The sequence below is a fragment of the Epinephelus moara genome, chromosome 16, assembly GCF_006386435.1.
Source record: "Epinephelus moara isolate mb chromosome 16, YSFRI_EMoa_1.0, whole genome shotgun sequence".
Classification (NCBI taxonomy): domain Eukaryota; kingdom Metazoa; phylum Chordata; class Actinopteri; order Perciformes; family Serranidae; genus Epinephelus; species Epinephelus moara.
In genome coordinates this window covers 29217803-29289891 of record NC_065521.1, presented here as the reverse complement: position 1 = coordinate 29289891, position 72089 = coordinate 29217803, and the positions used below count along the sequence as shown (strand labels likewise).

Here is a 72089-nt window from a genome sequence, read left to right as displayed (position 1 = left end):
AAAACACAAATGGCCCTATCTAGAGCCAGTGTTTGGTTTGACTGTTCTGGGCTACTGTAGACTCATGGTGGTGCAACATGTTGGACTCCTTAGACAAGGACGTGCTCACTTTGTAGATATAAACGGCTCATTCTAAGGTAATAAAAACATGTTGATTCTTATTTTTTCAGGTGATTATACCCTAAAGAAAACAAAATTTATTAAAATATATATTCAATTTATGCCAATATATCACCCTAAATCCTGCACACTGAACCCTTAATGTTGAGAGTATGTTGCCTTTTAGTCTTCCTCAGGGGTTGGCAGTGAGCCTATCAGCGAGACAGGGAGATCAATATGTCAGCAAGAACGGTGAAGAAAAGAAGGCTGAGACTGCTTGTGCATTCGTTTCTGTGTGTTTGCATGTAAGCATGTTTTTTTTTTCTGTCTTATAAGCAAAAATTATGTTTTATTTTTCCTGTTTAGTTCTGCTCATCTTGTTTTTAAAGGTCATCATTTTCTTAAGGGGCACTGTTTTTTGCTTTTACTGGATCTATACCAGAAATTTAGTCACTTGTAACCAGACGGGTTTTATGCTCCTATGCTTCCTATTACAAGAGGACACTGATTACTACAGTTTACAATAAACAAGGGGATCTTCTGGTAATAGAAAGTGAAGGCAAACATGGGGAAAATGCAAAGTAGCTCCTGATTATATGCCCCCAAGTGATGGTTAAGCTAAAAGTTTGTGCAATGCAAATGGTACTTAAAGTCTTTTTTTTTGTTTGTCTGCTTTGAGTTGTTTTTTACAGTTTCACTTGGTTTGTACATGATAATTATTTTTGCTTTGGTGCACCCAAGTGTGAACGCATGAGTGCATCTCGGACTATAGGTTACATCCTTTTTCAAACACACTCAAGTCAGCATAACACATAGGAGGCAAAATAAGAATGTTAAAATGTTAAAAACCCTCTATATGTAATCAGGTAACTCTCTCTCAAGAGCCGAGGACACATTCTGATTTTTTGTAGGGGGTGGGTACGCATGTTGGTAGATAAACTATCCAAACAGGCATGCAGTAAGTAACTTTGGTAACTCTTTCTAATACTAAAACTTATTTATAGTATAATTACCAAAATTTAGGGGAGACTGGGGGCAGTTGCAACACTTTTTGCATTATTTTGTCTTGTCTTACTCAGAGACTATTTGGACTAGACCGACTAAATTTTTATATCTTAAACTAACATCTGTTTCCTAATATCCCATACTATTTAAAGCTGATTACATATTACAAATCATTCACAATATTTATTTGAATGGAAGAAGTCAGGTGTTGCAACTGACCCCAACCCCTGGGGACAGTCGCAATATAACATATAGTTGGGTCAACTATCCTTTCATGTACCCTGAAATGTAGTCAGCTAGAAGTCACTGACCAAGCACCAGATTTTGACGACTTCGGAGTGAGACTGGGTTGCCATGAGCAGTGATTGACATGATCATGTTATGCCTGGTTCACACTACACGACATTTCTGTCTGACAGACTACACGATGGTCCACACCAATTATCCCTGGTCGTCTTTCACGATGTTTGTGGTGTCATCGGGTTATTCTTGTTCTATTTTATCATTACTATTATTTCAGTCACTGTGTCTGTTCATGTGCCAGCCGAAATGTTGTTGTAGTAACGTAAAAAGTACCACCAGATGGGAGGAGCTACATTTGAAGTACTGCATGCAAATTTGCAAGTCATTGAATCCTCCACAACAAGTTCCTGCAAATGTCTCACAATAAAAGCCTATTTACAAAATGAAGGGATTCTCTCAACCAAAGTTATAAGGGGCTTTTAATTTGAAACAGATACAGGAAGTGTTAAGTTTGAAATGATGGCGTGATGCATTAACTTTATCAAGGCAAACAGGAGCAGATAAAAAGTAAAAATATAAAGATACAGAGGGAATAATAAATAATGGCCCTTTTATAATGTAGTCTGTTTCAAATGAAGCTGGTAGCTTCTGCTGTTGTAGTAAGTTAAAGCCCCGTCTCTATTTTTAGATTTTCTTACTTTATGTCCGTCTCCATTACGAAGAAACAACTTTCTTTGCTAGCTTGTTGCTAATGGCAGTACTCACTGGGCTGCTAAAGTGCCTCTGCTGTTTCACGCCATCATTTTTCACTTCTTACTCTGTGTGGTAACATCCCTCAAGGAAATATCTAAAAGGCTGGGGTGTTGTCGCACAGCTGTCCACGGCAGCAGATCGCTCTGTGTTTCTACAGGTCAAAGTGACAGCTGTGACGGGAGAAGTCATGAATGACAAAGAGAAAATCAAACATGCGAGACATTCTGTTGGAACGATGTGAGGCGTCCCATACATGGCATCGGGTGTCGTCTACTATGACACACGCGATGAAACGATGGGTTATTGCGTATAACACTTATTGTGGCTCAAGATCCGAGCCGACACCACACGGTGAAAAATAAGTTATACTCTAAGTATTTTAGTAAGCACTGGGTACCTACAGGGCATTTTAAAAGAAAGGAGAAATGATTTATACCCTGAGTATTTTTTTAAGCACTGGGTACCTGTAGGGTGCAGTATCATAAAGTGTTACAATAATCTGTTCTCTATAAATTATAATAAAGATTTTCCTCTGGCAGGTTCACTTCATCCATTTTTATTCCAGCCTAGGGAGTCGTGGGAGACACAGGGAGGGCAGCTAAATTAGAAATTAGGCCAACCAGGCTTGAAGACCCAGGAGGATTATTTTCTCATTTGCCCAAGTTCATGGGTTAGTGTGCATTTGAAATTTAGTCAGTGTAAATCTGACAGTGTATTAAACTATGTCCAAATAGCAACGTGACACTGACATGCTGTAATTTCATCTGTTCGTCCTTTAAACCAACACACAAGTTGTTCAGAGCCTTTCATCGGACCTGACGGGAACCAAGTGGGAGGAGAGGCAGAGTAGGTGTTTTATCAGTAACAATGATGCAGTGAAGTTTAATTCTGGTGTCAAGGAATAGGAGACTGTGAGATGCAGTTTATTCTTTGGCCTCCTGTTACCAAGTGATGCACATGTGCAACAGTTATTCTTTTTGAAAAACAACTCTTTTTTACCACTGTAAAACAAAAAGAGACATGAAACAAACACATTCACACACTGGTCCCCGCTGTAGTTCAATACTTCTCCTGATGGATAACTTTGTTGACGGCAGCCAGGCAGTTAATTTATCAGAGATACAAACTGTTTATGTTCAGAGAAGGTCACAATGTGCCCTTGACAAGGTACATGTGTCAGGTGGAGAGGGCAGAGCAGATCAAAGACATGCTTTGTTTTGTACGACAACATTTGTCTGACTCCTCTTGGTCAATGCTTATTATGTGGGCTTCATTGAGAAAGACTTTTGATCAGTACATCAACAAACCTTATAAGCAAAACAACAAATAATTAAAGAATCAACTTATTTGCAACATGATGTCATCAGAAAAATTAAAAAGACATGGTATAATCATGGAAATCTGTATTTTAATTCTATTTGTGAAAGTTATTAATTTTTCTTTTTAAACTGCATTTTCAAATAGATCTTTAAATTCTATTTATTAATCCAATGATGTACTTTTAAATGATGCAGTTTTTATTGATGATTAAATATTTCATTTGTAAATTCTTTTTTAATTCCTCTTCTTATTCATTCATTCATTCATTCATTCATTCATTCATTCATTCATTTTCCGCCTATCCTGTTAGGGGTTGCGGGGGGCTGGAGCCTATCCTAGCTGACATTGGGTGAGCAGCGGGGTACACCCTGGACAGGTTGCCAGACTATTGTAAGGTTGACACATAGAGACAGACAACCATTCACACTCACATTAACACCTACGTGACAATTTAGAGTCACCAGTTAACCTGCTGTCTTTGGACTGTGGGAGGAAGCCGGAGTACCCTCAGAAAACCCACGCTGACACAGGGAGAACATGCAACATGCAAAACCTGTTGTTCCGAAATCATCATGATGCCCTGTGGTTAAGGTCTGGTTAACCACTTGGTTAGGGTTAGGAAAAGATCATGGTGTGGGTTAAAATGAAAAAGAAAGTGGCAAACGCATAAATTGTGAGCCTGCTTCGCCTCAAGCCTTTCCCAGCTGACCCAGAGCCGGTCGCGGCGCACCATCAAGGCAGAAATATGCCCGCCGGGAGCCGTTCAGCACCGCGGAAAGCTCCCCACACAACCCGGATCCCAGAGTTAATAACAGGAGGTTATGGTGTTTCTCCTCTCTATGGCACTTGTATCTCGACCAGTAGCCTACTTTTGTTGCGTTTGCTGATCCTCTATGGTACACAAATACAGTAATAATCACATATCGGAACAACGGGACGTCGGACTAATGGGATGTTGGACCAGTGACATGGACTGGTTGCTGCTTGCTGTTGTCCAGTAAAAAAGCTCATAGTTGGCCTACAGAAAGTTATGTTTGGTCAATGAAAACAGAAAACGGATGTCATCCCATTCAAACCAAGCAAGGAGGACTTGCATGCTACGTTGCATCATTAGCCTGCAATTCTCTCCTCTATTACTAACATTACACACTTTAAAACTCACCAGATCCACCAACTACGTCTGCGATGCAGTCCCATGCCTCATTCTTTTTATTTTGGTCTCTGTAATCGAACAGCGACACATTATAAAGGACTGAGTGGGCGCGAACGCAAGTAATAAACTTCTCGATATCCATTGTTGGAACAAGTGTGCTGTAGGAACCAAAGTTACATGGCTTGTTCTCTAGGACCCACTTCATCGAAGCACGACAGCATTCCGATTAGTTGTTACCGAACTGCGTCAGAGCTCATTACCATAAAGTTAAATGAGTTTTAACTCCCCTCCGGACCGCTTCGGTTGCCCAGGACGCGCGGCTGATGACCAGGTCGCCCTAGTCGCCCAAGTCGCCGGGCTCTCATTGAAAATGAATGACTTCTGCCGTTTTGGAAGCTCTGGTCGCTGCTGGTTTGAATGTACAGTAATGCTATATTAGACCCAAAATATACTATACCTAAACAGTGTGCTTCTACATTAGGGTTTTAAAAGTTATTTTTGTTTATGGCCCAAAAAATGTTTTTAGTTCCAAAATTTGTGGGGAAAAATAGTTAAATTCAATATGCAAATTTGCAACAAAAAAAGTAATCAAATTAATCACTACAATGTAATGTTCAGTTTAAATTGAGTGAAACCATTCCCATAACATGCAAGGAGAAGGTCATTTAGCTATCAGGGAGCAAAGACAGAGAGAGAGGGTAAAATCAATGTTGTTTGAAGGGATGACTCAGTTGCCCTTGGTAAACCGGAGACAGGTGCAAAAATATGCAGCCATTTACACAGCAGAGTTTTGAATCTAGTCCAAGTTGTCACAGGCAGCCAATCAGCAAGTCCCACAGGAGCAGAGGATAATGGTGACATGGGGAAAAATAGAGTAGATGGAGCAAATAGTGTACTGTGACATGACATCATAAAGCATGCAGTCACAGCAACTGAAGGACGGATGTGGAGTCTCGGCCGATACAGACCAGCAATGTCTAAAACTGTTAACAGGAAGAGTTCCTGATGAAGAAAGTTTATCTGAGAAATTTTCGCGACATTCCCGACAACATTTGTGTGTGGAAGTGCACAAAAAATCTGGAACGCAGTAGTTAATTTTATATTGATTTAGAAAAACTATTCACTTAAAGAATCACGTTTCTGTGATCTTAAACAATGTCTAGAAAACACATCTTTAGAAATAGTTTCTCAGGAGCCACAAAGACTCATAGACACATCCCAACATCTGAAAGAAACAGTTTTTTCTTTCCATTCCCCTTCCCCTTTCTTCTCCTACCACTGCATATGTGCCAGTTACATCACATAGATGTGTGGCTGTCAGCTGTCATGGCCACTGACAAACACTGAAACACTGGTGTTCCTCTTTCTCCGCTTTTATTTTTCTCATTTTCTGTCTAACAAACAATGAACAATGGGTTTATATGGAAAGATAAACAAAGGCTGAATGTTTGGCCGATAGGTTAGTACGAGGTGGATAGATTCATGGCCGATGGCAGAGCCTCGGGGATGTTTTGCGCTCGTCAGTTAGCAGCTTCAGAACTAGACGTGTTGAAAGCAAACACGCCAAAGGCAGAAGCTACAGTGTAATCCTTTAGGGGCATTGCCTTCTGTGGTGTCCCTGGAGTTTTCTATAAATCCTCCCCAACTCAGTTAACAAATACACACGGATGTGCCTGCCTCAGTGCAAATACACTTCAGAGAAATCTGGATCTGTAAACTCTGCTCTACTGATGTCTGTAAACTATTGATTCTGTATATTCATGACTGAGTGAAAAGGTACAAAGGTAACGCCAGGTCTTCCATCCTAAACAGGTTCATTACAAAATGGCTTTGTAGAAATATCATTGACTGACTAGACCACTCCCCGAAGATTATTAAACTCCACCCCTCAGGCCTGTGACTCTTCTTCCTCTAAACATGCCAGGTGGAACAAAGAGAGGACTGCTTTTCCTAAGGATGCATTAATGACGAAAACCATCCGACAACCACCACTGAACTGTTCAACTACCCTATCTACAATAAAATATTGAAATGTCTCTCTGGATGCTGCGTGTTTGAATGTGCACCCCATCATCAGACGTCCTGCGAGCCAGCAGCAGCATAACTACACAGTTTTTTCAATTGCTACATCTTTTTTTAAATGTATATATCTAACATTAGTTGGGACATATATTAGAGTGCTGTCTTGTTTTAGAGTGCTGCTGGAAGGAGTCCTAAAACCTGGAAATGACTTTGCATTATTGCATTCCCAGTTCCTTCATCCTGAAGTCAATAGATTTTTTGAAAGGGTTTTTGGTTAGATGCCTGAAATAAGGTCTTGAGAGAACAAGAAAACAGAACTTCCTCTGCACAGCCAGTTGCAAGGATCAGGTGCTGTTCGGCCGCAGGAACACCTCAGATGAACTGAATTATTGTGATTTTATTGAGAGCGAACAACACATTTTGCATGTAGTTTCTTCAGGTTCGCTCAACAAAATCACATGAGCACTCACAGGTGTGCTAAATATACATGAGTTATGTGACTAATTATCACAATTATAGGAGGGACAGAAATAGGACCTGCAGTCTATCTTTCTTTATAAATCTTCATCTCAGTCATCTATCTAATGGAAGGATGTTAAATCACATATTATTCTTGTAGCTCTTGAACTCTTTATGAATCTTGTTTGTTTTTTGATCTATGTAACTTGTGTTTATTTAGTATGCTTTTTGGATAAATTGTAAATCATGTTTTGAAAAATGTTTTAGAAGAATGTGACAGAAAAAAATATTTAAAGTGAAAAGTGAAATAACTGCGACAATAAAGCTGTATTTATACTTGTGCGGTAAACCCTACAACGTTGTTGTGAGCATCTATATTTGCGCAGTGGTGTGTCTGTGTCACTCTGCAGTTACACCTCCAAAACACTAGTCAGCGGCAGGGTTTCTGTGAAGTGCTGTAAAGTTTAGTGATTTAAAACACACCCAAAACACACATTAAACACACATTAAACATGGCTTAATAGAGACAACTTCAAACACAAGTACACAAATCAGCTTCACTCTAACTCGCAGCATTCACAGACAAACACTTGTCTTTATCTGGACACATTTTCCCCACAAATACAACATGCTAACGTTATTAGCACAAGCCTATGGCATTTTACATTGTAGAAATTAGCCTTTCTTCTTCTTCTTCTCATATAAATCCAGGGACAACATCAACATTAACAAAGGTAACAGTACATAATTTGGCTCCATTACAACTCACAAGGTTCACTGACAAAACAACTGTCACACTGAACATGTTTTCCAAACAATTATAACATGCTCACATTATTAATACAATCCTATGGCATTTTACATCGTATAGATTAGCCTAGCAGCCAGCAAACTTTTCCTCTTCTCACATAAAACCAGGGACAACAGCAACATTTAACAAAGGAAACATTACAAAATTCACCTCTATTACAACTCACAAGATTCACAGACAAAACAGCTACCTTATACTAAAAACGTTTTCCAAACAAATATAACATGCTAACGTAATTAACACAAGCCTATGGCATTCTACATTGTATAAATTTGCCTAGCAACGAGCGGAGATTTCCTCTGCTCATATGAAGCCAGGATAAATCCTGAAGTATAAATCCCTAAAGGATAAATCACACACACAAGACTTAAAATGCTATTTTAGTGGAGGCTTTATTGTCTTAACAATTTATTGTTTCTTATCTGTGAAATAAAAGTAAATAAAAGCTTTGTGTTCACTGAGGGAACAGGAGCTCTAGACAGGAGCTCTGCGTCGCCATGATATGTAGCCACATTTCTGTGGAGGTGCATGTCAGGCTACGGCGTGTAGAGCCTACGCCGTAGCTACAGCGTTGATTCAGTCACGTAATCCATGTATATTTAGCACACCTGTGAGATATCTGATTCTGAACACCATCACGCCAAACACCGCTTTACTGCCTCGTTGTGATGGCGACGCTAAGTCACGCGACTGTGTTGTAGTTCGTTTTTAGCCTAACATTAGCTTTTTAAGTCTGGTGATTGCATTTAGGCTTCAGAAATCATAAAGGTGGAGGTCATTTGTGAAGATTATCTAGCTAAACAAAACATGAACATTTGTTTGTCAGAGCTTATTTTCTGCAATAATCCAAAATCCAATGGAAAAATACCATTGGCTTTAGGACAAAGGGAACCAGGACAACACTGGCTTTGGCACCAGCCTACAAAAAAAGCAAGCAAAAATGGAAATCACCTTTAATTTAACTGGAGAAATGTAATGTTTTACCATTTCTCTTCCTCCACTGTGAACCAGATATGTATATATATATATATATCTATATGTGTATATATATATATATATATATATATATATGTGTATATATATATATATATATATATATATGTCCTCTTACAGCTGCAGTTCTTTCATTAAGCTTGTGGTGACGTCCAATTGCACTCCCCCAGTTAATACATTATCATAATGTATTATGTAACAGTGTGAATAAGTGGTTTCAGTAAAAACATGTTGTGTATTTAAGTGTTTTGGTTTGTGCTGCCGGCCGCTGAGATGGCTTATCAGAATAAAAGGCAGCTATCACATCTCTCACACAAACACACCCTGGAGCAGAATAATTATTTCTCTCCTTTCATACATACACTTAACAGAAAGAGCAGTGATTTATGTGTCATTGTCATAGTGGGACATTGCTTGAATATTAAGCTGTTTTTTGTTTTTTTTTAATATTCAATATGGTGTCCATGCGTTGGAGTGAGTAAAGGTCGTGTGTATGGTGAAATGTATCAGTAAAATTGTTATTATGCTCGTAGCTCTGTGCACTCATTGCGTTTGTCTTAACGTAACTCATGGCCATTGAGCACGTCACTGACTGCGTTTCTGTTGAGATATTGTTCTTGCTCTATAGAGGGAGTGACGTGCTAGACCTTTTTTTGCAGTAACAATGGCCCAAGGTTGTTTTATAATTTTAAAGAAAGGAGAAGTTGGAGTGCAAGATGCAGATAAGAGGGACATCAAGGCTGAGTGGCTAACACAGTCAGACCAATTTTATTAGGACTTCAGAGAAGAGCAGTGTACTTGGGAGAATAAGCAGAGAGGGGGCAGAAATTAAAGGAGAAAATTCTGATGCAAGCTAATTACTGAGTAGGGTTTTTTAACAAAATACAAGTTTTGGATTACAGTGTTTGCATGGTTCAAAGTAACTTGATTTCCTTAGCAACCAGTTTAATTCAATAAAGGGACTGAATCACCTTCCTCAAAACTTGTCTTCACTTCTTTGTATCTGATGACCTTTATTACATGCAGTTTAAAAACAACTGTTGACGTCATGGCTTTCAATGCAACTTTTAGGAGGGCAAAGTTCTCTTAAGATAAAACACTTTCAGGAAAGCATAAAAAAAAGCTCTGTGGCGAGGCGTTATTCTGAACAGCAGGTAAACCAACGGATCCCATCTCCACTCACCATATTTTGAGCCTTGGGCAGAAGCCCCTGGCGTTATTATAATGACATGGGGGGCAGCGTATCGTGTTGTATCTTGACAGAGAAGTAGTCTGCGGTTAGGTTAAAGCCAGTGGTTTTCAGACTTTTTGTGGCACACCAAAGGGTAATCCAAAATCTCAAGGCACACATGTATTTATATCTGTGCACAATAGCTTCTATAACGTGTGTTATCACTCTTTTCACGATATAAGACAATAAAACATGAAAAAATAAGACAGGTAGCTTTTGTAATAGTGTCTACTGAGAGTTTTTTCTCTTTCCTTTCGGTGGCAGAGCCTCTTCGCTGGGGCTTTGTTGTAATTTGCTCCGCACAATAAAGCGATCTATTGTCCCGCTCACGACTTTCTCCTATTAAATGTTATCACCCCTCACACTGGCTGCCAATCAGGGCTTTTGATGTGTCACACACTTAAGATTCCTGCGCGCCAACAGCAACAGATAGGTTGCTCATGAAGGTTTTTTAAATTAAATTACATTTTTTTGCTATAGCGTTTGCCTCTTTATTAGGAAATGGGTGCGCACAACATACTGATACAGTCAATTATTAATTCATTCATAACTTTTTGTATAGTCCCAGTTGAATATTGCAATAATAACGTGTGGTTATCACAAAATCCCACGGCACATCTAGATTGGCATCACAACACACCATTTGAGAAACACTGGTTTAGGTAACAAAACTACTTCGCTGGTTAGAAAAAGATCTTGGTTGACGTAAATCAAGAGTCAACAAGTCAGTTTTACACAGGACACAAACATCAGTTTCCTGGGTCAAAGTCCTGTGCTTGTTGGACACTCCTACCCTGGCAAGACTTTTGCGCTGTTTATATGATGACATGGATGGGTTTATGTTGGAGTTTGCTGAAAGCCTGGTGAGTCTCATATGGATGCTAAAGGGAGTTCACAAAGTCAGTGTAGTGACTCCGGGGACACTGCTCAAGCAGCGTATTTTGTCACCCTGGCAGTGAGACCAAGCTGCTGTTTTTTGCCCTTTTCTTGGGCAATTTTATGTTAATATTTTACACATTTATAATAAATGTATGTTCTTCACCATATGGTTGCTTTGTGGATCGTATCTTTTTGGACATGTCATATCCGTCCTACATTCAGACATCTTACACATGAAGTGAGATTCAGCCCTTTCCAATAAGAACACATCACTAAAATATGCATAAAACTTTAACCAGATCAAGTAAAAGGCCCTGAGATACTGTATTTACCGTAGTCTTTAAAGACAGTGTTGCTGCTAATAGGTCCCACTTCTGTCTACATGCTCATTTGTATATTATATGTGCTTAAACACTGCAACACGTTGCAACGAGGAAGGCCCCATGCCCCCAGAAGTCAAGGGCTGGTCCTGTAAGTCTGGTGTCACTCCAAAGTCGTCGAAATCCGGCGCTTGGGCAGTGATTTGCAGCGTCACAAACCAGCTTATAAAGGCGTCCAATAACGGCGCCAGGGGGAAACGCACTGGGACTAGGACGAACGTTAAGGCGGCGAAAAGTCCAACTGGGACGGGTGGTAGGGGTGGTGGATGGGTCCAACAAACACCGACTTGCACCCAGATGAGTGGTGTTCTCGTCCTGTAAGATTCTGAAGCCAAACCCTGTTCTTTTTTCCTAAACCTGACCATGTGTTTTTGTTGTTGAAGGAAAATAAATTTCAATTTGTGGTGTAACGGTAAATTTCCTGTGAAAACAGAAGTGTATCTTGAAAGAAGACAATGCATGTAACAGGCAGAACTTGACACGGTGTCCCAGAACATCGACAATCAATGTACCCAGGGTACCTTGCACGTCGTATGTGGACATGGAAAGTCCANTGTGTTTTTGTTGTTGAAGGAAAATAAATTTCAATTTGTGGTGTAAACGGTAAATTTCCTGTGAAAACAGAAGTGTATCTTGAAAGAAGACAATGCATGTAACAGGCAGAACTTGACACGGTGTCCCAGAACATCGACAACCAATGTACCCAGGGTACCTTGCACGTCGTATGTGGACATGGAAAGTCCATGTCCAAACTTCAATATGTGACAAGGTCGAGGTCAGAGTGAGAATGTGTTGGTCCTGCAAGTGCATCAAATCTAAGGTAACAGCTTGAGCATCTGCTGTGTAATAAAAGACTAAAGAATACACAGCAGAGGGAGGTCAGTAGCTGTTGTGGTAGAAAACATGTCTTTTGTATTGAAAACAGACGTCTCAGAGAGAACCATGTCTGTTTCTGAAGCAACTTCACTTTGCTGCCAGTCTGGTGGTTTCATCAACAAGAGCAAACTAAATACTTGTAGCAAATGCGCAGCAGTGATGGACTGATGCTTACATTGTCAAGAAACCTTTGTAATTGGTAAATTAATATGAGTTATTCTTACAACATCTGTTGTCCACAGCAATTTTACACCATAAAGCTTCTCCTTCAGTTCATTAAATCACTGCAGCCATCTGAAGGCAGCAGAACACACACTGTAGGCTGACACTGTTCTTGATTTAGGTAGTCCTGCGCCAGAGCACATTGCCATTACGCACGGCCGCACTTTGTTTACCTTCATTAAATCACGTGAAAATGACACCAGGCTGCTACAAAAGACAAAATAACCACAAACACCTTCACACACATCAGACCGGTCTGTTATAACTGAGTGTTCTGTTGTGTATGCAAAAGACATCAGATTACGGCGGCTCATCAGGCACATGTGCCAATGGCTCCTTTCTAACTTTCTTTTGAGCAAAAGTGGCGTTTCGTGTTTTATTCTTAAAACACATAATTATAGTGTCATATTTTACGATATGATGTGACTGTCACGTGAGGTATGTAACTGGTGGACTCTAGTGATGTCTGCGTTGTTTAGATATAAAGAGGCCCAGACCGTAGATATCTTCGGAGGCGATCTCCAAAGATATCTGGCAAAACAAAATCCTCCGTCATACACAACCACACAAACTCCAGTCCCTACACAAAATAAGCGACACAAGATTATGTTAGCATAACATGAATTTATAAACATAGCTGAACAGCACTTGAACATGGAAATTACCACAAGAGCAAGGCGGGGGACACCCCTTTATAGGTGGGGTACCCCAAAAAATGAACGTAGGGGTACAGAATCAAGTATCAAACGTTCTTCATATTGAGTACGAAGGCCTAGGTGTGTCAGGTAATAACAACCGAAACAAATTTTGTGGAATTATAATACTTAATATTACAAATCTACATTTGACTTTGTTACACATATTACTGCTGCACATTTGACCCTGTTACATTTAGTTAAAACTGAAACAGCTTCGGACTGATGCAGTCACATAAATGACCTCATCAACATCATGTTCTATTATCTATATCCGTCATCATTTTATGAATTCAGTTCAATCAAAAAAGCTCCTTAGCTGCTGTGTGTTCCTCATTATTAAGCTATTGTTGTCACAGCTCTCTGTGATTGGCACAGCTGCCTCAGAGCGATGACATCAGTGATGTTATTGTCTGACAGTATATTTATTAATCACCACATCATTGATCTTCACTCACTCCTTTCGTACTTTTGAAAGTCACTGTGCCCAACACCTACCTCTTCGCACTCATCGTCCTGTCTGACCTATTTCCTCAATACTGTTTGCGATATTTGAACATGCCATTTAATTTCAAAGCACAGCTCAGACTCCTCTGTCAAGTTGAACACTGGCACTTAAGCTTCCAGTTACCCCTTAACCTCAAAACTACAGATGAAATGAGGAATCCAAGTGTCATTCTTGATGCTGACCTCAATTTTGCTCCTATGTTTTTATCAAAACCAGACCTGAGGACCTGTGCGCATGCTTCCATAACCTGCAGAGCCGTGACGGCCGACTGTTGGCTGAGCTCCAATCCATTTAGTTTTTACACTGACTAAGAAAAGAAAGCCCATTCCACACATCCTTAAATCACTGCTTCCAGTATGAACTAGATTTGACTTCTCTTCGCTTGTCTCTGTAAAGCACCGAATGGCCTTGCTCCACAGTTTATGACAGACATGCTTAAAAGCTACGTGCCACCCAGACCTCAGGTCATCCAGCGCTGGTCTCCTAATGAGTGTCAGTTCAAAGTCTGACAAACCTGCCTTTACTTTTTACGCTCCTCGTGGCTGAATCGACCTGAGACGTGCTCGGACTCGGTGCTTCTAATAGCAACCTGAGCTTTTCTTCTCTCTGTTACCATTCAATAATGCAGCTTAGCAACTGAATACACTGAGTATGTGTTGTGAACAAACAACTCTGACTCTGTCTCTGTGACAGACATGTTTTATCTCTTTTTTTCTTTTATAACTTTAATGTAAAGTCCACTGAGTTTTACCTTGTTTATTAAACTTTTCACACGTTAAATGTGTGTCCAGTTATTCAAGTGTTAGAATTGTTGTGTTCAGACAATGAGATACTGTAAACACAAACATAAAGCCATGACGTGCTTCCAGCGTGACTGTCAAGGTTGTGTGTGGGTGGCATGAAGACATGACGCACAGAGCATCCCACTGTCACAAATATACTCCAGCAGGACTTTAAGTGTAAACAGAGCGTAAAGTAATTACACTTCACTGACAGCATAGCAACATATATTACAATCACCCCTATCACAACCCTCAGTACACTGCTTACTATGTACTTACTCGTAAGGGTGTGCCATATCATCTTGTTCACGATAATACCGATATAATTCTTAATATGAAAAATTCATATGGTGATACTCGCAGTATCTTAATGTGTTGACATATTGACGTCATACTGTTACCCAAGGCAAAAAACATTCATGTTTAATCTGCTTCCGGTCTTATCTTGTAGATTCTCTCCTCATGTGTCGTGTCTGGTTTTACTTCCCATCTCTGAATGTTTTCCCGCCTGTTTTCTGTCACACCTGTCTCATTAGTCCTTCCCTGTTCCCAGAGTCTTCCCTTCACACCTGTTCTGTATTAGTCTTGTTTACTCCACCCTCCACACCCTTGTTGTTAGCCAGTCTCCATTTCCCTCCTTTTGCCCATTTCTTTCTAATCCAGTTGGGTCTCGTTCTTGTGATTAGTTTTCTGTGTATGTATACCTGTGTGTTTCCCTTTGTTCTTTGTCAGATTGTCCTGCATTCATCCCTGTGTTCTTAGGTGTCGTTCCATGCTCCTTTTCCAGCCTGGTATCTCGTGTTTGGATTTTTCACCGTATTTCATCGTATTTCCTGGTTGGTTTTCAGTTTAGTTCTTTGTTCTGCTTTCATTTGGACTTTCAGTTACCTGCTTTATCTGGATGTTTTTTATCGGTTGTATTAAAGCTCGCTTTTTGTTAAAACTTCAATCTGCCTGTTAGTCTGCATTTGGGTCCTCCTTGAACTGATACATGACACTTTAAGTGAGTTGCCGCTCAGAGGGAACTCATTCAGCGGCTCCTCTGGCAGCAGCACAGCGTCTCTCCCTCTCCTCTCTTGCCATGGGCACACGGGAGTCTGTGTCGTCAAGTGATTTTGTCATAAACCTTTGGTAATGTACGTGAGGTTACATATATGGGACTGTGCAATAGTTCTGGTATCATAACAGCCTGCCACAGGTTACAGCGTGATGATTAGAGGAGAAATGGCAGAGCATAAAGGTCCAGGTGGAAAAAAAACAACTCTTTGTTTGATTTTGCTAAAAGAAGGAAATCACTTGTTGATTTATATATATGGATCCCAGGGGACATTTTTTGTATTTAGGAGCTGTTTAAATGTGTAATTTGTGGTAGATTTTATTTTGTTGAACTATTGATATTGTATAGAGAATCTGAATCTCTAATAAACTTTGTGTCACAAAATATTTAAAGACAGTAAACATAAAAATGTTCACTCTGGTGATGAATTGAAGCGCTGTAATGGCAAGGACATCAGCAGGATGACGTTTCAAACTTGAAGGGAAGGTTGAGGTGATGACACCTTTAATTATAAATCACAAAACACACATTAGCCCGCAGGCAATTACGTGGTGTGGTAATAGAATATTTATGAGACTGGGCAAGGACTCCTATTATAATATTTGTCTTGAGAACACAAGAGCCAGAGTAAGCACAGATAATAGGTGGCTAAGTGCCTGCCTCTGCATTTATACAGTATGTGTGTTTACAGTCAAATATTTGTTGACTCTCGGATATTGAACAAGCTCCAACTCTGGCAGAGGACACCAGATAAAATGCTTTTTTCTCTCCATCAAAGAGTGCCATTTAACATAATTAATTACTGAGAGTGAAATGTTGAGCATGCATATATTGAATGTATGTGTTAATCAACTGCCGAGATAACAAATCATGTGCGGAGCAGGGGGAGGGGAGAGACAGAGAGAAAAGCCCTTCAAGTGACACGTAAGGAGAGACAGCGTCACGACTCTCCTCTGACATGTAATTAACCAGTAACAAAAGCCTTACACAAGACCAAATCTCATCTCTGACACACACAGGTCTCTGACTCCCCTCTATAACAACTGGTCCTTCAAGTGCCGCCCACCTTGTTCACACAAGTCTTGTCACAGATGCATGTGTGTGTCTATGTGCAGGTGTGACTTATACTGTGTGTAGGTGCAGTGTTAGGTAATGTGCCATGGTATGTGGGTGGAAGTAGGCTACATAACATAAAGTGCAGTGTGTTTCTGTTACTGCCCTCATTAGCAGTGACACGCTTAAACATAGTCCATTAAAACCGGTGCTCACCTCCCTCGGATAATGACCAGCTGCTGTGGGGTTTCTGTACCTGCAACCATAAGGTGCACATTTCTCGGCATTGGTCCATTTTCTCCAGCAGTTATGGCTGAACGTCACCGTGGAAATGGCTGAATAAATGAGGAAAAAATTGGAATAAATTGGAGGCAGATTTGGGAAAACTCAAACACATGCATTAGAGAATACAACACATGTAAATACATTACTTAATGCATTTTGTGCTACTTAATGCTACTGCTGGTAGTGGATTTATTCAAAGGCTAAGCAGTGTGCCATTAGTCATTATCCTTCTCTCCTGCTGAACAGCAATGTGTGTTACTTAGTATGTCCCGGGCTCCCTCAAGGCTGGTAAAGGCTGTTAGTCAGCACAGTCCTGACATGCCCCAGAGGACAGGATGGTGCAGGGTGCAGGGACACTCACTCAGCATTTTAGTCTCTGCAGAATTCCCCGCTGATGTCCATCTCTGCTACTCCCCTCTTGTGGATAATCTCAGCTGCAGCTATTCCATACCTAACATTAGTTATTTGGAGGCGAGCACAAAGTCCAGACACTGATCCAATCATTATACCCAATATGGAAGCTTGTTTAGAGCAGTGACGGGCGCCAGGCTCCAGATCTCATTTGCTTAAGAACAGTGAGCCAAAACAAGCATCTGAAAGTTTATCCTAAGCAGGTGTCCATTCCTAAAATGATCCTCTTGTAGCTGATGAATCACACCAACCATGTGGATGTGTAGATAAAAGCTAAATGAGGTTTTGTCATGTGGGACTCTAAATATAAAAAGCAGTTCCACCTGAGCTTCTATTAGTGGCAGTGAGGAATTCAAGTCACAACCTACGATCCTACATAATCAAAAATCTGTATCATCTCAGGAAGTTACCAGGATCTAGTGCTTGTAGGATGGTAATTTTAAATCCTGCTCATGTGGACACTCTGTATTAAGCCCTTCAGTTATTATCTCAGATATTATTCCACGGCACTCGAGGTCAGAGCGTTCGATTACCCTTTCCTCATTTGGTTTACTGTGTATGTGCATTTGTTGTGTTCATAACAGAGATAACCATTTGAAAATGCACCACACGACTTTGCACCCTGTTTTATTGCTGTAAAATGTGATCAGTGACTGTCTTGGCCAATTCTAACTTGTAACCTACAGTACCACATTTACATTCTATCTTCTCCTTGCCTTGTTAAGCATCCAAAGTGTTGCCTTGACCCAAGACATTTCAATATGTCATTAAAAGAGACAGTGTCAAAAACAGAGGGGTGTGACATGCATAGGAAAGGAGCTGCTTCTAGTTTGCCATCCCTTACATCCACAGTGCTGCTACCCTCGTCCATTCTTTGGTTAGTCTGTCCTCTTTGGTCTCTCTCTCAAGTGTATTCATAAACTCCAGCTGGTCCAGAATTCAGCCGCCCGTATCATTACCAGAACCCCCTCCATAGATCATATCACTCCTGTTCTCCAGCAGCTTCACTGACTTCCTGTTAAATATCGCATCAATTTCAAGATTCTGTTCCTCACCTTTAAGGCCCTTCATACCTGTCCGAACTATAATACTATAATACTAATGTAGACCCATAAGGACTTGAATCCAGTAAAATCCTACTCTTAAACACATATATTTTAAGTTAGAAGTATTTCTTGGTGCACTTCATGCAGTCTCAGTCTCTCCATGTATGGGTATTTATCACCACCTGCTGGTCAAATAGGGAAAACCAACCCATGCAGAACTGGGCAGTCTGGAAGCTCAACATATGCCGGTGCAAAGTGAGAGTTATACAGGAGAGTTGAAAACGGACAGATAGAACATATCAAACTAACAGCATGGAAGATAGGGGAAACAGGCTTGTGATAAATAAGTATGTTAGTTACTGTCAGAGACACAAAAGCTCTTTGAATTCAGACTCAGACTCTGAATACTTTATCGATCCCCAGGGGGAAATTGGAAACGCTTAATGGAGATATTAGATGGAGAACAGTACTAAATGAATCACTAGTTTAATATTGATTTTTCCCACACATAAATATTGAGACACTGGTCTTTCTTGCTCTCATTCATTCATTCATTTTCTGTAGACGCTTATCCTGTTGGTGGTCGCAGGGGGGCTGGAGCCTGACCCAGCTGATGTTGGGTGAGAGGCAGGGTACACCCTGGACAGGTCGCAAGACTATCACAGGGCTGACACATAGAGACAGCCAACCAGTCACACCTACGGCCAATTTAGAGTCACCAATTAACCTAACCTGCATGTCTTAGGACTGTGGGAGGAAACCGGAGTACCTGGAGAAAACCCACGCTGACACAAGGAGAACATGTAAACTGGGTTTGAACCAGGAACTCTCTTGCTGTGAGGCAACAATGCTAACCACTGTACCACCGTGCCGCCCTCTTATTGTTTATATTTACTCCAGTGTTTCTGTTCTCTGCTGCTAATTATGAAAAGGAATTTGTGTTAAAGCTTTATGTTTATCCTTTAATAAAATAGTATTCCCTTAATGTCACTTTTTCCCCCATGTATTAAAAGTAGCATCGAATATCTCCAGTATATCAACATGAATTATTATAGTGCTGGAAAACATACGTGTTTAAACCTGTAGACATAAAAAAACCACCTTACCTACAGTAGTTCAAAAACAGACTGTGTCCACACTGCAGTCAACAGCTCAACAACGCAACATACCAAGCTGCAATCACTCAAAAACTCAAGGCAGAAAACTTTTTTTTTTCAGAATTTTATTCTTTAAATTATTTTATAAAATCTCATTTACGTTTCAATATATATATATGTATATATATATATTTTCACCGATTAACAATTTTGGCTATTTTCCCTTTCCACCCCCATGTATGCCCACATATTGATCGTAAGGTCCATACCCCTTCATATAGACATTGTGCAATGATCCTCAGTGCCAAGGTGGAGGGGGGGAGGGGGACAGAGGGGAGACAGTGGGTGAGGGAGAAGAGGGAGAAGAGGGAGAAGAGGTATGGGTTTGGGCCTTGTACAGAGCATGCCAAGAAAGGGTTAGGGAAATAGGGAATGGTAAAGGGGCTGCCTAACTACACCACCACTGTTAACATCAGTAAGATAACCACACAAAGAGGTAAAGGGAGTATTGACTTCCACAATGACTTGAGTGTGTCTGGTGTGGGTTAAACCAATCATGTTCAAATGGCTCAATGTATTCCATGACACTAAATAAAAATAGCTCTTTTGTTTTCTTTTCTTCCCAACATCAGTTATTCACATCCACTGATGAATGTAAAGTGAGCTCCACGTTAGATATTCACCTACGACAAGTCAGTTGTTCTCTAAAAGATTAAAACAGTGCCCACAAACTTAGCAGCAGCCCTGAAGACTGTTTAGCCCTTTGTAGTGACCTACACAAATGATCAGTCAGCTGATCCGAGTCAAATCCACGTCCCATGGTGTGCGAGTAGGTATCTATGTTGATGATTCTCTTTCTAGGCTTCTTTAAAAGGCCAACATCTACAGACACTTAACTTTAGCAGAACCACAGATTTATGTTACATTAACTGTACATCTGGGCGAGCGACAGGATTTTGTTTTCTACTCCAATATTTGTTCTTCATTTGGCAATATGATCACTCTTGCAACATGGCTCAATACTTCGGAAAGTCATCTTAGTTGCTGGTATGATTTGCGATGAACAGACTCAATGGAAATATATCTATGATAAATATTCAAAGTATTTCGAAAGGCTTCATTTGATGAAAAACAGAACGATTGCACACCTCCCCTAAGGTCAATCAAGACTTCTGTGATTAGCTAACGTTGACCCAAGAACATCTCTTACAGAATCCTTAAGCTACATGCAAACGGTATCAAAAGATCCCTTCTTTATGTTATTTAATATGACAAAGACAAAAAAAAAAAAATTTAAAGGGAAGGAATGAACAGAAGCATGAGATCAGACATCATTCCCTGTAACCAAGTGTGTGTTCAGGTAATATCTGTAAGCAAAACAAAACTCCTTCCAGGCAAAACATGGTTACTATTACAGACATCAACCCCTGTAAGAACATAGTGTATATATTGGTCTACAATGTGCGAGTTGCTGCATAACTCTGTTAATATGCATGGTTCAATACGCTCCGTCTTACACACCCTGTGTTGTAGTTAATCCATAGTCGTCTGTATTTCTGAATCACTCTGAACTCCGTCCTTAGTTGTCACAGATCAAGCTATGTATTTAGTACATGCAGCTGGCAAAACCGTGTTAATGTTTAACCTACAGGCTGGTAAGACATGAAACAATGTCAATGACAACAAAACTCAAAGTACTCGATAAGACATATGAATGAGCTTAAGGCATTTAGAGGTTATTCCTGACAGAACGTGAAGGCTTGTGTTGCCTCGACGCTCGGTCAAAATAACCCAGACTTTTACATAATATGAAATGTGATTTAAAATTAGCCCTTGGTGACTATCAACAATATACAGCATCTTACATGGAGAATCGGAGCCTAATCACTAAAGGTACCATCTAAATTTATGACGGTTTACATGTTAGCAGAGTTTACTTACCCACGACAACCCCGGCCCTTTAAAGTATATCTATAAATGAGTTTAATGAAATGTCCACAGCAAATGGCAGTGGCTTGCTTGAGGAAACGCCAGCTAACCTCATGCACCAAATCACTCCAAATCAAGGGCCTTAAAGAGGGCTGTCAGGGTCTTAAAAAAGTAACTTTACACATTGGCGAAAACTGCGCTGTACAAGCAGGTAGACACAACATGAATCCCTGTGACAATGTAGTGCAATCGCCATGTAATAAATAGCAACTATAACTATATTGCAACTATCAATGGTGGACATAGATTTTGTATTTTACTTTTTATTTGATCTAACTTGCATATCGCTTTCTTTTTTTCTTGCTTCTGACTGTTGTAATGTGTCAAGTCTTTTCTTATCTTAAATGTGATTAACTTTGTATCAGAAAGGCATCTGTTCATCTCTGTGAGCCCACAGTCTTAGGGGGTGTTGTACTGAACTGCAACATATTATAAGTGGTTTCTGTCTTTTGTCGATGGTGAAAAACAGAGACAACTAATGACTCGTTCACACTACATGACTTTATCCCTGATTTTCGGCTCACTGACAGGTTTTTGGAGCTCTCCAACAAAAGCCCCAGATCATAAGCAAATCAGCGTTGGCTCGGCGCTCACTGTATGCGTGAACCGTTGATGCGCCGCAGATGCTTACCAGATATCTAGCACCCTAAATATCTCAACCTGTCAGGGATTTTGCCACTTTTTGACTTCGATAGTTTGAGTAAGCATCCCACCAACCCCAGGTTGTGGGTCGACCCATGACACTCATTGGGGATTTCTCCTAGTGAAATATCTTGTAGTGTGTGACCCCCATATAATGTGAAAAGCATAACGACTTCAAGACTGCTGATTACAGGACAGCAAGTTATGTAGTGTGAACAGTACGGTGCTCTGAGAATTTTGAAAGTCATGTAGTGTGAATTTAGCTTTACTTTGCAGTGCAATCCAGTACTCTACCACAACTTCCAGGGTCAGTAATTGCCATGAAACTATCAGCACCTTTCTGACTGTTTCAAACATCCTTTACAATTTGAGCTTCACAACAGTACCATTGTATTGAATTGCTTTATAATCCACAGGTGTTCATGTTTTTGTGTCCACATCCTGCGCATACAGACACTGTAAACAGCTACCAGACAGAAAACCTTGTTCTGTCGTTCAGATGACAAAGCCCGGGATTATCTCGTTAAATAATTAACCTCTGCTAACCTTTAAAAGTGACTAAATCAGATCATTGTAAGAGGAGATGTTTTCTATTCAGCTAAAACACCAGTCGGGCTAGTTTGAAACCACAATGTCAAACTAGGTGTACAAGCTGAAGCCATTTGAGGTAGACAGAAACCGTGTCAGAGTATACACTTTCATACTGTCTAAGATCGATCGATAGGCTCACACACTGTCAGAGAACCGTTATCACTTGATTTGTGGCCCAGCGTGAGACTTCCTGTGACGCCACCTGAGACTGACAGGGAATGACTGATCTGGTAAGGGTGCACTACAACATCATGGACCATGGCGGCTTAAGGAGTGTAATGAAAGGGAACGAGGAGGAGGGGGGGCGGGGGGGGGGGGGGGGGGGGGGGGGGACTTGGAACTGACACAACTCAACAGGCTATTTACCAGAAAGAAGTTAACGCCACACATCTTCAATGTCTCAAGTCAACAGCAGCATTGAAACCTCAGTCACATAACCAGAAACAATTGAGGGTTAATTTACAAGGCATAATCTTTTAAATAGAATATATGGCATCTGACCATTGTCTCAATATGTCTCTTTGAGATATATCCCACCCCGCACCCACAAACATAACTTTATACCCCAAAAATCCCAATGCCAGACCTCATGCCCATTTAACAGTCTCACATTGTTCTAGAGAATAGAGATTAAAAATATATACTATTGACTTATTGACTTCCAGTGTATGTTTTCTCTGTTTTTCCCTACTATTTTTCAAGTTTAAAAAGATCTCCTGTGTCACAATGCAAGCTCAGAGGTCTTCTCTAGACACACACGCGCGCACACACCCACACTCTCTCTCTCTCACACACACACATATATACTGTATATATATATATATATATATTTATATATATTAGAGGAATTTTTAGCTGAGAAGTTAGGTAAAGTATATATGTTCATTTGGACGGAATTCATTCAAAATGAGAAGGAATTAAACTCCCTTTTCTCCAGTTTCCCTTTTGAGGAGGACAAAATTTGAGGAATTGGGGAAGCGCTACAACATCACATGACTACTCAAGAGCAGGTAGCAAGGTAAAAGGAAGAAGAAATAGATAAAGGCCTGAACTTGTACAAGGCAGAGAGATGGGCAGACGATATGGCTCTCTGTGGCATGTGCATTCCAGGGCCCTACTGACAGTAAGAGAAAATGTACAAAGTTCAAGAGAGGGTTAGAGAGCAAAAGACCATCAGATAAAGGGGAAGATAGTGAATGAGCTGTTTAAACGGGAACAGAGCTAAAGCAATAGTGCAAGACTATGCAGCGGGTTGAGGGAAAGGACTAGAAGGGAGAAACAAATATTCTGTCTGCCTGATTCATCGGTACACCAGGTGAGATATGGTGCCGGATTTGAAGTTAAGCTGATGGTTGGGCACAAAGCTGTGCTGGGGATTCTTTCGCGTGCAAATATCCTTTGCATACAAGCCCATGCACGAGTCACATGACACCTTAGAGCAGTTCACACAGGTGTGTGATGCCCCTGGCTTGTTGCAAAACCCGCATCGCGATCCACCCATGCTTAGTCGCTCACTGCTGCCTCCCTTTGGCGTTGTCAAGGCAACAGATTTGCTTGCAAACAGCTTAGTGGACATGAGGGGTTTCTCCACCATCTGGGGATGAGGGTGGGGGTGAGAGTGTGAGTGGGTCAGTGTCAGGGGGTGCGGATGGAGATGGGAGTGGGAGTGAGTATTTGAGTAGACAGAGAGCTTTTCCTTGACAGGAATGTATCCATCGAGGGGTCGTGGTGATTTGGGGTGGTAGTCTTGGAGGCCACAGCAAGGGGAGGGGTCCACATCGTGACAGGCAGCACAGAGGATCATGTCACACCTCTGGCAGGAGGCCATAGAGGAGCAGCCCAGCCCACAGCCCTGACACTTCACACTACCATGAGCTTTTAGCAGCCATGCATCCCTTGCATCCCGAGGCTCTCTGGATGGAGGTCGAGAGGGGGTCTGCCTTCCTCCCGTCCCAACACCCCTCTCTGTGTACAAGTCAATCTCATCCAAAGAGGACAGGTGGTAGGATGTGTAAGCATCAGCAGGGGGAGGTGACTGAATTGGGAAGAAATCTGCAACAGGGCTGTAGGAAGGTGGAGCTGCCACAGAGAAGAGAGATGCTGAGGTGCTGGGCCTGATGATCTCGTCCTTCATATCCTCTTCCGCATCCACAAACAAAGGCTCCTTCCGCAGACTCAATGAGGCCTTCAAGACAGGCTTAGTAACCGCTGCGTGCCAGTGACCAGCCCCATCTGTAACATCCACAGACTTAGACGGTCGGCTTCCTCGCCTCAGGTGGTGGGCATGAGGCCTCTCTATATCCACCGGCCGCACAGACAGCCGAGCCATATCCGCCCCAAGGCTGTCGCGTCTGCGGAGTGCCTCGGCACAGCCAGCTGCATCATCTCTGCAACCTCTGCGGAGCTCCAGGGCCTCCAGCTCTGAGGCCGAACCACGGGCCAGAGCCACTACCTCTCCCAGAAGACGACACTCAGCCTGGGCCAGGAAGAGTTCAAACGCCAACTGCCGGAGATGATTTGTGCCTCCTGGGTGCTCCTGCAAATGGAACTGCGAGTCATGGTCACAGGCGTAGCCGATGGTGCGCATTAGAGTTCGGAGTTCAGCATCAGAAATGGCAGACTGCAGATGGTACACATATGGGCCAGTGAAGGTCTAGAAGAGAAATGGGTTAATTAGCATTAGTGTCAGTCAATTGAAATTGTCTTGCATAAGAAAGCTAATATCTACATGCTTTCCTCTGATAGCTTGTAGGTCAAAGTATAGGTTGATTTAACTACTGAGTTTACCAACATTACAGATGCAACACTTTTAACAGCATTAGCAAATATTACCTCATGTACAGATGTTTGAAAGTAGAGTTTGAATACAGGACAAGCAATGTAGAGAGAGTAGCCGGTTCAGATCCAGTATTTTCAATTTTGGTTTACACATAAAAACTATGTGGTGTAAAAAATATTATATAAATACAAAAAAAGGTTAAAATAAACTGCATGGTGTTATAATTGGACAATAAATACTCAAACTAAACAATAAATAAGTTAATGAGTCAGTTGCTGATGTTGGGTAGACTTATGTTACTGTATCCTTTATAACAGTCAGGTATCAGATACTGGTCAACTTTGTAGACAAAGAACTGACATTACATTTACACTGTATTGCCTTTACTGTACATATATATATATATAATTGCTCAAAGATCCCTGCAGTTGTGACGAGTGGCACACCTACAACAATAGAGGCACTAAGATGTGACAAAAGCTTGTTTCCACATCTATGTCATAAAAGATATTAATGTATACTGTCTGTACAAACTAGCATGGAAAACATTTGGTGGACTCTGTGGTGGATCTTTGAAGTGATAATTCACAGTAGGATAACCTATCTCTTTCTGCCTGTGCATGAGACACTTGTTTTTATTCAAATCTAAAAGCTGCACTCCAAACTTCAACAAATTAAATCAAAGAAACAAAAATAATATTTCCTCTGAAAGTGGCTGTGTAGTTAAGGTATTCACTTGAATAATCATTTTGAAACTGCTTATACAGAGATTGGGGATTCTATAGTGAATAAACACTCTGGAAAAAACTGATATTGGAGGCTGATGGCTTATTCTGTCAAGATGAACATTTGGGTTTCGGCTGTAAACACAGCTATAAGTTAGAATAACATGACCACCCTGAGAATATGCTAAACTCACCTTTATACATCTGAACTCCTTCTTCCAGGGGAAGAGCAGGAGGTTGGTGCAGATGGTTTCCAGTGTGTGGAAGGCTCTCTCCAAGCTCTTGATGTTGCCCCCTCTCTGGCAGCGGAGAGAATTCTCCACCACTTCATAGAAGCGCACCATCCGGAAACGCTGTCCTGGATCTGGCTGGTAGGCTCCTAGCAGAGCTGTGGCTGTGGAGAGTAGGGCCTCACTGTCCTTGTGTCTCCCTCTGTCCCCCTCTGGTGCAGTTCCAATCCCTGTGTGTTCCCCTCCATCCTCCAGACGCCTCTCCAGTGCCGTCACATACCTTCGAAACAGGTCCTCTTTTAACTTGGCATCCATTATCGGCAGCAGACTATCAGTCGGCTGTTATACTTTTCTGAGAGAGCCTCACCCCTTTTAGCATATTCTGCACCAGGATGCCACATTCAAGCACCATTTTTGGTCACCATAATTCACTGTACACGCTGGCACACACTCAACGTGAATAATGTTTTGGAGAGGTGGAAGAGGAATGAGATTTTGCATCCAATCAGCAGCACATCCTTTTAAACAAGAGATGCAGTTGTCTGGTGCTTTCAGTTGGCATAGCTAGGCGGCAGCCTGTAGGGATGCCTTCTCACGGGCATCTCTGGTATTGGCTCAAAGCCTGACTTGTTTCAAGACAAACAGGCCTATGTCGTGCAAGATGAGGTCAGAAGGAGCTTTTGCTTCACGCTCTGTCACTGCAGAGATGTATCTTTTCCACTCATTGGTTTCAGCATGTGCAGAGTTCAAGGTCACTTATCATGAAGACATGTTCATGATCGTGTAATTCTTCTGAGCCGTCTCCGAGCTGTAATGACACAGGAAAGCTTTATGAAAATGGAGATCTCTCATCCTGACACACACAAATAAAGAAGGAAACTTGGGTCACATATCTACAGTGTTAGTTCAGTCCACACGAATGTACATTTGTAATGATCATCAAGAAGAGTATTTTTAAAATATAATGGTTCAGACAAGAGAAGGGGAGAATAAGCATCACTATTTTGAGAAACAGTGTCTGTGCTATGAAGTGGGCTACTCTGTGTCGGTTGTATAGCAAATAGGTTGGACTGACAGATCATTATCACGATGTACGTAAACAAGTGAAAGACTACAGGAAATACAGTGTGCAGAACCAGGACGTGGACTCACTTTTAACAGACATATTCCTTTTGTCTTGCGCGCCTGTTTGCGCCAGTGAATGTGTGAGCCAGCGGTACAACATGCGTATAAACCATGTTAGCCTGCATTTAGCTTCAGCTCGCTCACATTACGGACGCTATATAAGACATGCGGACGTGCTAATGTGGATATTTGTAAGACTAAAATCTGCCGTGAAACTTACAGCACAGCACTTGAGTGGTTCTGTTCCTCGTTCCCAAGCAAGCTGGCCGACTATTCCAGTTACCTCACACACACACCAACCTTAGCGAGCACCCGTTTAGCGAGCTAGCAAGCAGCATGCCTTAGCTAACAACATCACCATTACTATTGCGCATCACCTGTAACAGAATCGCTCCGTCACGACCAATGCTGATAATAAGACATACGCCCCGAGGACAGCATATACGTCAATTCTCCGTGAATCTCAAACCCTCAAACCCCGCTGCTGTCACTGGCATGGGCCCCCAACTGAGTCCAGGCTAAGCAGTGAACGCCCATTTCAGCGCAGCTGGTTAGCTAACAATTGCTCTAGCTAGCAGGGCGGTCCATCGCTAGATAGAAATCTTTGGCATATTAGAGATCATTTCTGAACATATACCGTCATTGTGACACGACTCTAGTGCGGCCAGGTCTAATTCTGCTTCAGCTAAGAGACCACGCCGTTTTCTTAACACCACCGCCAACACATCTTACCTTTAACAAGTGCTAGCCGTGGCTAGCTACGCCTCCTCAGCTGTTGGAAATTCCCATCATCGCAACGCGCATGCGCTCGGTTCTGACAGTTCATCAGCATCAGGGGCCCACGTGCTGTTTGAGAGGAGCCGGAGGAGGAGGAGAAGAGGATGAGGAGGAGGAGAAGAGGATGAGGAGGAGGGGATGCAGAGCCCACCGACTACATCACCGTCAGTGTTCAATGTGTGTGAGTTATCAATGTACAGTGTTTTTAGGGCGATATATGTGCTCACGCGCGCAGTCTGTCGTCCATTCAGCGGCACGTGTATGCGCAGATTAATTAATTTTCTTTAGCTACAATTTCTACAGGTTAATATAAATCCAACGACAATAACGTCCAGTAAATAATAGAATAGAGAAACTATTTTTGCAATAAGCAGTAATTGGAAGTAACTAGTTACATGTAATTAAAAAAAAAAAAATGTAATTGTTACCAGTTACAGTTACTGACAAAAATATGCAATTAAATTACAGTTACTAAGCAAATGTATGTGATTACAAAGGGGTTACATCTGAATATTTTTAGTGAAACGTTTACATGTAGAATAACATGACAGCCCTGAGAATAAACTAAACTCACCTTAATACTGAACTCTACTACTCTACTTCTACTGTAGAATAAAACATTCATTTTCTAGCGTTATTGCCCAGTATAAACATGTGTTAAGGAAGTAATCAAAAAGTAATCAAATACAATAAGTTGAATTACTTTAATGGCGTAATTAAAATAGTTACATTACATAATGCATTTTTAACTGGGTAACGATTACATTTCAACAGTAACCTTCCCAACACTGGTAACAAGTGACGCCTTTTTGTTTTTGACATCATGTTTACCTTTCTTTGAATGCATTTATACTCCAAGTCCATACAATATTTTCACTAAAAAATAGTTTAATTTAAATCCTACTATTCTGAGAATCCATAAAGTTGACGTCATAAGCAATAGAGTCAAACATTTTCCTGTTCCAGCTTTTCCGGTGTGAGGATTTGCTGATTTCATGAGTTATATGATATTTCAAGATATCATTTTATGGTGTTTTTTTTGTTTTTTACTTTTTACATCTACATTTAGCATTTTGAGGATTAATTGAAAAACAACAACAACAGATAAATCAATTTAAAAAAAAGAAGTAATTGCAGCCCTAATTAACTTGTCTTCTCCTCAGTTAAATGGTTGTCCACAGTTTTAATACAGTATCTTAAAAATGTTATCACGTGTTAAGGAAGTCATCAAAAAGTAATCAAGTGCAATAGGTTACATTACTTTAATGAAGTAATTAAGATAGTTACATTACATATTACATTTTTAAAAGGGTAACAATTAAATTTCAAAAGTAACCTTCCCAACACTGGTAAAACGTAACGCCTTTTTGATTTTGACATTATGTGTACCTTTCTTTGAATGCATTTATGCAAGTCCATACACAATATTTTTAATAAACAATAGTTAAATATAAATCGTACTATTTTGTTATTTTATTTAAGCAATAAATCAAACATTTTCCAGTTTTTCCAATGTAATGATTTGCTGAGTTTATGTGTTGTATAACATTGGGTTTGGACAAGACACGATATGTCACGATATAATTTTGAGGTATTTTTTTACTTTTACATGCACAAAAGCATTTTGTGGACTAATCGAGAAAAAAAACATTAAATTGCAAATTTAAATTAAATCGTTTGTCCTCAGTTTTAATACAATAACTTGGAGATGTTATCATGTGTTGTGCTCTGAGATAACTCCGCCCTCGCAGGAGCTGATGACGTCATTACGAGGACGGTTGGTGGGGGACTGACTCAGTGAAGAAAAGAAATGGCGATGCTCGGAGGGCTTAGTGCAGCACAGCAGAAGAAAAACGTCTCTGACGGGAGCGGCGACGTGTCAGAATTCGTTTGTCCAGTTTGTCTCGAGATTTTCGAGAGTCCCGTCACAACACAATGCGGCCATACGTGAGTATTATGCCCTATTTTTCGACCGTTCACCCCCCAACCCACGTCTGCCACCAGCGATGCAACGGTTCGGGGTGAAAATAATGAGGGGAAAGGCTTGTTTTTAGCCATGTCGTGCCACCAGAGTCCTAAAACATCGACCACGCGTGTGCCTGCTGTTGTTTTGACCGTGTAATTCTTTGTTGCTTACTTGGATATTCGGCAAAACCATTGCCAGCTTGGTAAATCAGTTTCAGTTTTGTTTACATCAAAGAGGCGGCCTCACCTGGGAGTTGTAGTTTACAGATCCATTGCTTGGACCCATATAACCACTTTAAAGGACTACAAGTCCCTGCGCCCTCTTGAGGTGGGGACTTTCCATCGGATTTACAGGAAGATCTAGTTCGGAGCTTTACAGGGATCTTCCGGCAAATGACAGCATCTGGTTTTTTGATAGTTTATTTTGGTGGCAGCCTATAAATAGTATGAACATGTGTAAACAGCTTCTCCTTCTACATACCAGAGGCCAAATAACGATTGATTAGAGTTTCAGTCTCTTGTTTCCCGTACCTTTACATTTCCTCACCCATCTCTTTCAGGTTCTGCCAGAGTTGTTTGCAGGAGTGTTTGCGTCCACAGAAGCCTGTTTGTGCTGTATGTAGGGCCGGGCTGGGCCACTGGACTAAAGCTGCCGAGCTTGAGGCCGTCATCCAATCATCTGTGGCTGCTTGCAAAGGATGTGGAATGCAGGTATGTTTTATTACAGTTTAAAAGCTAACATAAGGCATGCAAGGGTTTAGACCCGAGGCCTGTACGACGAAGCCAGTTCAACTTACCCAGCATATCTTCTCGTTATCTGGCTTGATCAACCCTAACATTAGCTGTGTGGTTAACAAGTACTACAAAGCTGGTTATCAACTAGTTCAGTCAACTCTGTTTTCCTATCCAGCCACAAGCGCGTTCGTGTGAAAGAGGCGGGGGTTTTAATTATGAGCAACATCATCAGAACCACGAAGTAAGCTTCTTGATATCATATGAGATGAAACAGTACTGAAAGTATCTAGCACTCTGAGACAGTAAAATGTCAGTGGCGTGGGATGTAAACAACAGTCTGTAATTTTAAAATGGAAAATCTAGAAACATTAAAAACACTATCCAGAAATTCACCGTCATCTGAGACTTACATTATGTGCAGGTATCACTGAGCTATGGGCCTATGTGACATTAGTATAGAGTATTTTTTTACTGTTTAGTTGGCTGATGAAGAAACTACTCTGAATATGTCACATAAAATACTTTAAAGTGATGCTAGACTGCTACTGAAGTAAAAGATGAAAAAGTAGTTAATGACTGACGACGTCTATCTGACTGAAATGTGGCATTTACAATAACCGGAGCCGATTAACAGTGTGTGGATTATTTTACTAACAAAATATTATCTGTTTTATCCTAGTTCTCATCATGTAGGTGTCTCGTGTTATTCTGAGCTGCAGTGATGGAATCAGAGTGTAAAAGTAGCAGCACTGTCACTGCTGACTAAAATAAACTTTGCATAATTTCAAATAGTGCTAAAACCATGTGTTCTTGTGTGTAAACAATCTCACTGTTCGTTGAAAGCTCTGTTTTAAAACCAGTGGAAACAGAGCCCTGAAACAATGAAGTGATTCTACTGACCTTTAACAGCATATAGGCTCCTCTTCTTTAGCTGTCGCTCCGGACTTTCGTTCATGGATACTCTTTTCGTCAGTGCTCTGATTGGTCAGAGGTCAGGATGTTGACAGCCTGTGATCTGATACTCTGAAGTTAACCTGCTCCGGAGCTCCTCAAGTTGCCACGGAACCAGCTTTTTAGTACTGAAAACCAGAAATAACCCTGAAGTTACCTCGCTAACTTCAATGCCTGCTTCGTAGTACAGGCCTCAAGGGTGTCAAACATATGGCCAGAACAGGGGCCGGAACTAGCCCGCCAAAGGGTCCAATCCAGCCCTCTAGATGACTTTGCATACCTAATGTTGATGTACATGTGAAGGCTGAGAAGTTTCAGGAGCTGTTTAAACAGTGAGCAGATACTTCATGTAAAATGCTGCCCCAGAGGCTTTCCCACCCTGACCAGAATTCAGCTCTCTGAAATAACAATACATCCTTTCTATGGTCATATTTAAAGATATTGAACAAAATATTGTCAACCAGCAGCTTCAGTACAAGAGTCTGGATCAGACGTCTGTCTTAGAAGGATATTAGTGGAACCCTGCTGCTGAGGCTCTGACAAAACTTCAGATTGTAAATGGTTTGTAAGGCAGGTGATGACTTAAACTGCTTCTTCAATAGCTTCCACTTTAGTTGCATGTAATGAAAGTGAGTAGTGGTCGGACTGAATGTGGAAAAGCTGAGACATACTGATGAATTTGCACAAAATTTATCTTTCTTCTGTGTTTGGTAAATGGATGAACGTTTTCAGAGTGACAGAAAAATTTGAAGGGGTTGATATTTATAGGTTATCATGCTGTGAGCATGTGGGCCGGCCCACTTGAGATCAAATTGAGCTGTATGTGGCCCTTGAACAAAAATAAGTTTGACACCTCTGGTTCAGACAGATCACTACAGTATCATATCATAACTACATGCACAAACTTAATCTGACACTGAGTCTAGACTTCAGACTTTATGTTGAGACTACAGCAGAATTGAAATTTTAAATTTTTCAGAACAGTTATATAATTGTGGTTGTGCACTAGCATTTACTGATGTGTGTTATCTCACTATTCAGGTTGGCCTTTCTCAGATGAGAAGCCACACAGCTGCCTGCTCAAAATACCAGGAATACATCGAGGAGGGAGTGAGGACCACTGCCCAGAGCCAGCCTGCCATCATCAGGTGAGATAGAGGGCAATAGTGTCCGAAATCACACACTCATTCATTGTTACTCACTAGTGATGTGTGGGTCAGGGTTTTTAAAACCCTCACCAACTCAGCCCGTTTTGGGAGCCAATCTGCTTTGCTCTTACACCAAACATATGCATTAATGAAAGACCCAAACCTGACCCACAAACTGGAGCTGAAAGTGTCTGGTAAATGACCATTGCCAATAACAGCCTATTTGCTGTTGGATTTATTGTGTCATTTCCTGTGAATATCACAATAAAAACATAGGAAGATAGTAAGTACTTACCTGTCTTTGGAGTGGTATTGTCTTAAGTATGAGCTTGAGCGCACAGCTGACACCCTATGTGGTTTGTTTACATGAGAGCACAGCTGATAGGTACAGCGCCTTGTGTATTTGATCTAACAGAAGTCCATATTTAACACATTCAGAGTGGACAGAGAGGTGCTTGGTTGCTGTAAGAACATGGTATTAAGCCTACATATTCTCAGAGGGAAATATTTTTACCAGACATTATGACCGGAGAGATTTAAATGTTGGATTTCAACAGATTTTCCTGATGAAAAACAGTATACTGGAAAGCCTGGGCGCAGCAGCAGTGATGTTAAAGCTGCTTCCTGTCTGAGAAAGACAGAGAGAGAGAAAGAGCAGGTGGAAGGTGGACTATTACACAGTGTTTCTGTAAGTTATTAATGACGTACTCAGAAATCTGCTTTGTCACTTAATGAGCTGCCCGCGCAAAACCCACAAGTTTTTTCTCACAACCCTACCCAAATCACTGAACCTGCAGATTAGTTCGACCCATGCGTCACTGTTACCGACTTAATAAAGAAGATAATAAAGACATATAAATAGTTAACACTGTAGTGAGCAGTAAAGAGAGATTTCATGCCATCACTGACAGCCACAGTGTTCTATAACTGTAGCACATCTATAAAAAAAAAATGCAATGAAGCATTGTGTTGTAAGACTGAAAACTTTAAAGGAAAATTCTTGTATTTTACATCATAGGTCTTAACTGTCTTAATTTTATCTGAACTAAACAAACATGTAAAAGCAACACTTAAAATGTTTCTCCATTTTTCACAGGTTTAAGTTTAAGCTCTAAGACTTTTTATGAACTCAATAGAAATCTGTCTCTCAAATTTTGGTTGCTAATTTGTTAAAATATGTGTTAATTTTGCACTTATTATTTTATTTTTAGTTTACAATCCATCCACTTGACAGGCGTGGCATATCAAAATGCTGATTAAACAGCATCATTACTACACAGTTAGCAGCATGGTGGTGGATTGTTAGCAATGTCGCCTCACAGCAAGAGGGTTCCTGGTTTGAACCCAGGGTGGGGGAGCCCTTCTGTGCGGGGTTTGCGTGTTCTCCCTGTGTCAGCGTGGGTTTTCTACGGGTTCTCCAGCTTCCTCCCACAGTCCAAAGCAGGTTAATTGGTGACTCTAAATTTGCCGTAGGTGTGAATGTGAGTGTGAATGGTTGTCTGTCTCTATGTGTCTGGTGACCTGTCCAGGGTGTACCCTGCCTCTCGCCCAGTGTCAGCTGGAACCCTGCGAGCGGTTACAGAAAATGAATGAACGAATTACTGCACAGGTGTGCCCTGGGATGTTCACAATGAAAGGCTACTTTAAAATGTGCAGCACAACACAGTGCCACAGATGTCCCAAGTTTTGAGGGAGCGTGTCATTGGCATGCTGTGTGCAGGAATGTCCGCCAGAGTTGCTGTCCATGAACTGAATGTTCATTTCATAACCATTAAGTTGTTTCCAGCGTTGTGTCTGTGAATTTGGCAGTACATCCAACCAGCCTCACAACTGCACAAGTAGGTTACGATGACAAACTGTTGTCAATTCAAGACCCTGGTCTATCTGGTGAGGATGACGAGCATGCAGACGAGCTTTCTTGAGACAGTTTCTGACGATTTATGCAGAAATTCCTATTATTGCATCAGCTATACAGGTTGCTGGTCTCACATGATCTTGCAGGTGAACACGCTTGATGTGGAGCTCCTGAGCTGGTGTGGATACATGTGGTCTGTGGTTGGGAGAACGGTTGGATTTACTGCCAAATTAACAGAAATCACTTTGGAGACAGTTTATGGCAATTAAATGAGTATCCAGTTCAACAGCTCTGGTGGACCTTCCTGCAGTCAGCATGCCAATGGCACGCTTTCTCAAAACCTGCCACACCTGTGGCATCGTGTTGTGTGATCAATCTGCCCATTTTAGAGTGGCCTTTTATTGTGACCATCCCAAGGTGCACCTGTGTAGTAATGATGCTGTTGAATCAGCAACTTGATTTACCAAACCTGTCAGGTGGATGGATTATCTGGCTTATTGATTACATGAAAAAAAGTGTTGGATCTTCAACTTAAACCTGTAAAAAACATTGGAGCAAAAATAAAAGTGTTGTGTTTACATTTAGTGTAGAATCTGTATAGGACAGCATAATGTTGTTTTCACCACCATCACTGTAGAGATTTTCACATTAGAGCTCCACTGGAAATACCTTACCTGTACCTTAAACTGGTTTAACAACAACTTTGTGTGCTCCATTTAAATCATCTGCATAGCTTGTGATTAGGTTTGTCTGGCCAGTTGTCTTAGCATATCACACATCCCTTTGTACACACACTTGCATGTACAGTGATGAGGAATGAATTCTTCATTTGTCTACAGTAGTTATCAAACAAAAGCCAGAGTCTGTATCATATTTAGTCACTGTTTGCTATAAATTCACCACTTATAAGCAGAAGGTACAAGATAAAGAGGCTACCACCAAGCAGCTGCTTCTATTTCTCTCAGGCTCACCCTGGGTCTGGGTCTGCAGCTGCCTGTACCTGGGAGCAGCGTGAATGTGAGGGGCTTTCATTCTGCAGCTAAATCTGAGGATCAAAACTTCCCAAAGTAAAGAAAAAGAAAACACTACTTCTCAACTTGAAGAATCTTAGTCAACTTAGGGGGTCTCCTACTGCTGATTCGAATTTTTGACTTTCAGGGGGCAGCCGTAGTAATGTTACAATTTGGTGGTGACTAATTTGTGCTTTTTTTGGGATAATCACAAACAAGAAATGTTTGATAAACAGTTATCTGTGGATATGTTGACTAATCAGGTAGTGGCCAGGTAGAACAGCTGGTTTAATAAAGAAAATGGCAGCCTTAAAAACCAGAAAAAGACAACTATTACTTTAGCTGCAATCTTCTCTCATATCACGTCAGTGTTGATAGCAAAGAAAAACAAATCTCTGTGTTTAAACACCAAGGCAGTAGTATAAAGTATTTTATTATGTCTCCACTCTGGTGAAAGCCGTGGCTAGAGGCATGATTTTTTTGGGTTGTCCGTCGGTCGTACATCTTTAAATACGTCCCATTCTTGTGGATGTAATATCTTAAATTTGTCCATTTTGACTCAAGGATGAACTGATTTTGCAGGTCAAAGGTCAAGGCCACTGTGACCTTGAGTTCGTCTCATTCTCATGAACGCGATATTTTAAGAACACCGTTTCAGAATTTCTTAAAATTTGGCACAAACATCCACTGGGACTCAACGATGAAGTGATTAAAATTTGGTGGTCACAGATCAAAGGTCAATGCCCCTGTGACCTTGTGTCCGTCTCATTCTTGTGAATGTGATATCTCAAGAACGCCTTGAGGAAATTTCCTCAAAGGCCCAGTCCCAATTCCTATTTTAACCCTCAATCTTAATTCTCAAACTCAACCCTCAATCTCACTAGCCCTTAAACTTAAAAGTGTTAAGGGCTATCTTGTGACTTTAAAATGGGAGACCCCTCAAAGGCAAATACGTCTTAAGACTGTCGGGGGCAGCAATTTGCCAAAACTCCGTCCACGCTGTCAATTCAAAGAAGAAGAAATATACATCATCAGTAGTCGTCAATAAAAAGACGCGACGGTTTGTTTTTTTCTTTCATTTTTTTTTCGATTTTCTTTATTTCAATTTTTGTACAAAACAAGCAGTGACAGACATGAACAGAACAAATATGCCAGGGTTAAGAGAAAAGAAAGAGAAATAAAATAAACAAATAAATAAATAAAAAAGTTAAGCAGCTCAAACCATTAAATTGTTTACATATTTTCAGAGTCTTTATAGCTTTGGAGTTTGTGGAGTGCTGAATGGTTTCTAAGTATTGCTGCATTTCATTCACAAAAATTTTGAACAAGGGTTTTCTGTTACAAAATTTTCTCTTCTGAATATGGAATTTCACTAAGATAATAAATAGATTAATGATATAGAATTGTTTTTGTTTTGAAATGCTGACATCATAAAATCCAAACAGCACATCTTTGTACAGTAGTGAAAATAGAACATACATGTTGCAACGAATATACTCGACAAAATCTTTCCAAAAAGTGACAGTATAGGGGCAGCTCCAAAACAAATGTACAGTTACCAAACAACAATCTGCTGCCATCTGCAGCTGTGCTGATTTCATATTGAAACAGAATGCTTGATCATTAGGGGAACAGTTGCCGTTGTGACTGAGAATTATGTTATGAATATGAACAGTTCACAAGTTACAAATTACTCACTCCCATAGTTTTTTGGAGCCTGCTTGCTTTTTGTAAACTGAAATGAATCAGGGCTCGTCTTTTGTCTGGTTTCCCTGAAATGGAACAGAGATAACAGCATTACTGTCTTTTATTTTTATTTTTTTTGGGCTACCTGTCAGATATTCGTTAAGTTATTAGTTTAGTTTCATGCAGTATTGCAAGTATTATCACAATAAATACTGTAGTCAACATCCAGCAGAACTGGTGAGGCTGTTTACACAGTCACACAAGTGTTATCTGGTGACTTTCATCCACGTTAACGTTTCACTCTTTGGGTTATAAATTGATATTCAACTAAATAACCTGTACCACAACAACCGACGTAACTTATTCAGCGGAAAGTCACCAGATAATACGATCAGTAACGTTAACCTGCAGCTGTAACTTTACCAGCTGCAGACTCTACGGCTACAGGAGATGACACCGTCCGGTCATCTTACAAAAATGTCAATGCAAACATTTCACAACGTATATCAAAACAACTTAACAACTACATTATCACTGAGAAAAATGACTTTTTGTAACTGAATGACAGCATACTCGGTTATCAGAGAACCGGGGTTACGTGCAGGGGCAAGCGCCCGCGCCGGCTTCGTTAGCTAGCCAAAAGAATATGTGTGTTACGCTACAAAGAGGTCTATAGTCCATAAAATGACGTTAAACTAAGATAATGCAATGGTTATCATAATTTTAAAACAACTATTAACGAGGAAAATACTCACATTGATAACTCTGCTTCTTTACGGTTGTCGCCGACATCTTGCATTGACTGAATCGTCTGTACTTGGCCGGGTTCAGCTGGGCTCGGCGGATGATACGCAAAGGATTCTGGGATAGCACTCACTACCAAGGGTGGTCCTGAAAAATCTTAAAAGTGAGGGACATACAGCCCTTATTCTTGACCCTCAACTCAACACTCTGAGAATCGGGACAGCACTAGCACTTCGCGGGAGTGCGGATTTTTGAGACTGAGGGTTAAGATAGGAATTGGGATTGGGCCAAATTTGGCACAAATGTCCACTTGGACTCTCCAATAAACTGATTTGAATTTGGTGGTCGAACATCAAAGGTCAAGGTCACTGTGACCTCACAAAACATGTTTTTAGCCAAAACTCAAGAATTCATGTGGTAATTAACAACAAAATTTGACAGAAATGTCTAATAGGATACAATGATGTCATTATTTATCCAAAAGGTCAAAGGTCAACTTCACTGTGACATCATAATGTTCTGCAAAAATACCTTGGTCAGATACTGAATTGGCGACACAACTTGACTGGTGTGTCGAGGCATACAACAGCGCGGTGGTAATTCTGCCTGTTTCTGTTTCTTTCACAGTCCAGTACCAAATCGCTTCACCTTTACCTGCCCATACTGCAACTGCCAGAACCTCGATCAGGACGGCCTGGTTGAACATTGTACTTCTCAGCATGCTCGTGACGCACGACAAGTGGTAGGACATCCACACTAGACTGTGACTTCAAGAGTCATTATTTTTTAAATATAAGGTTTTGCACATTGTTTGGATTTGGCTAGGTTTCATTTGTTTTTTTGATGATTTAGACTTCCACTATGTATCTTCCCAGGTTTGCCCCATCTGTGCCTCAATGCCTTGGGGAGACCCAAACTACAGGAGTGCTGACTTTTTCCAGCACCTGAAGATCAGACACACATTCTCCTATGATACCTTTGTTGTAAGCTGAAGCCCTAAACACTATTTTGAGTTTCTTTTTCCTGTGATGTCAATGATCCGTTAACTTACTTGTTCTGTTTTCTTCTCCTGTCACGTCCACATCTTCACAGGATTACTCCACAGACGAGCACACAATGATCCAGGAGGCTCTACAGCGCTCCCTTTTGGACAACTGAAGTGTGAAGAACAATCCACCAGAGGACGAATCCAGTGAAGTGAGGGGGAGATGGTGATGTGAAGTCTTCAGAAGACAGAACAACACACTGTAACATCATTCATCTATCATGAGGATGGTGGTACTGTATTACTGTGGGTAATCAGTTTCACAGGGACATTGGTATTGTTACTATGGATCTATAGGTTAATTATTCAGAAAATAAATCACGCAATATGGTTAAAAAAAGCATATTGTACTGTCTGATTTAGGAGTGATAACGTGTTTCTGGTGTGATAAACTCTTTATCTTCCCCCCAGTTGAGTGTGTAGACCTGATAGTTTGTTGAATATTTACTATGTTTGTTCAAGCTGTTTGTTCATTGATGACATGGTGTCATATAGCCAAAAACTTCCAAAGTTGTAATTAAATTTCCCTGTCGTCAATACTTGATGTTATAAGAGGGTTCGACCACTAGGTGGCTAACTATTGCCAGCAAATGACAGACTTCACTCAGTGGGGTGGTCAAGTAATGTTAACAATAATATATAATAATCTACTCAAGAGTGACTCTGCATGTTTACTCTCAAAAGAGGAGGGGGAGGGGGGTTGTTTTTGAGTTTATTAGCAGAAGGAAGCTCTGTCTTTTTTTATGCTGTTTCTGGGTGTTTGTGCGAGAGAGAGTGTGTTCATCCTGTTTTCAGAGATCTACTGGAAAGAATAAATAATATGAGGGTTAAACAAAGCCAGAGGTTGGCGGTTTGCTTTATTGTAATGTTTCTCCCTTATGTCTTTGTGCCTGCTGGTAGATCTTGTTTCTGACTTCCAAAACTCTTAGGGCTAATCAAAAGATGCAAGTAGGAGACCATCAGTGTGTCATAATCAGTCAGTTCTGTGATTATCATTCATGGTGAGATTTTTTTGTTCTGTTTTGCATGTGTATGGCCATAAGGGGGCAGTAGAGTTCCACCGTTCTGTGGCTCTCTGTGACAGCCACTGGCCCTCACCAGCCTCGTGGCTCCGTCGCAAGACATAATTCAACACAGATTTCATTCTATAAATGTGCTTTACTCAATGTGTTGTTCTCCAGCTTAGTTTTTTTATATGCAGCATAAAAAATGTCACTGATCTTTAGAGGTTTTAGTGGGGTTATGTTATAGTTTAAACTGAGTGACCATAACTTTGCTTTTTGACAGTTCGTGACATTATTTAAGATTTTTAAATGTGACTTACTGTAGTGTGTTTTTCATACCCCAGTGTCTTGGATGCTTCATCATACACAAAAAGAAAAAAATCCAGTTTGTTTTGCTGGCGTTCATACTTCTTAACATCACTGCCAACAGTTCTGGGGGGAAAAAATCCACAGTTATTATTTGCTGACAGCATGTGAAGTAACAAGACATTTCAGTTTGACTATGCTTGATGTTTTTCATTTTTAAGTCTTAAAATGTGCATTGTCTGTTATTGTTTTCCAATGACTTGTAATTGTCACGAATCAAACATATATACAGTGGTGCAAGTCCTCACACACAGTTGCATTTGTCTTCTACCAACAGGTAAATAAAACTCAATACACCCAGATCAAGTAGCTCTAGAGCAGAACCTTAATGCCTTTTTCACGTAGTCTTTGGTGCCACTTAGCCCTATAGATGTTCGTTTCTCCTCTCCAGTAAAATGTGTAATAATTTTGTATGTGTTTCTCATGTACAATGACCTTTTTTTTCCTTTCTCAATATATCTCTCATTCTCTTTTGTCAGCCCTACTGTTAGGGGGTGCTAAATCCTGATAAATTAAAGCTCTTTAATTATTTAAACCCTGGCCCCAGAAATCAGCCGCTGTGATTTATACCTGTGTGTATGAGACGTGTGGGGGGAAGAAACAACACTCGCTGCTTTGATGGATGACCACAGTGCATGTGTGTGTGCATGTGTGTGAGAGGGAGCAGTTAAAAGGGAGGTAATGTGCAGGGTGCATCAATCGAAACCCTGGATTTGCTCAGTTGTCACAATGAGGCACGGAGCTAAAGGTGCGTTTGTGAAGTAAGAAATGAAATAAGACAACCTTTCTACAAACCTTTGTTCATGTGTTAAGAGATCAGGGCTGTGCCGTATCACACCAACAATGATAATGCAATGTGTTTTTGCATGTGTTTGTATCCGTGCTGAGTTTATGATGAAACTCAGGCCCTTTGGTGTACATTGTCCACAGGGAGAGAAAACCCTCTCATCTCCTCTCTTTCCTTTGTGTGCGTCTTGTATGTGTAATTACTGTAGCTAAATGATATTACAGTTTCTCACCTAGCTCTACGGAGAATCTCACCCACCAAACTTCTTGATGTAGTCCCCCCTTTCTTCTCTTTTCTTCCCTTTATTTCCCCCCACGATCAGGTTTTTCGCTCCTGGCAGATAGAGGAGAGACGTTAGCTGTGAGAGAACTAACGAGATACTCGAGTGCTCCTGGGCAGGAAGGAAGTCGAGCCGAAAAACATGGCAGGGAGAAGTCTTTCTTGTCTGTTTGGTGGCGGAGCTAAAAAGGGAGAGGGGGGCCAAGGTGGGGAATAGGAAAAGGAAGAAAGAGAGGAAAAAGGGAAGAGAAGTGAACACATTGAATAAAAATTTCATAAAGTTCAGCGTGTGGTTTCTTTGATGCGAGCAATAGATAGTGTGTGCAGTCTGCAGGCTCTGTGGAGGCAGCAATTAATGCTACATGTGCCCACAGGCGTACTGTGAGAGGCGCGGGGACAGTGGCTTGTTTTAGAAGTGTGTCGCACCATCACTCTACCCTAGACACCCTTCCAACAGCCTTTTGTTTTCTTTCATTGCATTGTAAACCTTTTCCACCTACTGTAAGTCTCTTAGAATTCAGCATCTCTGAGCTCATAGGTATACACCCCTCAGACGGTAGCTGTCTAAACTGGTTATCACCGAGACATCTGAACAGTTGCAAGTGAATGCACCGTGAGTTCAGCCAATATTTCAGCAATATTGTTGAAATTGCACACTTTTGAGTCATGAGTCACAAGGGAGAAGTCTGTCTGCTTGATTTTTGGCAGCAGTTTGAAAGGATTTCGCTTTGAACGCGGTTCAAAAAGATGGTTTTCTTCCTGGTTTCGGCTCTTTCACACCCATTGCACATTGCATTCTGCCTAAATGTTTGGAAGAAGTCGTAGTGGCAGGACTGACTCACACTCATCACCTGTTAGTGGGAGAATATCTAACGTAAAAGAGAGTGAAATCTGTGATATTAGAAACAGTGTGATACACAGAAAGGGTGACGAGAGATAGGAACTCCTCAAATGCCTGGAAAGTTGTCTCTCTTGGTCTCTCTCTCTCCAGTTTTGCTGAGGCAGGTATCTGTGATGAGGTGTGGGGCGTGTTGAGGGGAGCGCTGGGAGTTTGTTCACCGTAAAATTCCTCAAAGTCAGGAGAAACAGGAAGAGCGGGAATCCTGCCACCCGGGCGCTGCGGCTCGGGCAGGTCGGTCCTCTCAAATGTTTGAACAGAAAGTGCCAGTGGGCTTCCCCGACATCAATACTGGTTCTACACCAACTCCTCTTCCGCTTTTAAACTCTTAACAACCGACCCCCTACCTCAGCTAGACACACACACACACACACACACACACACACTTCTTATGTTGCCTAAGAGCAATGAGACTTAACTTTGATTTAATAATGCCTGCAACCAGCTTGGCCCTGTATCAGCTGAAGTGAAACTTGCACATGTTGTGTGCATCTATTTTTGTGCCCTCTAAAACCCACCACGTTCTGCCAGAGGTACTCAGAACTGCAAGGATATCACAGTTTATTGTTGCCTCTGTCTCTAAAAGCATATTTTGTATGTTGTTACAGTAAATCACACACAATATATTGGAGGGAAATCACTGTTTGAAGCTGCTCTATGTGACTCCCTGAATCACCGCAGAATAATGTGGTATAAAAACCCTCCTCAGACCAGTTTTTAGGAGCTCCTCTAAAAGCTTGGAAAGTTCTCAAAATCACTGTTTCTGCAGAAATATTCTCCTGGAAGTGAAAATGAATATGAAACACATCGGTGTAACTACCAGGAGAATTGCTAATCATTGCTTCCTCACTTATTTATTTATTTGAAATCCGCACAGCCACTGTACTAATATTTGAAAGTTAAGCCCTCTAAGGTGTAAACGGAGGAGAGGGAGGGGGGGAGACGTCCCTGGTGTACGTGTGTGTGCTCATGCACTGTGTCACAATGGAGCAGCAGTCCAAGGGAGGCGCATGGATCTAAATTTGACTCCCCTTCTCTGTACCCCTGTGGACCAACTAAGGAGTGTGTGTGGAAGAGAGCACGGCCCAAGGCTATTATTCTCCCATTAATTTTTCCATTTGAAATCAAACCTCAGCGGGCGTGCATGAGGGAATCAGAGGAGGGGGAGAGGACTAGAGTGGGGATAACCTTATCAGGGTGGGGGGGACAAATGTTGGTTGTAGCAGCGTTGATGTCCAATAGGGGAGGCAATTTCACTTTCAAAGGAATCCTTATTATTTCTCTTTCCTTTAGTCTTCCTGGTCCAGCATACCCTGGGGGAAAGTGTCTAACATTAAAACATTTTTTGATTGTTTTATAGCTACAGTTTAAAGAAAAGTCATACATGATCTGCTTTGACTGGTTGGAGAGGTTGTATCCCCCCGTCTAGCTCTCACTGACACAGCACACTTGTATCTGTATAGTCCCGTTAATGCTCTTATGTTACCCGTCTACTCCACTTTCCACTGCAAAAACTTTCAGCACATACAGAACCGTCTTACATCTTCATATTCCTCAGCACACGTACAATACAGACGACCTGTTAACCTCCATCCCTCCACCATACCTACCCACACAAACACACACCTCCTCTACCTCACACTTCCTCCTCGAGTCTCCTTCAATTCCAATCACTACTCTCCACCCTGTTTTCCCCCCGTCTTTCTTTCAAAAAGCGCCGGTGCTTGCTAATCTGTCAATCAGATGTTGTCCTGTTGTGGCGATGATGGGGGGTCCGTGACGGTGGGCCGTACACACCTCCAGCAGCTCAGAGTGGCTCGATGATTAACCAGGCAGGTATAGTGAGTTAAAGTGCTGACAGCAGAAACACACTGACAGCTGATTTGGAAGACAATGGTCCCGCTCCCTCTACTTAACTTGTCACGGCAGTCAAAGCACCTTCTCCATTAACTTCTGACACATCTGGAAAGATGGAGGGAAACGTTTACTGCAATGCTCCCACAGATATTTGGACATGTTCACATAAGCACAAATACCCATAAACATCAAAACAGATCTATTTGGGAAGATTGCAGAACAAAAGTTATCATGTTATTAATGAGTCAGTCGTTATAAAGAGGGCTGAGCGAAATGGTCTATAAATAATACTGTGACACCTTTAGGATATATCACGATACACGATATATATCGCAATATTTTGAAATCTTCTTTAAACTACTGTAGACTACCATAATACCAAACCACTACATATACTACAGTTACAATAAAGTTAAATAAAGTAGCTACCATTATATAATAAAGTTAAAGTACTGTTATAATAATGTAAAATAAAATAGCTGACTGGTGTAATAAATTAAATAAAGTACTGTTAAAATAAAGTTAAATAAAGTGCGGTTATAATTAAGTTAAATACAGAACAGTTTTAATGAAGTTAAACAAAGTAGCTGGTGGTTAAGTTAAATAAAGTACTAAATAAAGTAATAAAATGAATAAAGTAGCCAACAGTTATAATAAAGTTAAACAAAGTATTGATATAACAAAGTTGAATAAAGAACAGTTAAAATAAAGTTAAATAAAGCAGCTAACTGTTAAAAAAAAAGTAGAATAAAATATTGTTATAATAAAGTTAAATGAAGTAGCTGCCGGTTATAATATAATTAAATAAAGTACTCTTATTATTAAAATACAGTGCTGTTATAATAAAGTTAAATAAAGTAGCTACTGTTACATGGTAAAGTTAAATAAAGTACTATTATAATAAATTTAAATAAAGTACAAATAAAGTAGCCGACAGTTATAATAAAGTTAAATAAAGTACAATTATAATAAAGTTAAATAAAGTAGCTACTGTTACATGATCAAGTTAAATAAAGTACTATAATGAAGTAAAATACAGTGCTGGTATAATAAAGTTAAATAAAGTACTGTTATAATAAAGTTAAATAAAGTACTGTTATAATAAAGTTAAATAAATCAAAGCAGAACCACTGGTGCTTTCATTCTGAAGCAGCCAGCTCGTCTTGGGTTTGTTGGTGAGTGTTTTTTTTTTTTTTACGCCGAAGCAAGTCTCGTGTCAGTGGCATTAAAAATTACATGACAATTTATACTCGATGTTCAAGATATAAACCCACATGGATCAAGCTGCAATACATTGAGAAAAATCGATATATTGCCCAAATATAAAGTGTATAAAGTGCATTACAAAAATACAGCACAAACAGTAAGAATGGAACTGATTTGAGAAAGCTTGTTCTTATTCACTTTAAAGCTCTGATGGACTTCGAATGAAAGTGTAACGGCACTATTAAAGTACTGTGTTAATGTGGTTGTGATATTGAATGGCTTATGGGAAACATCATGAGATGTTTCCAGAAGTGGAGGCTGCACAGCTCCACGTCAGAGCTACAGTGGCACAAAACCCAACATCGCCTTGTCTCTCAGATTAATAGTCCAACGCTTCCCAATTATTAACCGCCCCTGCAGTGTAGCATTCATATTCAAAGACATTTACCTCCCTCCACTTCCTGTGCTTTGTGTCTTCTGTCTTTACAGGAGGGAATGGACGACGCAGGCAGATCTGTCAATCAAGCAGCAGCCCCCCAACCACAAGTGGCTGCTCCATAGACACTCGTCCATACACCTCCATCAGCTCCGGTCCCTCCTCAGCTCAATGAGTAACTAACCTGCAGGTATTGAATCAAACTGCTGACAAGCACGTGGAGGGGAACGGAGGGGTGGGGAGACGGGGGCTGTGTAGGTGGATGGATGGAGAGATAGAAAGGGAAGGGGAGGATGGAAATGACAATAGCATCATTTTATAGCCCACCTTGGTGACGTAACCTTTAACTTTGCAAAGAAAGATGGGTTTCTTTCCTGTCCGTCCAGCCTTTTCCTTTATTTCCCTCCGTCTCACTCTCTAAGTGGCATCCTTTGATGGGCTGTCCCTCTCTCTCATCTTGTCTTCTTAGACAGATGAGTGCTGTCAGCGCTGCCATCACTGCCCAGCTAAACATTAATGACTCTCTTGCCTGACAAGTGTTGGCGGGGCAGAGGAGAGGTGAAAGGGGGACGCCTCTGGACAAAACCGGGGATGAAAAGGAGAAGTGATGGCTTTATCTGCTTGACAGATTCCCTTTTGTCTCTCTGAACTTGCGTATATGTATGTGTGCCATCAGCAGATTCTTGGCTTGACATGACGGTTTTATTGCCCTGTTTTTCCTCCCCTCTGAGGAGATGGACCTCTTTGTATTCACATTGCCCCTCATCCTTCCTGCTGGCATTTCTGACATTCCTTCAAGTATCTGTGCAAATGTGTGTGTGTGTGTGTAAGCAGGCTTGTGTATCCATGCTGCTACTTATTTCTAGGCCCATGTGTGTTTCCTTCATATCCTCATGTACGTTTCTTGGACTTTGATGTTGGCAACAGTGGTGGTGGTGACGGCAGGTCACAGGGAAGAGTCATCCCAGAGGGACGGGTAGCGAGAGGAGAGGAGGATGGAGAGGAGGGGGAAGCTGGTGGAAGAGTCTGTGGGTCAGTGTAGATGTTAAGAATACACGCCTTCATGTCACAGTAATGATCTCCAAAGCGATTGGAATATTTCTGTCTTCCCCGTTCCTCCTTCCTACAGCGGCCTCTTTTTCCACACTCATGCTGGTGTCCGTCTCCCTCTTGCTCTCCACGTTGTCACTCAGGCCCATGGCCTCTCTCCCCATCTCTCTTTTGAATTATTAACTCCCCAGCTCAGGGGGAGTGAATGGGTACTGCTGAGTAGACACAGCACAGATCCGGCTTCACATTGCCCACATTTCGGAAGTCCATCCATTTAAGGGGATTACGTTGCTGGTCCCGTCAGCGCCCCCCCCACCCTACACGCACACTCACACACGCACATCCAAGCATCTAAACTTGCGCTGAACCTTATTATGAACAGCTGATAGTTGGACAGTGAGATAAACGGACAAGTGGTCATGTCCTCCCGCCAGCATTCCTTTACTGTAGAGCTGCAGGCCTCCTGTGGTGAAGCCGCCCACTCTCCTGGCTTACTTCTCCCCAGGCAGCCTCTATCTCCTCTGGGTTCCCGGAGCAATGATTAACCCCGGTTCTGATCAATGCTTCTGCTGACTCTGATACATCACTGGAGCCTCGCAGCTGCCATGTAAAGGAAGCGTCAACTCTGCGCCGCTTGTGACAGAGCATACCCACTCCATCACTTACACCAGGACACGCACACACACACGGGTGGTCGAAATAACAGAGACACTGTGACATTAACACTCAGATATTACCATACAATCCAGAATAACAGTGCTGACATCAATGCTGCTGCTGTAAAGCTTTTGATTGTCAGTTTTTGTTGAGACTTTAACACTTTATTTTAGATACAAGTGTCCCTCTGCCTGCTGGATATTTCACTAACAGATATTTTTTTGTGTGTGTAATCAGTTTTTGTCGAGAGATATACAAAGAGATAAACATAGAAACCGAAGAACAAAATAAAAGGAGGAACGGAGGGAAAGATTGGCATCGCTCATCACCCGGCGGTGCTTTACCTCGACAGCAGGGGGAAGCCCCGATTTCCTGAAGATGACAGGAAGCACAATAGCAGAGTGTTCCGTCAGCACATCCTCCTCACAGAGCCAGGTTAATGATTCTGTAGCCACAGCTGAGCCGGAGAGAGGGATGAGCAGCGGGAGGATCAGAGAGGAAAAACAGGTGGAGGAGGGGGGGGTGGCATTCAGCTACACTTAGGCCGTCATTACAGCCGCATTAGGAGTGATGGTGTGTTTTTGTCATTTTAATTACCTTTAATCTGATCCCTTCATAGCCGGGCCGTTCGTTAATGAGGCAGAACAAAAACTACATGTCAAACATGTTAAGCATGCATCCGCACTATCAGTCATACAGCTAACATGGCACAGTAGTTAGTGTGAGGAAGAGCCTCAACTTCAGCGAGAGTCCTGCATCTCTAAAAACTATATATATAAACGATATTTTAGGGATGGGAGACTACTTTTTCTAGTTTAATAAACTTTACCGGCAGCGCTCTGCAGTGTTCAAGTGCATAGGAGGCAAAAAATACAGCAAAGCAGCTACCTTTAATATTAAAGTTAATGTTAATATTATAGTGATGCATTAAAAACATTATGTTATACAGTTTCAGACATTTGCCTGTCTTCATTATCCAAATTTGTATACAACAAAAGGCAGCAAATATTCGTCCCTCACTTATGATGATGTGCTTGTGACAATTCTTTTACTTTTTCCTCTTTACCTGTATATTTGTTCCTGTTTTTTTCTGATTATATCTTGATAACTTTTCAGACGATGACAATACAACTCCCTGGAGCTCTTAGTTTTTTTGCATCAATTTGTTCCTTTTCTTCATCAGTTAAAGGTGGAAATGTCTATTCGGGGTGCTGCTGGAGGGAAGTGGGCTTAACGCAGACATCTACATGAAAATACGGGGCCCTTAAACTACTGTAACCTGACGTACTGATGAGATGCACCCCTTCTTACAATCTGAGGTGTTAACCCTTTGTGGTCAAGGGTATAATTGTACCTTTATATTTCACCTTAAAAACTGTTTACCTTGCCTTGTTTGGTGTCATTGTTTTCAGCACAACCTCACCTGTGTGACTTTACAGTTATTTTTTCATTTTGACAAACTGTATCAACACATTGGACCTAAAATCACACAAAAAAACACCACCAATAGGAAAAGGGGTGTCATGTTGTTGGTTTTTTTTGCTTGCGAGCACTTTCCTCAGAATAGCCCGTTTTTACCGTTTCGTCCTGCACCAAGCACGCACCAAACGTAACCACAATATATAGGAAAAAGCAATGCGTAAGTTATTCTTATTAGTCTGGTTTTACTTGGCCTATCAACACTATTGAGAACTGGTATATAGTTTGAAGTTCGCACTTTCGACACAAGTAGAAATGGAGACTCAGCGAGGCTGCGTCTTGCTGCGACGTCATCTTAAATCGGTCATGTGCACGCACTGGTGCATCCGTGGACTCCAGAGGGTAAAAAAGTAAAAGTACATGTTCTAACTAGTGTCCCCTTGCAGCCTCCTGAAATGTACGTCTATGCAGAAAACAGAAATCAGAAAGGACTTTGGGAGAATTTTCTGATGAGCTGTGGTCTGAAATTTTACACCAGGTTTGTGCAAGATATGCACTTATACAGTGTAAAATTGTACACCACTCCCACTACACTGATGCTAGACTATCTAAAATTTTCAATAATGTGTCTCCTGCATGTCATCGCTGTCAGAATTCCCCAGCAAATCACATCACACACACATGTTCTCTGGCTATGTCCAGCTTTGCATTACTACTGGACAGAGTTTTTTAAAACCGTCTCATACACTGTTAAAGAAACAATTACAACAAACACGTTCACGGCTTCATTTGGTGTCTCCCACTCTTCCTCTCTATCTGCATCTAAGTAACAAACTACAGCCTTTGTAACCTTGTTGGCAGGAAAATTAATACTCCTTAAGTGGAAAGCCAAAAGTCCTCCCTCTCATTTTCTTTGGGTTACAGATATTCTCTACTTCCTTAAAGATTTGATACACTCTGGAGGGCTCATCCAGTGCGTTTTTGATCATGTAAAAGGTTCAACTTCTCACCTATGCTATGTCGCTATGTCTCATGAAACTCTTGTGGTTTTATTTCTCATATCAATGGCGCCTTTGGCAACAGGAACTTTTTGTTCTGGTTACATGTTCAATACACAGTTGCTGAAGACAAAAATTTAGCTTAGACTGGTTGTTCCTTTTGAAAAGAACGTTGTCCCACAGACAGTCTATGGGACTAACTAGCTTACTACTACTTCCGCTATCTCACTGGAAGTTGCGCCCATAATCATTTCTACAGTAGTGGGGAAAAAAGTAATATCAGGACAAAGTACTCGCTGAGAGTGGGGGGATGGGGTGTCTGTGAGTACCCTCCTTCATTCGTCTCCACACCAGCACTCGGTTAAAGCATTAACCAACTGCTGCTTAACAATATTGCTGACTGGTGTGTGGAAACAGGAGGGATCAAAGTTATCATGTAGAGGAGAAAGGCGCCTTTCACAGGGTCCATACAGCCTGTCCACTCCATCTTACCAGCCCATTCAGAGCAGCTACCCAGAGCAGCACTCAAGTCACTCCCATCCTCCCACCCCTCACCTCCCTCATTTCGACTCTCATTTTTTATTCCTCATCCTTTATTCTAACACTTCCTCTTTTCTACACTCATCGTTCCTTCAAGTACACAATATTAAATAATTATTTATTTCCACTAAAAATGTATCTGCATTCCTCTCCCCCTTCCCCTTGCATCCCAGCCCGTCCTTCACTTCTGTCCATCCATCTCTCCATCTGTCACCTGGCGGAGTAATCACATCCACATTTGATAAGGCTGGTTAGGTGGGTCATAAAAAGTTTATGCTTGTGATGCCAGAGTCTCATTTATTATCCCTGCTAATGTAGCAGTAGGGAGTGGGGAGGAGGAGGGGGGAGGCAGAAAGAGTGCGAGAGGTTGAGCGAGAGAGGCCACCACATTAAGGGATCATTACTCCTCTATAGGCTCTGTCCCTAGCTTTCAACGCTAGATAAGTCCTCTTTATGCTTTATGGCCTTGATGAAGCCAGTACTCTCTGTATTTAAGTGTTCCATGGCCACTGAGAGTTCAAGATGCTTATGGCACAGGAGGTAGTTACTGTTCTCTAACCACAGAACTATTGGCTTTAGCCCTAATGCGTGGATCTATTTCCTCTGCATTTACTTCACCAGTAAATGTGAAAATGTGCAGCCATTGTTCCATCCTGTGTGCTAACAACATTTTCTACTAATCTAAACTCAGAGTAGCACAATTAACATTTGGCACCACTGGTTAATTACTGACTCTCAACAGTGGACAGCGGCGATGTGTGCTGACAGGCCTTCATGGGAAATTGCATACTGCTGATTTCTAAAGCGGAGTAAAACCCTGTTTCCACCAAACACTTTCGGTATGGTACCTTTGGAACCAAAGTAACCCTTCAGACATGGTACCTAGACCCCAGTGTTTCCACTGCAAACAGTCCCCTTAAATGTGGGCGGGGTTGTTGTCACTCACTGCTCCGTCCAGCACTCTCACTGTATTTCCTTCTTTATCAGTCTGCACCTCGTTTATTTTTTCTCAGAGTGAGGATACGGATATATGCGGTTCACATAATCCGGTGAAATTAATATAGATTTTTAAATGCTTGAAGACTCAATATTAAAAGTGTACATCATCCAAGAGAGAACATAAAAACTTAAGTAACAGTCAGAGTTGTCGCAGTGAAATTTAAGGTGTGCTGATTGACTGCCAGCTACATTACAAGTAAACGTTCCATCTTAAAAGTTGCCAGTAGTCGGCCCAGTTAGTTATTTTACTCCAACTCCAGCTGCTGTGAGCAGCAGCAAAACATCCTTTCATTTTATAGTTACAGTCTACTAATAAAACTCTCCACAGTGTGAACAGTGGTTACATGAGCTTTAAAACCAGCCACAACTCAGCCCTGAGCAGAGTGACTGTCCTCTATTGACCAATCAGCAGACTGCAGTGTTCACAGCTCCACCTTTTAGTACCAGACCTGTGTGCTAGGTACCCCAGCAGAGGGGGGACCAAAATGGTACGGAACGGTTCTTTTAGTACCATCCACAACTTTTTACAGTGGAAACAGATAAAAAGCGTACCAAACTGCACCGTACTGTACTTTCTTCTACGTTTCTTTCTAGACACTACCTCACTTCAAAGCACGTTTTCACACGATGCTGTGACATTACAAGGTTACATGTGAATCCAACACAACATTGAGCGTATTAAAGGAGAGGTCTGGTGACATTCAGTATTTTTCTTATTGGCAACAATTCCTGTGGAAATGCCAAAACCAACAATGAATTGATGACTGACCCAGGACTACATCCCCATAGTTGTCCAGAAATTGTTCAAAAATACATTAAAGATCCACAGCTTTGAACTGGATGACATGTTCATTCCTTACAATGAACATGGGCCCTGTTGTATATTTTGAGGCGATCCAACATACACCATCCTTGTGCTGCAGATTAACCCACTCACAAGAATAAATGTGGCCATTGTACGTTTCTGCAAACCACAGATATGTTACATTTGTATGTTTCATATGAAGCAGATATGTTCAGACTTTACATTTCGAGTTTCAATTTTATGTTGTGACAGCACTGTGGTTAATATGTATTTAAGTTTAGGCCCAAAAAACACTTAGTAGGGGTTAGGAAACACCTGTTTTAGTCTAAAATTACTCAGTTTTGTCACCACAAACACAGCTGGAAATGGCCCAATCTGTCATTAAGAAAGACCTGCTTTTGTCGGTCATGAACCATCTCGCCTTAGTGTCACGCCATTCACCTTCCCCTTCACCTCATGTTGGAAAGCTCAGCTCATACACATGTAATCTAAACTACGTCACAAATGTAACATATCCATGGCTTGCACAGATGTACAATGCTAACATTTAATTTTCACGACTAGGCTGTGTAAATTCTCACAAGCGTAACCACGTCCAACACAGAAAATAATCCTCGACAAATACGCTATTTACTCCAGTTTGTGTAACATTTAAAATAGAGAGCCCTGTTGTTGTAGGACATTATCAAGGCCCTGTCTACATGTATACAGATACTTTTGTATACACATTTTTTCTGCTACGTTTTGGCCTCTCGTCCGCACGCTAAGGGCGTTTTAATTCACTAAAACAGAGAGTTTTTAAATGCCTTCTCAGGAGAAGGTTTTTTAAAAACTCTGATTACTTTGTATCTGTGTCCACGTGTAAAACAGAACCTTTGGGAAATGACGACATCATCTCCTCAATTCGCATATGCCCATTGTTTCTTTGAGTGATGAGAATGCGCCAGAATCAATAACAACAATGATGGTCTAATGGTTTTTGCTTGTGTTTTGTTAGCACAGTTTGGTGTTATGACTGCTTTACATCTAAACTTCGTATTGCTGCACCACTTCATGGACAAACGAAGCCGCCAGCTGCGCCCAGTGTTATTTGGTCCAAAGGAGTCATACAGTACTGAGAGACGAACTAAGGAATTACATAAGTGTAAAAAATCTCCAGACTTATCCTTTAAGGATAAATAAACGTCCTCTTATGTGGAAATACTACTTTGCCAATAATGGATTGCTTCTACATGCTACAACATTCAAACAATAGATACAGAAATGTATGGTTTTGAAAAAAAAAAGAGAGCATGATGGGAACGTGCAGATGGGACAGCGAGGGAGTATGGGCATGTATGAGTGTGTTAGTGTTGGGGGAGGCTACCCAGAGGCATAGATAGTGATAGATTGGCCTGGGAGAACTGTGATGCAGATCCACTCATCAAGATTGATGTTCTGCCATTCTGCTTTAAGTGCAATTAAATTGGCCCCTGTGTTAAAAAGCCCAGCCGATAACGTGGCTGAGGCTGAGATTACGCTACATTTCCCTTGCGCTTTCCTCCACCTGCATCCCTGCCACAGCCACTCAGAGATTTACTTTACATTCTCGGCCTCTATTGGACGGGAACTTTCCCGGCATCCTGACCCCGTTCGTCAGCCGCCTGATTTACAACTTTATGTACGGCTTGTGTTTTTTCCACATAGCCCGCAAAGTAGTTTTTAAATCAATGCTCCCTAAAAGTTTTTAATCACTTTCTGGTTGTTGTCTCACCACAGAATTGATGACTTGTACATTAGTGCATGTTTAATGTGTAATAATGCACGGTGATTACTGGGGAGAGGAAGCAAGTTTAATGTCTTCATGAACAATTCCAACATAACTCATCTCTGGCGGCCAGGTTGACAAGCTTGTCTATTTAGGCCTGACGCAATACTCTGAAGTAAAGACAAGGTCACGAGGATGAGGAAATACATCGCTGCTTGTTTTCACTTCTGCTGCACTGACCAGTCCAGGAAATGGATACAGTTTGCGTGTAAACAGTTTGGATCAAAGCGTTTCCGTGTACAACACTCTGGAAAATCACTCCCACTTGTCCAGCGCCGTGTACGCTTCATAATGTACTCAATTTTCTGCTAAATGGAAATATTTGCAATAATTCAAATTGAATGTCGATCACAGTCCAATCCATCTCTCTCTCTGTCTCAGCCTCCATTCTGCCGCGGGCCTCGCCCACCTCTGTCAGTGTCAAGTTGTTAACCCCGTGTCAACAGTGGCGCAGGGCGTATTTGGACCCGGTTGATGGATGGGTCTTGGTGGACTTGTCCCACGCAAACATATTCTCAGAGTCAGCTGAGAGAGGTGCAGCGCGTGTGTGTCAACCCCTCCACCCACCCACACACACACACATACACACACACATATGCACACATGTCCATCCGTGATCAAGTCCCTGGACCCAGGCAGTAAGAAGCCCCTCTCCGTCACCTACTGACACCCAGTGTCTCTAGTTTAGACCCAGATGGGTGGAGCTCTGACCCCACTGTCACAGAACGAAGGAGAACAGATTCAAGTTTTTTTTTTTCCCCTGCAAATGGCAAACTTGACCCATGTCCTTCGCATCATTACATTTCCTTGTGAGGGCTTGACACCCTGTTCCCTTAACAAACCGGTAAAATTAACGTTGCCAGCTCACCCCGCGGGAAACATGTAATAATCAAGGGGAGGACCATTACAAATTAACATGATTTTCTTTCTTTTGTCATTGTCTGAACAGTCTTTGACTTTTCACTCCTCAGATATTAAAGCCATTATCTGGTTTTCATTTGCTTGTCTTAAAATAAAGGGAATAATAATTTAGCTTTGTTACCTTGAAGGGAAATTTTGTGTTGAGATTGAAATGCCATTAATAAACATTTCTTCTGCTTGGAAAGCTTCATCAGACCTGGGGAAGGGGAAAAGACAAATAATTAATATGAAGTACAGCTGCAAATAACGATTAATTTCTCGATTAATTGTTGAGTTGTTTGGTCTGTAAATGTCAGAAAATTTTGATCAATGTTTCCCAAAGCCCCAAAAGGACGTCTTGTTTCGTCCTCAACCCAAAGATATTCAGCTAACTGTCATAGAGGAGCAAAGAAACCAGACATGTTCGCATATAAGAAGCTTGAATCAGAATATTTTGACGTTTTTTCCTTAAATATTCTTCAAACGAATAAATCGATTATCAGATTAGTTGGCTTATAATATTATAATTAACTAATTATAGCAGCTATAATATGGACAAACTTTAAAACTAGGTTGATTGTGCATAATCCACAGTACTTTGGCTTCTTGAGTTGACCTGTTTTATTTGCTCTGTAACTTAGTTAATGTTTATTTTTTTACATGACATCAGTTTGATGTATTTGTTTTCTTACAATCAACACAGGAAAAAAAACAACACGGCGGCAACATTACAACACCCTGTGCAAGAGAACACATGGTTTGGGGCAGAGATGGCATCAGTACATGACTGATCACTCGTCAATATCACGGGTTCATCCAGCACCATTACTCATCCGCGCTGCGTCTTGTCACTCCACACAGCTGCTCGCCGTCTCACTCCTCCACCTCTCATTTTTCTCTTTCTGCCCAACTTTCTCTGTTCTTTTTATACTCCTCGCCAAACGCGTCCGGCTTCTAAGGCATTCCTGTCACGGTTTATGGGGGCTGGGGGGGTGAAAATAGGCTGAATAAAAAAGGAAGAGAGGAAAGTGCCTCGGCTCGTATGTAGGCGGGCGAGTTTAGTTACATGCCATGTGTTCTCTTTTTGCTTTTTGGAGGGGGTTGTCATAATGTGTTGCGTTGTCCACTCTGGCTTAGAGGGTCAGATTAACAAGGAGTCCGGGTCCCTCTTTGCAGTGGTCCCCTCACAGCGCACAATGACAGGGGCGATCCATCACTTCTGTCCCTAACAGGGTGGGGGTCAGTGGGGGTGGAGGCCGTGGGGCTGGGCCCTGCTCTGGCTGGCTGATGGAGGGTTGCGGAGAACAGGATGGGGCTGGTTAAACTTTAACCAGCTCTCTTCCTACACACTGAAGACCACATTCAGCCACCATTCTCTGCTGTGGGACATTCTGATGTTTCGTCAACCCGAGATCCATGACCCGCCGCCCACTGGGACCCCCTCTCGCCCACTCATGGCCCCGCGCCCACCTGCTTCCATATGGATCGCTACAGCACAGCGCCAAACTTTTGGTTGAAGCGTGGGAAGAAAATGACTCTGAGGTCTCCTTTCCATCTGTGCATAGAGCAAGTGGCTATATTAACCCAGCCCTCTGCACGTGCCATACAGCCTTCTGATATACTAACCACGACTTCATATTCAAAACTGTTAGTCCGTGGCACTGTCACATCCGACGTCGGAACATTTTCACAGCAGATCAATAGCAATAGCCTTCTTTGTGATTGTAGAAGGGTTAGTCCTGGGGCACACCATGGTTACGGCATGAAAAATGATGGCTGGCCTTTTGATAGTCATTTAATACACAGTTGCACACTTTGATAGAATTTGGCAAAAGCCTCTCCCCAGTGAGTTAACAATGCGTACTGGAAATCATATTTCCATGGCGACCCATTCAATCTTATCCCCCTGTTCCAGGAAAAAACTGCAGTGACAAATGGGATGTGAGCACACTCTGGGTGGCTGTGGGTCACATCAGGTGCAGAGCAGGTTGGAAGTGTTAACCCAATGTGTTCCTGTTCACTGGTCCAATCATCTTCATTGATTGAGCCAATGATTGAGAGGGTCCTACCTTTCTTTACGATGCCAGCGGGAGGAGGTAGGGGCTCAAGAAAGGGGATAAACCATGAAGGAAAATGACGACTAAAGAAAAAACCTCAGCTATAATTTGCTCTGTTTATGTGCACTTTTATACATGTTACTCTATAAACTGACTCAAGAAGGAGGCAGAAACACATTAGCCTCATTCTCAGTCAGTCAAGGCTCCATATTTGAGTGTAGTCATGCGACAGCCTGATTAAATTAAATCTGATGAGACTTGACCCCCCACACACACTTAATAATGCAGTAATTTCTGCCCTTCGGACATGAGGAGAGTGACGGAGTGACACTCTTACGGGAAAGGGTGAGGGCAAGACATTTGGAGAGTGGTTGAGTTGGGGGGGGGGGGGGTTAGGTGCTTCTGGGTGGCGGGGAGAAGAGGTGAGAGGTTTGAAGTGAGAGTGAGAGGAGTTGGGGAGCTGTCCATTTGTACAAACCTAAGAATCTGTCATGTGTCGGGTCGTGTTTTCTTCGCCGCAGCGTTGAGGTGGCTTTGACAGCCAGGACTTTCTCTCCTTCATCCATGCTGCAAATGACATTACGGAAATTGTGTTTGTGGCGTTGCCTAGGCCAGGGACTCCTGGGAAACTGAGAGGGGTCACGGGGGTCGGGTAGAGAGAGGGAAAGAGTGAGAGGGAGAGGAAGACGGAATAAACAACAGACTTGATTTAAAGCCTACGAAAACCTAATTGGAGCACAGCAAAGCTGAATAATGCTAATTATTTAGATGTATGACGATGTTTGAATTATTTCAAGATACACATTTGCTGCAATAGTGCTGCCTGTAATATGTTTTAACATGAGCAAAGCTCACCTGGGCTGCCATGTTCAGGGATTACTCCTCACAGCACATATACAGGGATGCGTCTAAGATTTGCTACTTTCAGTCTCTCAGGGCATCCTCAGACCCCTAAATATTTCAGCAGTAGAAATGAACTGCTCTCTCAGGGGGGCAATCCTGTGCCTGATTGCCCTGGCCTGGCGTTTATAGCCTGTGTAGGTTCGGGTCAACCTGAGCCGGGCCACGGTCCCCGCCATGCAGCTCTATACATCCCTAACCTTCACTAACAAGGACCAGGGGAGCAGCAGGACCAAAGCTCCTCCATAAAGCACAATTACAAGCTAAAGGGAGGATTTTGTGTTCTTATATGTGTGTGATTTCCCCCTTTACAGCTCACAATCAATCTTTAATGAGCCATTGAATATTAACTGGATTTGAAGGAGCTGAGTGTCAACTCCCATGAGTGTAAGCTAGAGGCCCAAGGTTTAGCAGACGGTGAAGATGGAGGGAAGAGGGGGAACAAGTAGTATTTGCGAGGTGGGGGGATGAGTGTTTTACATGGGGTTTATATGCAAAAAGTGGTTATAGTCAATTACAATTACAATCATTCACCATGGGAAGGACAACCAGGGTAATTGTAGTCTCGGCGCCCCCCCTGAAGCCACTACAGTAACTGCATTACAATGGAGCAAACACTGGTGCAAGAAGGATGAGGACAGAGTTAACGGGATCATAGATCTTAGAGATTTCAGAGAGTTCTGATCTGTAAAATGACAGTGCCAACTGATTAATAACTTTGACCACAACGGAGCCCTTTGTCTGGTCCTTCATGCAGACCTCTGCAGGCCTGGAGCACAGCCTGGGCCCTGCAGCAGGACCGGGGTAACTACCAGGACTCTAACCCCCTGCCAGGCAATCTCTTTGTCACTGTGCTGCCTACTAACTGATTAATGGACGTAGTCTTGTGATCAGAAGCCTCGGACGTGGCTGAGGTCCTGATCTCTCTGTGTCTGAGAGCTACAGATGGATCTAGTGGGCTGAGACAGATTAGGCCTTGATGCTGACCCCTACGGAGAGACCTCTGGGGTGGAGGAGCAGGCCAGGGGGGCAAGGGATAATGGGACCCCTCTCACACCTTTTAAAAGAGAACATGTTTATGGCTACTTAGAGGAAATTGATTTGATTGTGCCAGAAACGCATGTGTGAACACCCCTGGCACTTTTATTGGCTATTTGTCTTTTAAGTCACAGCTGGAGAAATTTATGCCCACGCTGGGGTTCAGGAGAGTGGGTGCATGGCTGTGTGTGTTTGTGTGTTTAAGAGAGTAAATATTAATATGTGTGTGTGCGCATACAGGCGTGTGTCATGTGTGTGCGGCGCACAAGAGCAGGTCATGATAAGCGATGCACTGAAGGTGCACTTTAACTGGGCGTCAATCATTAAGTATCAGCCCTAATGACTAAAAGCGCATAATGGAGGCCCTGGCGGAAATAAAACAACAAGATTTGTTGGGACACATTAATTCTCTGAATTGATGTCAACAGGCAGCTACTTTCCCCCGCTTGTGTTTTCTTGCTCATGCATCTTGACTCGATTAAATGACAAATGTTGGAACATGAATTTCAGCTCATGATTTCATTGGGCCATTGAAAGAAAACATTTCCTTTCTGCCTTCAGGGACTTTACAGAATACTTTTATATTTTATAGTGTAAAATGTGAAGGATTATGAATCTATGAACTGCTGATTGATAACAAAATCCTGCTCTGGAACAGCATACAGTTAATTAAACCCAAAGAAAAGTGTCAGTGAAGTGTGTGGCTGTTCAAACCACACATGTACATAGCTGCAACATCACATTAACCTCTTCTATCATCTTACACTATTTCTACATCGTTCTCCCTTTGTTGCGTTCCTTATATTTACTAAAGAGTGATATTCCCTTCTTGGATGGAGGCCAGAAGGCATAAACCTATCCAGTATTCCACAATAACACCATCAATCCCCACGGATTCATCTTACATCCCCTTGAGAGGTCCCAGCCCCGACGTTAGCAGCTTTACAGTCATGGGAATATTATATTTGTAAATTGTAATTCTGTTTATGTAGTGATTTACAGGGACAGTTCACCCCAAAATAAAAAAATCCATATTTTCCCTCTTACCTGTAGAGCTATTTATCAATCTAGATTGTTTTGGTGTGAGATGGCGAGTGTTGGTGGTATCGGCCATAGAGATGTCTGTCTTCTCTTGAGTATAATGGAATTAGATGGCCTCAGCGTGTGGTGCTAAAAGCGCAGAAATCATGACCTGCTTACTCAAGATAATCCACAGACCTTGTTGTGAGCAGTTTCATGGAACAGCTATTTTCTTTCTACTGAACTACACTGGCCAACCACATCACTGCACACAGGGAAGCTAACATTTCAGCTCAACAGAAGAGGATGTCATTAATGTTTACATCTCGAAGCAGTTCTGAAGAACTGAAGAAGCTTCTTAGATGCTGCCATGAGCATAAGCCTCTTGTCCATGAGTAGATGCACGCTTCCTTCTGCACGATGATACAGTTGACCGGTGTATTTTGGTAGAAAAAGACACTGAAAGAGACAATAAGTGCTACATCCTAGGCAACTGGACTTGCTTGCATTTCTTGAAGACGTTTCGCATCTCATCCAAGAAGCTTCTTCAGTTCTGAAGACCTGAACGCAGTCCAGTTGCCTACGATATAGTACTTCTGGTCTCTTTCAGTGTCTTTTTCCTACCAAATTACACCAGCCAACTGTATCACCGCACAGAAGGAAGCGTGCATCTACTCAAGGACAAGAGGCTCATGCCCAAGACACGCAAGCAAGTCCAGTTGCCTACGATATAGCACTCCTGGTCTCTTTCAGTGTCTTTTTCCTACCAAATTACACCAGCCAACTGTATCACTGTGCAGAAGGAAGTGTGCATCTACTCATGGACAAGAGGCTCATGCTCAAGACATGCAAGCAAGTCCAGTTGCTTACGATATAGCACTTATGATTACCATGACTTGGATGACTGAGAATCTTCCCGACACACTGAAAGAGACATTTAGTGCTTTAAACACCACATGCCTTATAGTTCTGTTATATTCAAGAGAAGGCAGACATCGTTACAGCCAATATCGCCAAAGCAATCTAGGAATGATCAATAGAACTACAGGTACTTTTAATTTTGGGTTGAACTGTCCCTTTAAGTTATTTAACTTTTGCTCCCACTGTAAATCATTCTGGGAAAGAGCCATCAGAGTCGAGCTTATCTCAACTTGTGAAATATTCAGTATTTAGAATAACTTGATTGACTGTTGCCGATCTCTATCCGCAGAGCGTATCATATTGTTTTGTGAGCAATGTCACATCAAAGTCAGGGGGGCCTGTGCGAAGAGATGGAGGGATGATGGACTGAAGATGAAGGTGAAGAGCATGTTTGCTCTGTCTGAAACAGAAGAAACAAGAGGGAGGGAGAGCGCCTTGCTGCTCAAAACAGTCTGATTTATGCAAATTGAAGAATCTTATCGATTGGTAATTGATTTACTGTGATACACACATTCACGGCTGCGGTGGTAATGCACTGATGCAGGGCCCCGACATCTCGCAGCTCGTCTGCATTAAGACAAATCAAATTCATCTGTCCATCCTTCCTCTCTCCGCTGCCATCCATCAGGCTCATCGCATCACTGCTGACAAACCAACATGTGTGAATGTGTGTGTGTGTGGCTGGCTGTGTGTTTGAGTGCGTCGATTTAGTGAGTGCAAATTTGACCTCATCATATGTAACCTCCACCTACGTCTGCACAGGGTACAGTCATCTAACAGCAGATCAACTCAAACAGACAAATCGAAAGCACGGGTAGAAAGGTCGCTCGCTGAGTCTTTGTGATATAATGTCTTTCAGCAACTTTATTATGGATCTATTTAGTTGCCATTTATTTACATGCAGTATTGATTCTATTATCCTGCTGGTAAAAAGGGTTCATAGAAGCCCGTGTTCATCTTAATGATGGAGCGTGTTTGTGTGTACGTGTATGCACTGGAGCTCAAATCTATTTACGCCACAGAGTGTATGTTAATGTTTGTGTGTGTGTGTGTGTTTGTGTGTTTGAGAGAGGGAGAGAGAGTTATTTGGCCATCCCCAGGGGGACAGGGCTTCTGCTCCTCTCTCTTAGGTAATGGAAGCAATGTGTCCATAATCCCAGTGAATGACTAATAAAAGAGAGTAGCGCCTTGGGCCTGTTCCCTCAGCAATATTATGGCTGGGTATTAAACTGAGTGCCTGTGTAATACTGTCAAGTCACTGTTTTCTCAAACACATTCCACATACACTTCATTTATTTATCCTTCTTGCATATCTCCGTATTCGCAAATGAAATCGAAAGCACTCTTTATGAGGGGAGATTGTTCTCATCTGTGTGAGAGCTGTTTATAAAGTCCTGGATGCGTGAATCATCACATCACTGCCGCTGGATCCATCGAGACACCTGAGGCGCTCGTGAACGCCGCCTTAATGGAAACCAAACGCTGCTTGAATACTAATAAGCCATGACACCATAACCCGCAGCCCTCCACCCGATACCCCTGTACTCTCTTTAAACGCTCTTTAATGGCCGTGTTAGTGTTATACAAGACTCTCATTAGACACTTTAATTGGTTTGGCCGATGTTGACAGCAGTGTGGATTGGCCGAGCCAGACTACGGAGTTAGTGTGGTGGTTTGTGGGGGTCAGCGGTAGGGTGCTGTTGGTGACTAATGTAGTGATAGTGGACCAAGTGTCCGCGCTGAGGAGCTGATTAGGATGAGCGGCAGGTGGGGGGTCTCCCTGTGGCAACATGAGATCATACTGACCCGCTCCTACCAAGTGAGGTCTATGAAGATCAAGGGCAGGAGGGGCGGGGCAGCGTGCAGTAATTAGAGGACAGCTGAGTTTTAAAATGATCAGCCTCCTGTTTTGTATTGATTATGCCAGTTTTGTGGGGATGATGTCACTTTGCCCAGATCTGTTGTCATGGCTGATATTGGTGATCAGAGAGGTGTGGTACTGCTGCTCTCTGACATCAGTGCGTCTGTTTTCCTTTTGGATTATGGACCAAAGTTAAAGGGGAACTCCACTGATTTTACACATCAAAGCCTTTTTACAGGTTCTGGAAAGTAATACTGCATACGTAAATGTGTTGTATAGAAAACTTTTGTGGCTCCGGGGGGAGCCCTGCAAAATCGAATAAATTGCCTTATGTTATGTCACTTGAGGCAACATCGATCAGGGCTGAAGACTAGTATTAAAATGAGAAAAAAAAATCTGGGGATGTGGCGTTAGAAAGAAGTGAGCTTACCAGACCACTGTAGCCTGCTCCTAATGTCTGCTTGAGGCCAAATCCCCAGTAACAGCATCAGGCTTTGAAGCCAATTTTACACAGCGGCCAAACAGTGGAATTACAACTTTTGAGTCTGTCATGTGATGCCATTGGGCCCGAAAAGACTTTTGCCCAAAGACTTATATTGTGAAAGAGAGGTCTGTAAATCATTAAATAACCTGGGTGTTATTCTCGTATTTGTTTTGGGACCAAGCAGTTCTGGAGACTCCTTGAGAGGAACTGCCCACTGGGGAGCTCCCCTGAGAACTACATTTCAGTCAGGACCACTTTAATCAAAGAGAGAGAGCGCACACCTCTCCACCCTTCTGGGTGCCTAAGTGGAAATCCTAAGGCAGAAGGAGCACACCTCTCTGCCCTTCAACGTGCAAATGAGGAAAGTCCGAGGCAGAGGGAGCAAACATTCCTGCCCTTCCATGCGCCTACATGGAAAGTCTAAGGCAGGGATAGGAGCAGCAAAGACCCTCCGGGAACAGAACAGAGCAGCATCAATGACAAACAGAAATGACATTGACAAGTTTGACACAGCACACCTTCTTCCTGTTTACAATCTCATCGTCAGTAGGAACACTACACTGACAAAGGCAGCTGGTAGTTGGAATAGAAATATCACGCTATTGGAGATTCTAATATTTCGCTTTAACAAGTCAAAACCCTGTTGTACTTGCCCCATTGCATATACGCTCTGTAAAGCTGTCGGTCCATGTGTTCTATGTTTTCTTCCCTTTCATTCGTTACAAGCTATTGTTTATGTTGTCTGTTGTTTACATGGCTAATTGGTTTTTAAAAACGGCGGTTGCTGGTGTTGAATTGTCTTGTATGTTTGAACAATCACTGTACACTTGCATCACTCAAGGTTCAACTTGTGCTGAGAGAGTACCCACTCTGACACTGAAACTAGGAAAGTCCCTGAAAACTCTGTTGTAAGAACTACAATTGTATCTAGTTCTTGTGGTGAGGACACAGTATAAAAGGGGGCTCTACAAACTATGAAAAAGTTCCTCTAGTCTGAAAACTCCTAATGACTATTGATTGAGCACTTTACTCACCACATCCTTTGCAGAGATTTGGGAGACACATATACAGTACTCGGGCAAGAACAATGTCCACTGGGGCAAAGAGCATGAGCCTCCTACAAAGTTCCAAAAACTTCATTTTAAATAAATCAAAAAAGGTAACTGAGTTATGAAACAGCATTAAATGCAACTTTACATACAACTGATACCTGCTTATTGGAGATTTATCAACTTTTAATCTGACATTATAACAGGAAGAGCACATGTGAACATCATGGCTGCATTCCATTAAGCTGTTTCAGTCCTGATATTGTGATGTATCACTGTCTCATTGTCATGGCTTACAGGGACATTTAAACTGAACTGAGCCATCATTAATGTTATTAGTAACACCTGGGCTTTTCTTACTATGAGAAGTCAAAATGTCTGCCGGGATAAAGGCCATCCTGAGTACATGTGAGTGCAGAGTAGATGCTCTTATGAACTGCTCTTCAGTGAGCGTCTGATATGCAATTCTCTTTTTACTATTCATCTTTGATCAAACTATAAAAGGAGTGAATGGAGTCCAGTCACCCCTCAGTCCACTCACTGCACTGTCCCAGCCTGGCCCTCCTGTAATTATGATTGATTTGACTCTGGGACATATATTGCTGGGCGGGCCTATTCTGACTGTACTTCATCACCAGGCACGGCTAAATGCTTTAAAAGCATTGATTTGCCTGAATTACAACATGGCATCAGACCTCTCACCTGTCTGTTGGAGGCTCTGTGTGTATGTGTGTGAGTTAGTGAATGTGTGTGTGAGAGGAGAGAGAGAGAGAGAGGGAGTAAAGACGGATCTCACCTCCACATATCATAACACCCGGCTCTCCTCTCCCTTTATCCCCGTCACCCCCCCATCATCTCCGTCCCATCGATTTGCCCCATAAAAGGTGTTTAATTCAATCAAGAGGAAAGTGAGTGCCTGTTTTTCTGGGTCCCTGTCGATAGTGGTATAATCAATTAGAGTGGGCCTAGACCTCCCTCTCCCTCACACACACTCACTCTTACACCGGATCAGTTTCTAAAAACTCTTATACACTGTCTATTTCTGTTCTGCAGGTCCTCCTAGGCGCACATCAACTAGTGCCATAGATCTAGGTTGGATACAAACAAAAATCAAGGTGTCTCCGGACAGTTTTAACCCCCAAATGACTTCATTCATTCATTCATTCATTCATTTGCTTATCCTGTTGAGGGTCGTGGGGGTGCTGGAGCCTATCCCAGCTGACACTGGGCGAGAGGTGGGGTACACCCTGGACAGGTCGCCAGACTATCACAGGGCTAACACATAGAGACAGACAACCATTCACACTCACATTCACACCTACGGACAATTTAGAGTCACCAATTAACCTGCATGTCTTTGACTGTGGGAGGAAGCTGGAGTACCTGGAGAAAACCCACGCTGAGACAGGGAGAACATGCAAACTCCACACGGGAGGGTGTGTGGCCTTCAGGCCTTGGGGGGGCTCCCCCACTCCAGGGTTCCAGTCCCCACCCTCAGTGTGAGCCAGGAACCCTCTTGCGACAATGCTAACCACTGCACCACCATGCCACCCACCCCCAAATGATGCATGCTGGGAAATCTTGTTTCTTTAGAAACTAAATTTTATGAGTTGAGTCAGCTAGCTAGCTAGATGGATGGATGGATGGATGGACGGATGGACGGACAGACGGACGGACGGAAATGAATACATCCGGTAAGTGTACTTCAACGGTGTTTCTGACCATGGATAGGCTGTGTTTCTCAGGGGCCAATTTAGTGATTTGGGGGCCTCAGGCAAACACTGTCTTCTTTCCTTTTTAATCTCTCTAACATTGGGAATGTTGGTATTGGCAGTGGTGCACCAAGAAACTTTACAATTTTTTTGTGTGATGGTGGCAGCAATACGCTTCCGCTAAATTGCTGTATGATGTTTTACATTGTTACTATATTTGTCATAAGCCCAGGTCCTTTGAGCAAGGCATCTCTTGCAGTGCCTCTACACTAAGCTTCCATGCATCTAATATTCCCACACATTACACACACATTTATATCAGTGTGGGAGTAACACTGTATGTTGTGGCTCTATTCACATGGGCACCGGCAGAGAACTCAACACACCCGCGCGCGCAAACGCACGACACCTAACCACCAGACAATAAAGGCAATGAAGAAATAAAAGGTCCGATTCATCAAAATCACACAACACTCTACCACCCAGTAAATTAAACAATATTTCATAATCACTCTGACAATGAGACAAGAGACAGCAATTTGGGCTGAGAGCCCCTTCTCAGTGGAGGAGCGCACACAGATACACACACACTCACACACACGGACACATAATTATCAGAGTGGACATGCTCTGGAGACCCCAGACACTCCCCTAGTACCTGCCCAATCAACTGTCCAACAACAGACACCCACCCAGCCTTCATTTATCTTGTCTGTATGTGTGTGTGTGTGTGTGTGTGCGTGCGTGCGTGTATGTGTGTGAAGCTAATTACCACTACGAACCATCCCACACACAGACCTAACCCAGACATCGTGGCGCTGTCCAGGGACATGGGAGGTGGGTAATTAGCCTTCCATTATTACACACACACACACACACACACACACACACACACACACACACACACACACACCTAAGAGTCAGTGAAGGGGCAGTAGGATGGTTGGGAGGTAGGTTGGGAGGTAGGATGGTTTTGTGTTTTGGGTCTAAGGACACTGTAGGAGGTCAAAGTTAACTATCTGTGTTTAATATCAGCGTCCATTTAACCAAGCGAGAGATTTGCTCATTTTTCTTCAGCTTTGTTCAACAGACGTCAGCTGGGCCAGCTGTGGGATGAAGTAATTTTGGGACTAATTTTGGAGCTGAGATTTTTCTTTACACCTTCAACCCACCTGACACTCTCTCTTCAAAGCAGTAATAATAGATACTTTTAGTGGGATATATTGGTAGAATGTAATATAATATAATAACTGTGTTTTCTTTTGTGTGTTATCGCTTAAAAAATACGAATCATGGTGTTTCTGTTACCTTAGAATGAGACATTAATATCTACATAGGGAGCAGGTCCTTGTCCACAAAGTCCAACATGTTGCACTGCCATGTTTCTACAGTACCCCAGAACAGACGAAGCAAACACCGGCTCTAGATAGGGCCATTTGTGGTTTCGGGTTTCATCGGCCACCGTAGAAGCCCCTTTGAAAAACACAAATTTTTAACGTGACAGTGCTTAATTCAGTATTTTCACTGGATTAAATCCCTGGGTTTTCTTGTCTTAAAAGGAAGAGATAATTCAGCTCCTGGAAAAAACCTCCAGAACGTCTGGATCTTAAGTTATCAGAGAAAAAAGGTGAGCACACTTCGGCAAGCGCTGTGCCAGTGGCCCATCTGCAACAAGCCGAACAGTGTCAAAGAGACACAGTGATTTGTAACATGAAACTGCTTTATGTCCTTTTGTTTTGGAGAGGAAGAGACCTCTGTGGATGATTCAGCTCCAAAAAACTTCCTGAACAATGAGCACTGAAGGAATCCTCACCAGGAGTTCACACTTGGCACATGGGAGCAGTTTCAGCTGGTTGCAATCTGCAATCCTCACTGCTGGATGCCACTAAATCCTACACACTGCTCCTTTATGTAGCTAATGAGTATTTACGAGTGTGCCTGTTTGCATTTTTGTTTATTTATCCACTCTAGTATAGTAATTGCCAACAGTTTCTTGATTATGGGGCAGTAAGTGTCACTGTCAACTTATTTTGGTTACATTTGTACTGTCCATGTACCTTATTGTGGGATATAAGAAAAGTGTATAACTAGTCATGATCACTACATTGAACAGACATACACCAGTATTAATTTCTCTAAATGAATAGATTTTAAATATTGTATACTATGAGAAACTGAAGATTAGAAAGTCTCCTGACTTAAAACTTGTTTCACATTGAGTAGAAAAGTCATCAGCTTATTATATCAATATATCAGGGGTGCACATACTTCATTTTCTTCATGCCATGTGCTGCTGGCTCTAGATTGGCTGCAGCAATAATTGTATTTATGCTATAAATGTCATAATTGTGTCCTTCACATGTTTGTTTTTCACATGTTTGAATGGAGAGCAGACAGAAGAGGATGTAGAGAATGAGACATTAGTCATCTGCCATAAAACAGCCAACAGAAACAAAGACAACTCCTCTGCTCTCCAAGAAATCTCCACTATGCCAGAGCTAACTCCACCTTGGGGCCATATGTAGTGTGCAGGGGAAACGGTGCAGGTGGGTTGAAGGTGTAAAAAATCTCATAACTCCAAGCTGGCCCAAAAAGTACTCCATCCCACCGCTGGCCCAGCTGTTGTCTGGGGGTGTGTAATTGTGTCAAAACCTTCCATTCCCCTCCAAGAGCGCCCCCCTAAAGCAGTTAGACGCCTCCCCCCCACATGGTCCTGGGCATCATCATTTTCCAGCAACCATCCATCTTCGGCCCGCGATTAATTCTCTTCATTTCCGAGCACAGGCCATAAATCCTGGCACACTTAATTAATTTCACGGCCAACGCGGGGCTCCCGTAAAGCGGGGATTGTTCTCGCAAAAGCCCATATTAATTATGCTATTTTACAGCCATCTCATTGAAGGCTGTGTTTCATCTTTCATAATTACATTTTCAACAACAACGGGGGCAACAAAAGGAGTCTAATTATGGATTTGGCGGCACGCTCTCTTGTAATAAGTCAATGTTAGCATGGAGCCCACGACGTGGTGCTAAGGCGTTACGACACACAGCATAGAGCGGACCGGCAGAATCAATGTGAGCTTCCATGTTTTATTATTGTTGCTGTAACTATGATTTTAGCTGAGAGGACGATCATAACGCAGAGCATATTGAAAGCATTTGGTTGCCTGCTGGCGTAAATTGTGTTGATGAAGTTAGAAGAGATTATTGTCACATTGAGGCTCTGGTGATCATTACTCTTGTGACGGAGCTCATCGGGTCTCTGTGGTGGAGCTCATCAGCTGCGCTCCTGATGTTCAGGCAGCAGCTTCTCCCTCCTGTCGACGCCTCAACACAACATGCAACACACAAGTGTCTCTCATGTGTCTTAAATGTGCTTATGCAACCACAGATGAAACAGAGTTAAATACAGTGATAGCCCCTTTTATTCATACCATAGTGTTCACCTATTCAAACTACATGAAAGATTTCATGCGTGATTTCCATCCTGAGGCCTTGTGTTATGGTCCCTGCTGTTGCACTCTCCTGCTGGTTTGTGCCACAGGTCACCACCCAGTCATGACGGGTGACGGAGCCCGTGTTAACAGCCACCTACACACGTCGTCCGGCTTCCAGCCTTCCACCCACACATTCCTGCAACTGAGCAGTAATAATATACCCTCACACACACCCTCACACAGCGCAGAGCTGCCGTAAGTATGCTGTGATGCATGGGCTGTCATGGCTGCCTGGTTGGTGGTGACGTTGAGGCAGAAGGCCTGTGTTTGTTAAGTCATGATGACAGGGCATCGTCACCTTTGACGGAAATATATTTTTCACAACTGACTGATAATAGTGCTGAAACAATTAGTTAGTCAGTTAATTAGTCGACTGACAGAAAACTACATTTTTCTTGATGAATTTATAATTTATTCAAACAAATAATTCAAAATATTCACAGGTTTCTCTGATGTGAAGATTTACCGGATTTCTCTGTTTTCTATCATGGTGCATTTGGGCTTTTTGAGTGTTGGTCAGACAAAACAAGCAATCAACTTAGTGAATAGGTTCAAAATTCCTGTCTTAAAACAATAGTCAGCTGCCTGTATGAACACTGACATAGTTTTCATTCATTCCTCCTTCTTCCGCCTTCAATTCCTTCTACCGAGTTTTGGAGATATCGACCGTAGAGATGTCTGCCTTCTACTGAATATGATGGAACTCGATAGCACTCAGCTTGTGGTGCTCAAAGTGCCAAAAAATACATTTGGAAAACTCAACAGCAATGTCTCTTTCCAGAAATCACGACCCGGTTAGCAGTTTCATGTCGGAACTATTTTCTTTCTACCAAACTACACCCACCAACTGTATCACCAGGCAGAAGGAAGCGTGCATCTACTCATGGATGAGATGGATGATGTCCTCGTCAGCTGAGCTTTAACGTTAGCTAGCTCAGTGGTGTTAAGAAAGCGAGCAGTAGATGCAAACTTCCTTCTGCTCAGTGATACCGTTGGTGGGTGTAGTTTGGTAGAAAGAAAATAGCTCCAACATGAAACTACTCACAACAAGGTCTGTGGATTATCTTGAGTATGTGGGTCAGAGACATTGCTATTGAGTTTTTCAACTGTACTTTTTTGGCACTTTGAGCACCACAAGCCGAATGCCATCTAGTTCCATTATATTATAGAGGAGGCAGACATCTCCATGGATGATATCTCCAACACTCTTCAACGTACACCAAAATAATCTAGATTGATAAATAGCACTAAAAGTAAGAGGAAAACATGAACTGTTCTTTAAGACAGACTTCAAAAACTGAACATCCTCTAAGCTCTGGGAAAGTGTGTTGGCCATTTTCCAGTATTTTCATATTTTATAGACCAAACATTTGCAGTGGAGACTAGTAGAAGAGAAACATGTACAGTGGATGTTCATAAAAATGATTAACATACCTTGAGGAAACCCATGTGTGGTTGAACTGTCAGTGCGACACAATCATTCAGTGGAGCTGTGTTCGGTCACCTTCTCCTCTTCTAGAAAAGACAGAGGACACGTCAAGCTATAAAGATCATTGGTTAGATACTGAAAGCCAAACCATGTGTTGTGCACGTTATCAGAAGGAAGACAATAACCCTAAAAGTGAATTTGTGATAGGGACGGTGGTAATAATGGCTGCCTCGCTGACCTCAGAGTGCAGCTATGTCACCTCTGATCAGTGGTGTTACAGTCCAGTGCCGGATAGTCCTTTCACTTCCTATTAGGCTCCTCACACTGAGCGTCTGCGTGCAGTGGCAAGGGCCATAAGTCCTTTGACAGCGACCTTGAACATATGTGTGTGTGTTCATCCATGTGCAACAACGACCAGCATCTCCGCCCGTGTGTTTGTGTGCTTGTGTGTGTGTGTGATATCTCTTCCTCCTTCCTCCACTCCTTCCTTGTCAAGGCCATCGGTGATCAGTGGAGGTTAAAAGTTACAAATCACCCCTCCTCCCCCACTCTGCCCTCCAACCCACCTCCCCCCTATCTCCACCCCCCTTCCCCTCCCCACCTGTCCTCACGCTGGCCCAGGCGAGGGCCTCTAGGGGCCCGGGTCTCATTCGTATTTGGGGCCATGGCTCCTGTTGAGGGTCTGCAGGGGATCAGAGGCAGCGGAGGGCAATTACTCCTCTGCTTTAATTGGCAT

General features: G+C 42.1%; 2 protein-coding genes across 5 annotated transcripts; one reads left to right on the top strand and one right to left on the bottom strand.

Annotated features, from left to right (window-relative positions):
- Nucleotides 1–21694: 21694 nt before the first annotated feature.
- Nucleotides 21695–28381, bottom strand: spata2 (spermatogenesis associated 2). Of its 4 annotated transcripts, none has more exons than XM_050065588.1 (3): nt 28194–28381; nt 26301–27144; nt 21695–25255 (listed from the first exon to the last, which is right to left on the bottom strand). In XM_050065588.1, exons 2-3 carry the CDS (start codon nt 26649–26651, stop codon nt 23903–23905), a joined length of 1704 nt encoding a protein of 567 aa, XP_049921545.1. In that variant the 5' UTR covers nt 26652–27144; nt 28194–28381; the 3' UTR covers nt 21695–23902. The 4 variants fall into 4 exon arrangements, with proteins under 4 accessions (XP_049921545.1, XP_049921548.1, XP_049921546.1 ...); XM_050065591.1 differs by lacking the exon at nt 28194–28381 and adding an exon at nt 27839–28178; XM_050065589.1 differs by lacking the exon at nt 28194–28381 and adding an exon at nt 27682–27824.
- A 1620-nt stretch (nt 28382–30001) lies between these two features.
- Nucleotides 30002–41287, top strand: rnf114 (ring finger protein 114). Its single transcript, XM_050065304.1, has 6 exons — nt 30002–30185; nt 30764–30914; nt 32931–33037; nt 38960–39074; nt 39208–39315; nt 39425–41287. Exons 1-6 carry the CDS (start codon nt 30049–30051, stop codon nt 39488–39490), a joined length of 684 nt encoding a protein of 227 aa, XP_049921261.1. The 5' UTR covers nt 30002–30048; the 3' UTR covers nt 39491–41287.
- Nucleotides 41288–72089: the final 30802 nt, after the last annotated feature.

Coding starts and splice junctions, on each gene's coding strand:
- spata2 (XM_050065588.1), bottom strand. CDS start 26,651: ATGGATGCCAAGTTAAAAGAGGACCTGTTTCGAAGGTATGTGACGGCA. Junction 25,256..26,300: donor AGGAGTTCAGATGTATAAAG/GTGAGTTTAGCA, acceptor TTTCTCTTCTAG/ACCTTCACTGGCCCATATGT.
- rnf114 (XM_050065304.1), top strand. CDS start 30,049: ATGGCGATGCTCGGAGGGCTTAGTGCAGCACAGCAGAAGAAAAACGTC. Junction 30,186..30,763: donor ACAACACAATGCGGCCATAC/GTGAGTATTATG, acceptor CATCTCTTTCAG/GTTCTGCCAGAGTTGTTTGC. Junction 39,075..39,207: donor CTCGTGACGCACGACAAGTG/GTAGGACATCCA, acceptor GTATCTTCCCAG/GTTTGCCCCATCTGTGCCTC.